Source organism: Anguilla rostrata, chromosome 10, assembly GCF_018555375.3.
Source record: "Anguilla rostrata isolate EN2019 chromosome 10, ASM1855537v3, whole genome shotgun sequence".
Taxonomy (NCBI): domain Eukaryota; kingdom Metazoa; phylum Chordata; class Actinopteri; order Anguilliformes; family Anguillidae; genus Anguilla; species Anguilla rostrata.
In genome coordinates, this window is record NC_057942.1 from 17,619,297 (window position 1) to 17,691,385 (window position 72,089).

The following is a 72,089-nucleotide window of genomic DNA, read 5'->3' on the forward strand; positions in this document are numbered from 1 at the left end:
AAAATATCAAGTTCTCCATTAATGCAGGATATATGACCGTGGGAGGTATAAACCAAACCCTGACAGAAACGACAGTAAAATAACATCAGAAGTAAAGGATATTGAGCAAAACATGCTTGATTCCAGGTGCTTAGTTGGTAGCCAGGAATGTCAAAGATCAGACTTAAGTTACAGCCAGACCCTACGAACCCGCGTGGTTATCAGCCCAGCACAGCCATCCCAGGATATTTTTGTTCCAAACTGCATTTCTGAACTTCTTCCAACAGCTTCTGACATGTTTGTACACCTAAGCACATATGTCTGTGGATGGGAAAAACCAATCTTGCATAAAGATGACAACAGTTCATTTTTTATTTTGGAATTTAGGATTTTAATCTCATGAGGGTACACAGCAAAAAATGAAAACTTGAGGGGGGGAAAGAGAGATAAATCTATCAGACTTCAGACCGGTGCAGTTAACCTTACAATGTTACAAAAATAAAGATTCTTTACTTTTACCACAAGAGATTTGTGGTTAATTTATTACAGAGTGTGAAATGGCAAAGAAAGAGTAAAAATTCACTAGAGAGAATATATACTTTCTATATATAACATATAAAACATTATATATAAGATATATAACTTCTATATATTGTATATATAGATTGCATGGTGTGTCTAATGACAGGGCTCTGAAAGGTAGATCTAGGTTTAAGAGAACTGCAAATAAAAGCAAACATTTGAAATTGGAATGTGCTAAAAAAAAAAAAAAGAAAAGAAAAACTGCCCCAAACATAACACAAAACCCCCACTTCATTTCAACTGAAAGACAAATTACTCAACCTTTTTAATACATGGTTATCTGTACACATGAGGAAAAATAAAACACTAAAGTTAAACATTTTGAAATTATAATATCCCTTTTCATTAGGCAATGCAGTTAATAATACTATAATCATTTTGTAACTAATCAATCATACATATATTAGCTTACACATAATAGAAAGAAAAAAAACCCAATGAATTAAAAAGTTATTAGCATTTGCAAGAGTCCACAGTGTATACTGTCTGGGGTGTTGGGGAGCTCGTTGGTACCAAATAAGAAACAACGTATCTTTCAATACTTAAAATATAAAAGCTACAATTAATTACACAGGATTGAATAAAGGCTTAGCAGTCTTGAATTGTCAAAATACAGAGCGCACATAAAAATCTCTTCTCAAAATTTTGCCTGCAGCAAGATGCAACATCAGATTTCAAATTACACATTCACTATCATTGAGCATTTTTCAGTATGAAAACAGAAAACAGAACAGGGATAGTTTTCCTGTGAAAATGATGTACAAAACATCAGATATAATTATATATATTTTAAATAAACTATTTAGTCAAGTATCTGAACATACACACATAGTTTAACAAGATAGCAAAGACATTAACTCACAATATGCAACACCCCCCTACCCATATTAGATCACTGTAATAAAAAATAATTTTATTACATCTTCAATTGCCTAAAAAAAACATGATTTCATTCCAAGACCTACAGGTTAAACATTTGTCAAAATATTATAGAGTTCATCTTTGTTTCAAGAAAAGGAAATTGGATATTGCACCTTTTTAAACCAGAATACAATACAGTGACATTGAAATAGAATACTACACATAACAGGAATTAAATTAGTAATTGACTGCCATTTGCTGAAAACCACTCCCGGTATTTTGTAACAAAATAATACGTTTCCCCGTAACATGATATCACAGTTTCATCTCACAGAATTAAAAAATGTTTCATGTAAAAATGAAAATAAGGAAAAGAGCAGACATTACACATTAAAAATTTTTTTTTCATTGACAAACAGAAAACCATTTAAAAAAAATACTCAAGACTGCTAAGCCCATAATCACGACTTTATTGCGACAGAACTACAAAAAATAGATTATATTGCATTTGGTTGAAATGTTACAACTCCGGGGTATGTTTTGTAATTTTAATATTGATTTTTAAAAAAAAAAGGACAAAAAAAGAAAAGAAAAAAAAAGATTCTCTCAAGCCCCAAGAAATCCCAGAAATTGTCCATTCAAATATAAGGGTATCCACACTTTTGTTTTAGTAACAATTAAATGTTCCTGATTTAGAAATTCATTCTTTTTCTTTTGAATTGTACAAGTAATTCTACAGCTAGTGTTTCGCTCTAAGAAAAAAAATTAAGTCTTCAAGACATTGCAAATCTATAAACCTGTTATAAAAGGTTCGTTTCCACACTCTCTCTCCCCCGCATTCCAAAATCGTCAACTGAAGGAAATCCATTCTAATGTTCCTGTAAGAAAACACGGTGGGCCAGAGTTAGAAATTCTGTGCAAAACAGAACTTGTCCTTTACACTGTTAAAACTGTGGTAAGAGGGTCCCCACAAAAAGAATCTAAAGGGGAGTCGATCTATCATGTGTAGACAAACATTCATTTTCATATTGTGGAAAAAATTAGTTTTCAGTGCATACGATAGGCTGTGCAAAAAGCATACGTGACCACAGGCAGATTCAATTTGCCCTTCAATTCCAACTGTCAAAAGCAGAGGCGATGCACAGCTCCAGGCTCCAAACAACCTAGAACTTACCTGGCTCTTACCTAAAACAAGCACTGCGCCCTTCCCTCCCATTTTGACACCCCCCCCCCCCCCCCCCGCCCCACCACCTCCTCACTTATGAATCTAGGCAGAGACAGAGCGGTGGGGAAGGGGTGGAGGTGGAGGTGGTGCGGTGCGGTGCAGTACGGGCGCCGGTACCTGAAGGCCGGGGGCCTGGGTCTGCTGTGTGCCCTGTCCGTAGTACGCCCCCTGCTGGCGGTAATACTCGGCCCAGGCGGCGCTGTAGTCCGGAGGGGAGCTCTGCTGGGAGGTGGGTCCAGCGGCTTGGCCTTACGGGGTAAAAATAAAAAACAAAAAAAAAAACATTTAAATAGAGAAGCGAAAGTAAGGGGATATCAAACGGGGAAATGTCAATTTAATTTAAAATCTGACCACACGAGGGAAAATTGGTTTTCAACCACAGGTATGCATATCCCCAACAACCCCCCCACCACCTGCTGCAGGGGGTGCTCGGATTTAAATGGTCACTGAAGATAATAAACATGGAGGTCCTTCCTATCATGCGAGGACTCGCCAGAGTGGAAGCAGGAAAGGGAGCCCTTGCAGAACAAATAAACATTACATTTCCAAGCGAGGAAGGAAAAAAACAGAAACAACAGAAACCCTTACAACCGTGAACCGATTCCATGTAAAAAGGACGCTTGTTCCTGAACGTCGGCCCGAGAGCAGCAGAATCTATCGATTTTAATGTTTAAGCTGCAAACGCCATCGCGGCCGCAGCCCGCGATATATTTGTCATTACACAAATGTGACGCGAAATTGATGAGGTCACACTGTGACTTTGGTCACCCTATAATTACCTGCTCGCCGCTTTACTCTCGTCACGTCTGGTAACAAAGCTGGACAAAATGTTTTGCTCAGTCGTACATTACAGTGATCATTTTTTTATTTTATTTTTTAAAATCACCCATGAGAATTCCTGTAAGTACCACAAGACATCCAGTTCACGCCAGACAGCTAGCTGCAACAACTGATACTGGTTTACATTTGTTGCCCTGCATCAAGGACTAGATGCAAAAAATTTTTTTTTACTGCAATGATAATATGTAATAAATTACCAGGTAAAACGTTATGTAATAAAGTAGGCTACACTTTGGTGGTATATTCCCTTATCCAGGGCAGCAAACCGACTGGATATTTTTCACATTAGCCGTAAACTGGATATTTGAATGGAAATATCTTACAGAAGAGACAGCGGCAGTGGAATCGAAAGGGCACAAAACAACGAGGCCCGTCTTCGGGAGTGAAAGAGAGGGGCACTTTTTTTTGCGTCGGCCGTGACAGACCGCACGCAGTCGTCCAAGCTGATGTTCGGGGCCCGCTGGACGGCCGAGCGAACGTGAGGAAGACTCCGAGGCCCTCGGGGAACGCCACGCCCTGACCGCTGCACCGCACCGCGGCGCGTACGGCACGAATGACGGACAGAGGGGAGCCGCGTCTCGCAGCAAACCTACTCTGTGTCTCGCAGTACCCCACCAGGCCTTGCTCTAGCAGGGGCCAATGCTCCGGGCTTGGCTTCTGCTGGCCTGGTAACGCTCGCGCGTACGCATGCGCAAACACGTGCACGCACGCATGCGCAGGCACACACAAGCAGGCGCGCACACGCACACACAGGCATGCGAACAGAAGCACGCGCAGACAGGCGTGGGCACACACACACACACACACACACACGCACGAAGCAAATAAATAAACGGCGTCGAACCGAAAGTGAATTTCCCTCGAATAACGATCCAAAAACAAAGCATAAAAAACAGCAACGATTGCAGAACTTCAAAAACGATTTCTGCTCCTAAAAATGTTCAATTGCGTCGGTACTTGTGCCAGCCAGACCAAGTCAGCAGCCTCTCTTTCTGTGCATAATTATGAAGTGTAAAACAGACACCGGCTTGTGTGAGTGCAGTGGAGTGCTTCAGCTGCAAATCCTCCCAGAACTGGCGTGGGCGGCACAGCGGTGGCTTAATTGCCAATTCCGATGCGAACAGAAAAGGGGGGGGGGGGTAAAAATAAACACAAAAAGGAGAATTATCTCGCACCTGAAGCATCCAGGAAATCTGAAACGCCTAACCGGGTGAGATTTTCCCGAAACCAAACCCCCACACGGCCCCGACCGAGAGCCGCCGCCTGATCGTTTAGCCTTTTTGGGGGACGGGCAAGTTGCAGAGCGTCGTACCGACCGGAACGGCGCTGTTCTGAACGTCGGGTCGCCGTGCGCCGTTGCCGTCGAGCCCCGAGAAGGCGACGCCACGTCACTGGCCGCTTACGATCACACCCCCCCGGCGCAGCCAGCAAACGGGAAAGGAAGCATCTCTGGGACCGTTACGAAGGGCAGAGGACCTTCTCCAGTACAGGCTGCATCGTAAATGTAAATGCTTTTCACGGCCGAACGCACGCCGGGTTCTCATTTACTTAAACGGAGCCCTCCGATTGGACGAGGGCACGGCCGGGTCACTGATCCAGCAGCCAATAAAAAAAAAAAAACCCCTGAGCTGAAAAAAGCTTATCTCTAGCGCTCCAGGGGGATTTCCCTCCGGGCGGGAGTGGCCAGGCGGGCCTCACACAAACACAAGCGCTCCAGCAGCGAACGTAGCACAGGTGGTGTTAAGGCCATCGTGACTGTGGCTTTGAGGGGGGCGGCGAGAGGCTAAAGCAGGCTAGGTGGTGCCTTTCGGGGGAAGGGAGGGGGGGGTTAACTTTTGGCTTTTGAACACTCTTGACTTCAGTAGACCCCATGCGAGGACACCCTCTCCGCCATTCAGCCAGCTGCCCTAAGCCTGCTCTCTGTGCCTGAAGGCACTGCCCTTTGACCTCCACTTTATCTCCCAAGATACACACTGCGTGTGTGTGTGTGTGTGTGTGTGTGTGTGTGTGTTGGGGGGTGGTCTAAAGTCTGCCAGTGAGTTAGAAAAACTGGCTATCTGGTTGAAGGTACAGAGGGTCGGGGTTACTTACAATAATGACAGAAACAAAGAAACCTACAAGCTAAGCTCTTATTTGACAGGTGGGTCACTACTCCCCCCACCCCACCCCCAATACTGAAACCAACCCCAGGCACACAGAGAAGACTGAGGTGGGGGAGGGGGGGGGGGGGGAGAGGTCTCCTTCACACACACCAAAACTTTACTGCCACCACCCCAAACTGATTTGAGTAGGGATGAAAAAATAATTTGTGTGGTTCCCATGTTCTGTGGGTATGTGTTGGGTGAGTGGCTGCAGGGTGCAGGCAGGGACTTGCCTAGTTTCTTATAATACTGCTCCCATGCTTTGGAATAGTCCATCTGCCCTGTCTGGGATCCATTGTGACCTGGAACCAAATACAGAACTGCATGAGGTTGTTGCGCTTTTAAAATAAGACATGGGGAAATTACAAAATAAAAGTACTTGTGTCTGTTCTCGGGCCCCGGGTTAAATTTCTTTATTTTTAAAGGGGAGAGACACACTGCCTATGCTAGTTTGTGTGCGTGACATTCTGAGTGGCTGATGAGGTTCTCCCTGACATGGTTTTGGTTTTCTTTACTAAGAAAGGCTGCACTTTACTTAGAGCTGAACAAAGAAGGGGAGGGGAGGGGAGAGAGGGAGGAGAGATAGATGGAGAGAAGGAGACAGAGGGAGAGAAGAAGAGACTGAAGCAGAGGAGGGGTGAATACAGCAAGAGAGAGGGACAAAGAGGGGAGGGAGGAAAGGAGAGTGAGAAAGGAGAAATGAAGGGAGACAGGCGGAGGACAGAATGGGAGAGTGTTACTTGGAGTGCGTCCGGATGTCTGAGAATCGGGGTCACACGTACTGGGGTCCTGCTGGCCTTGCGGCTGCCAGGTCTGATACGCTGTCCCCCACCCTCCGGTCATGAACGTCTGGGGTCCACTGCACACAGAGCAAACGGGGTGTGAGACAGCAGAAACACAGCTAACAGTGGTGGTATAATACAGAACTAGCACAGTACATCACCATCACCTCAGAAACCATTGTCCCGCAAATATGGCCAAAGTTTTTAACGTGAACAACAAGGGATCTGTCACCCCTGTCATTGCATCACTTCTTTTCTGCCTATGACATTTAATGCTCCTATGTATTTATTCATTTTTACTTTACAGAAACTTCAATGTCCTATTGCTCACCTCACTGCCAATATGGAATCACCATTATTAAAAATGATAGGGGGAATGAAACTGGAACAGCCACTGTGAGACAGCTGTGACAACTCTACAGGCTCTTTCATCTTCCTAATAGCGAAACATTACTGTGGAAGCAGCTCAGTGAATGAGTCACTGAACGGGTCAGACAGGGACACCAAGCAAGTCAGTCAGAGTGAATAAGTGCGTGAGTCGGCCAGAGACAGAGACCTCTCACTCTCATTCTGAGTCTTTTCTCAGACGCAACTCATTCTAGAGCTGCCTCCCACGGTCGGTCAAAATGAACACAGAAAGGTTAGCGCGAGCGACTTACTTCTGGTGAGGAGTGGCAGACCCTTGAGAGAAAGTGCCCAGCCCAAAACTGCCACTGCCCCCCATGCCCGATCCCTGGGAGGCCAAGAGGGGAGATACAGGGGGGAAAAAAAATTAGCATGTATTTTCAGATGCATGATGCGCATCAAAATGTCAAATTTCTGTTTAAAGGCAGACTGGCAATTAAACTGAAATTTCTTCTATTGCAGGTCGACCTGTTTATATTTCTTGCATCTGATGGTTAAGAGAAAAACTTGGATAATTAACTTCACAATACCGATTAAAGAGGGGCATTTCGATAAAACAGTGTTTTATCTGTCTAGTTTCAAATAAAAAAAAAGAACATGTATTTAAAAATAAATTCATGGTGCTATTATTTACTCTTATTTAGGATCCTGCATTTTAATATGAAAACTGATTCTGCATTTCAAATGGAAATTCTCACGTGTCCCGTTTACCATTTGAACATGGACTAGTTTTAAAATTCTGTCGGGACAAAGCTGCGGAAGAGAGAAATGATTTAGGTTTCATCGAGAGGTTCATAGCTCCAGCCTCAGAGAGCCAGAGCATAATGGGTTCAAATCCCACCCGTGCCCTCGAAACACATAATGGATCCAACGTTTGGCAAAATAGCCTGCAGGGCAGGGGTTCTTTTAGCATCAAAACCAGACACTTGATTTAGAGAGCAGACAAATAGCTCAGCATCTTAGCATGGACAGATCCCTTTTAGAGACCAGCTGACTTACATGGACATCGTTTCTAAGGACAGCTACATTAGCATGGAAAATCCTGCTTTCTAGAGGACGCAGATCTCATGGAATCCTGCTTAGAGATCAGCTCAGCATCTTAGCATGGAAAAATCCTGTTTTTTAGAGGATCAGCTCAGCATCTTAGCATGGAAAATCGTTTAGAGACACTCCATCTAGCATGGAAAATCCGTTTTAGAGGATCAGCTCAGCATCTTAGCATGGAAACCTGTTTAGAGATCAGCAGCATCTAGCAGGAAAACCGATCTAGAGGATCAGCTCAGCATCTTACTACTGAAAAACAAAGTGCAACTACTGAAGATAGTTGTGCCAAAAATAGACATTAGCCTGTCAGGCACTGCCTACCTACCATTTCCAAGCAGAACCTGATGGTACAGTATACACAGACACTGTGTAGTAGCAACGTTTTGTCATTAGCAGATGGATTTGAGAACCGTTTCATATTTTTTGCGGCATTTCCTGTAACACATCCTTCTTGTCCCTCTCTGACGCCGAGAAGCTAGTTCATTACGTTTCACTCCTAGGCTTCAGAATGCCATTCCTGAACCCACGATACATCAAAACTAAAAACATGCGCATTTAAAGGGGCCTAAAATCTAGGCTAAAGGTTTCTATGGTGCTACGCTTGCTACGTTTTTTATCCACCACCAAGCTTTTTTTTTCTTTTTTAAACTAGCGTCACACTGTCATTTTGCAACACATGCTATACTGGTGACAGAGCACACAGTGTATTTCGGCATTTATCTTCATCATGATCAGTTGCGGTTATTTTAGTGATGCCCAAATTACCCCAATCTTCTCGTCGATCAGCTGACGGGCCAGGTCCATCTGCTGGGGGGTCCCGCGGATGGTGAAGATGCGGACGTTGGGGTCCGTGTTGGGCGGGGGGTTCCTCTGCAGTTCCACGTGCGCCCCAGACTGCTGGTTGATGTTCTTGATGGTCTCTCCACCTGGGGGGGGGGGGGGCACAGGGGAACCAAACCATGTTTATACAGAAACCAGAAGTTATTAAAAAAAAATCACAAGGTTTGCTTTCCTGGACCCAAGCCACACGAAGCAGTCACACATTACTAGTGACTCTGAACTGACCCCAAATAAATAAATAATTCAATAAATAAGCAATTGACAGAACACGATAGTTCCACCCACTGGTGCATGTAAAGCCCACAGTATTAAGTTGGCTGGCAAAGTATATGAAAATGATTAAAAGCAACGCCTTCAAATTCAAAGGAGGAAAAAAAAAACACCCAGCAAATTGCTTGCAAAAGTTAAAACCAGATTTAGGCTATTTTGTAATGAACAAGAAATTTCTGCAGTCAAGCTTCAATTAACAAATTAAATTCTCTCAGAATTCTAACAGTATTTATACTCAGACACAAATAAATGTCTTTTGAAACAAAGAGCTCTAAAAAAAAAAATACAATCGAACAAAGGCCATAATAGTTATAATCTTGTTTTGATTTCTTTTACGAAGCGCTCTTTTTACGTCTGCCCGCCCCTCGGACGGCGAAAGCGTGCGCGAGGCGGCGTGGCTGTCCCGTCGCAGCCCCGCAAAGGTGGGGACCCCCAACGGTCCCTTCCCCACATTCTCTCCTTTTAAAATCCGTGAAAATCACAGACAAAAACAGACACTCTTCCCAGCCCACAGGAGAAAGGGCCCCAGACAGGCACCAGTGGCCCGGACATCACTCCCGGCCGCCCGGCCCGTGTGTGTTGTGTGAGGCGCAATTATACATCAGGGGAAAACAGAAACACTAAAGCTGGAGAAGAGAGAAAAAATTAAAGCGTATCCTTTTTTTTAGGGTACTGGGGAATGGGGGTGTATCAGTGCAGTCTGAGCCCTCTATCTTTCAGTCATGTATTCATCACTCTGTTCTCCTTTTCTAAGGGGGTGAGACAACCGCCCCCCCCCGCCCCATTTCTCCCTTCCCTGTTCAAAAGGCTGAACGGCTTTCTGTTGTGGAATCGGGGGCAGGGGCGGAGGAGGGGTGGTGGCAGGGGGTGGGGGGTGGGGGGGGGGGGGCAGGGATGTCCGAACATCAATTACATGTTTGTTCACTTCTGGGTGACACGCAGGTGACCCTGGGTGACCTGCTCCTGAAAACGCCGGTGAAAACCCTGCCTCCCCCCGCTGCCCCTGCCCCGCTGCCAATAGACTACCCCGGGGCCATTAACCCATTGTAAACCAAATTAAACTTCTGCATTAATGAAGCCATTATGAGGTCTCCGGTCAGAGAAAGAGAGAAATAAAAGACAGTGACTATTCAATCCATGGAGTCGGCCCTGGTTGTGACAGATAATAAGGACCTCTCAATGAAGCTTGTTTAGTGTGCCGGAGAGGCAGGCAGGGAGGGAGGGAGGGAGGGGGAGAGAGAGAGAGAGAGGGAGAGAGATGGAGAGAGTAAGCTGGGCAGGAGTAGTCCCCCTCAGGTTTTAGTCTCAAAGTCTGCAAAGGAATTTGTGTGACAAACTGATTTCCCTCACCCTACTCCACCAGGTCATTCAACTGTTTCAATGCAGAGAAATGTTTTAAATTAAAATAAATATTTTTTTCTGATACTGGACCGTTTTGTCTACGAGCACAGAGCCCAGACGACGCAACAGATGATGCTATATATATACTTCTCAAACTTAACACCAAACTACACACAACAAGCACAACTGCGACCTTCTACGACCTGTTACAGCCAGGTTATTTCCACAGGGAAATGATTTTGAGACTTTGAGGGTATTGTTAGATTTTAGCAAAATGATGAAAAAAAAACACCCCCCGGTATGACTGGGAGGGGGGAAAGAAAGATTCCATCAAATCTATCAACAGTAACACTCCCTTTCAGAATAACACCCCGTGGCTGTTTTTTCCCCCAAATACAACGGGACAGAAGTCATAGTGCAAAGGCTAAATCAATCTGTCTGTCCGCCTGGCATCACACGGGTAACCTCCACAGCAGGGAAGGTGGCATGCCGGGGGGGGCGGGGGAGGATCACTCATAAATAGAAAGGCTGCTTATTTATTTCTTTTCCTTTTTTGTTTTATTCCCCTGGAATATTTGGAGTGGCTCCTGCAGCCGAGGTGTTGCAGGGCAGAGGCAGGGGTCGGGGTGGTCTCCGGTTCGCCCCGTCCCCGGCGACGGGGTCTGCGTCGGGGCGGAGGGGGGCCGGGCCCTGACAGAAGGGGGCGAGCGGCGGCGCCGGCTGTGCGCGGCATCGTAAAGGCATTAATCACGCGGGCCGAAAGGCAGCGCTGACAGCGCCCAGACCCGCTGACTCGCCCGTCCGCATTGGCCCGCTTCTCATGCTAATGACGCCAGCCGTTTGTCCCCTTTCGCCGCCTCTGCACAGAAGGCACTTGACATTTCTATTGCTCTGACCCACCGCGCCCCCCCCCCCACCCCCCACCGCACCCCCCAAACACAAACACCCCACCCGTAACTCGCACGGTCACCCGCCACCACCGGCCAATCTCTAAACGGTCAATGACTTTTAAATAGCGGGCAATAGAGTGAGCATGAATAGCCAATAAGCTAATTTGACTCTGTCATTCCCTCATTCGACTCCATCGCCTTGAAAGCCGCTCTCATTAAAAGCCCGAGGCAATCTTCCACATGATTGAGGGCTGTTATTATCAACCCCGAACAATTAATGTCACATTACTTTACATGGATTATCTCCCTCATTAAGTCCTTTACGGAGGGACAGAATGGCATTTTTCTTTTTAAAAGCAAGAGATATACATGAGCAGAGAGGGGGGGGGGGGGAGACTGCTGTGGCCACCCAGGTGTTCCAAGCCATTATAAAACTTAAAATGACTTCCTTTACTAGAAATAGAAATGGGAAAAATAGATGCATAGTGCGCGGAATTAACATAACAATGCCGCCCCCGGAGCCCGCAAGGTTGACTCCGGGTACGTTTGGAGAGAGCCGTTACCAACGCCACAGCCAAAGAGCCGTGAAAGGCAGCGAAGGCGGGTGTTATTATTATTATTGCGCTGCTTTTTAAAGCGGTTCCTTCGGCGGGGACGGTGAAAAGGGGGGGGGGGGGCGCACCTTTTCCGATCACCAGGCCACACTTGTCGGCGGGTATCGTGTACGTGACCTCCTGCAGGCCCCCCGGGGCCCCCATGTTCCACTCGCCGCGGCCTCGGCCCCGGCCGCGAGGACCGCCCGCTCCCCCGAAACCGTCACGCTCCTGTGAAGAAACACGCAGGCGCGCGCACGCGCCACAGTCAGTACACTTACACCCGTTAGCCCAAGACAGACACCTGCAAACATTTCACCGTCTCAACTTCCTGGTTTTTTAATTTGCATTTGAGAAACACTTCAGAATGTGGTCGGCATTTAAAAAAAAAAATATATAGTTAAGAACAGGAATAAAAATGACAGGAGTTCATAATAGCGGCATCAAGGTGAGGTGCGAGACGCCATTTTGAGCTGTCGCCTCCCCTTTGCAGAGGGGGACAGAACCTTCCTGCTGCTAAGCGCCCCCAAGGGTGTGAGTGCTGAGCCACCGGAGGTGCGGGAGGGGTGGAGCTTGGGGTGGGGCTAGGACTACAAGCTCCACCACAGGTTTGACTGTGCCCATATTTGTTTGAAGAGATCCCCCCAAGCCACCCAGCCAGAGGGCTGAGTTCAGGCTTGAGTTGCATGGGTTTAGAAAGGGGGGGGGGGGAGGGGCTCACCTGTCAGGGGTTTTTAAATAGCCAAATCCCTGCTGTGTAAGCAACATCGATCACACGAAATGCAAAAATTAATTTAAAAAACGATACTCAAATTTCCCTCATTAAACATTCTGAGGGGGTAAACTCAGAACAAGGAACCTTCCAGATTCCAAAACTATAAATAAATTGAATTTGCCATTTATACTGGTTTTAATCATAGCTTCCATTTTCAAATGCTGTATGTTTGATATGCATCAGGCCTATTGAATTTTCAAAAAATATATAATAATAATTTGGCAGATTAATCTGGCCCAGGCTGACTTAAGATATTAATTTTGATAGGTAGGCATTCCCTGCTCAAAAATGGCGTAAACCACACACAAAAGTGATTAATAAGAAATCTCATAATCGGTTCTAGTGAGCTTCGCAACACTAATCTAAAGTCATTCCTGAAGGTGGAAATAGTGAAATGCATAAACATTCTTATTCTTAACTCTTCCTTACAATAACACCAATGTCATTTCTTATATCATGACCACACAGCATACAAATGTTTGTAAAGAATGGTTACAGACCATTATTATACTGATCCTGATGAGCTTGAGGTCTTACGGGCTCAATCGTCTCAATATTGAATATGAACCACTGCAATAATTTACTTCCTATAAAATTTGGACTTCTCATAAAAACAGTTGAAATTGAGCATTATTTCACAGATCAATTTTCTGATGCTCAACAGATAAACTATTACCTGTTAATGCAAATATCATTGTCAAATATGGAAAACCATCTGACGCAGCTAAGGAACAGAAATATTATGAAAAATATCAGCAAGAAAAACATCTCAGCTAACTCTTGACAAATGAAAAAGAACTGCAAACACATTATAAAACACCCATGATAAATAAGCAAACCTAAATAACCTTGCTGGGTTCCATTATAATGACAACATTTCCCTGTCCATTTCATGCAAAATTCACTTAAGATGATGCTTACAATTAATTATTATTTATGGAGTCTGTATTTGTGAAGAATTAAGGGTGGCGGAACTGAATTAAGGGTGGAGGGGCTATGTAAAAAAATAAAATAAATAAATAAAATAAAACAATTCACTTGGCTAATTAACAGACTGAAAATTATCCTTAAATAGACATGGAGGTCCACCTGGGCGTCAAGAGGGAATTCCTCCAAGCAAAGCTGGCAAACAGCTTTGGATGCAGCCCAAGACATTCCCATAATGAACTTTGAACGTTGCTGCTCAGATTGGGGGGGTTGGGGATGTACCTGGGCTGTGTGGACCAGCTCGTTGATGAGGTGGACAGCGTGCTGACACCTGTCGGGCTGACCCATCACCTGAGCGATTCGGTCAGGGCTGATGCCATCGTCTGGAGAAGGAAGCAGGTATGGTTGGGGGGGGTGGGGGGGTAGACAGTCACATGACAAACACACCGTAAAAATCACAGAACCATGAACACGTTCCTGGAGAACAAGTATATGGAGTACACCAGGGCAAAACACCAAAAACATTAATTTCATGAGACTATATTTTGTTCTGATGCACCTATGAATCAGTGTTAATCCAATTGCTATAACTCAAGTGTGCAAATACACATGGGGCCTGTCCCTCAGAGGTTACAGGCTTGATACACAGATTGGGCTCCTGCCACATACTTCAGCTGACTTGCCTAAATGTGAATGTAAGAATGCACAGGTAAGACTGGGCGATATGGCCAAAATATTGTATCATGACATTTTTCATATTATTGACGATATGACAGTGTTTGACGTAAATGAAAAAAATAAAAATTGATAATAGTCAATATGGTTTGTCGCCCAGCACTACTTCCACACATTCCTTAATTTAAACCAGATGCAGATTTTACATCTGATAGGTTTCATAGCGTCACAGCTACGACAACATCATGCTTTTCCACAAACTTCCCTGCACATGCTTTTTGCAACGTCAAATTAAAAAGTATGAGTTTCATTCAAAATGGACAATTCACCTTGAGGTAAATAGCAAATTATTTATCATACTGTTGCAAGGTGCAATTTTAATTTTAATAAAATACCGTTGACGATGGTACTGCAAAATTGCAAACTGTTGCATGAATTCATACCGCTACATTTAAAAATAAGGCATAGCGCCTAGCCCAAAGGTACCCCACAGGCATGAGAAAACCATGCGATAAGCTTCGTGTTGTTAAAGGAGAGCTTTGAACCTGGTTTGAACTGGATCCTGACGCCTGCATCGTGCTGGATCTTCTTTATCATCTCGCCGCTTCGACCGATGACGATCCCCACCGCGAATCTCGGGACGGCAACCTGTCGGGATTCCCGCCCACGGGCAGGTCAAAGGCCACGTTCCTGACGCTTCTTTACACAAGCCCCTCCCCACCACAAATCCACAGCTACACACCGTAGGAACAGGACTTCTAAATAAAATGCTAAATCATACATTAAAAAAAAAAAGAAAAAAAAAAAAAGGTATACAGCTTACATCCAAGCTGCTTCCGCCCAGCCTGGACGCGAAGTCGCTCCTGCCCAATCGGAAATCGCCCTGGTCCTTCTCGCGAATGATCTCCACGACCAGCTCCCGCGCTTGCTGAGGGACGGGCAAACGCGATGAGTCAGGGCGGGCCCCGTGGCTACACGCCGTCAGGGGCAGCTTTCCCCGAACAGCCCCGTCTTCGCGGGTTAGCGATGAACAGTTTATGACTATCGCATGACAGTAATCACAAGCGTCTGTACCACGGGTGTCGCACAAAAACCTCAGCCAATTCTCAGAAGCCACAACAAACAAGAATTTCCTTACATCAACAACAGAACCGTTTGTTATTAGTAGTTTATTGTTAGTGGTTCAAAAGTAAGTCACATAATTCACAGAGTTCACAAAGCTGAGCATTGCATATATAGAGCCGGATGAGAACTTTCAATGTGTGCAGCGAAAAGAAGCGAGAAAAGCAAGGGGGACGGCAACCGCAGGCCAGGCCGTGGCTGCACTGGGCATGTCTCGTCAGAGGCCAGGGCAGCACTGAGGCTGGCCTGCAGGTAGACTACTCTCACACGCCAATGACTCAAGCACCTCCGACCGTACAACCGGGAGGTTGCCGGGAGACCCTCCGCCGGAGCCCAGCGGTTGCCTGGGAGACGACCGCGGCTCACGGCAGAGGGGCCGTTCCCCAGAGGTGGATCTAAGGGAGCGTGTTTCATAACATTTTGTGTTTTATGAGTCCTTGGAGATGCATTATAAGCTCCGAACGTTGTTGCCTGGGGATCGTAACCAGGGTCCCGACCCCAGGCCACGATAGCGAGGTCCCTTCCTTCCACTCACCTGCACCTTGTAGGGATCCCCTGTGATTCTCAGGGGCTTGTCCGCCCCCGTCGGCATGGGACCGTCCTGAATCATGATCATCTTCACCCCCGTTCTTTCCTGCAATGCAGAGGATGCCTGATTACACTTACCACTCCAATGCAAAAATGGGGGGGGGGGGGGATAGGGGGTGGGGATCACGGTTAACCGAATATTGACTGTCATCGGACTCCCATGCATTTAATCCCCTCGATATTATTGTAAAAATCAACATGCTGTTGGACGTGATCTCTTTAATGTCTGCCCACTGAACTAAGCTGGTGCGGTGCTCTTACTGTTGTTCAGTTGCACACTAAGCACCCAGTTAACATCCAACGCAACAGAAAGATGGTGGGCTCTTAAAAATGAGTCAAAGGTAAAGGGGAAAAATGAGTGAATCAAAATTTAAAATGTGATCATTTCCAGGTGAATAATAACGTGATTTCCTCTGTGAAGGAAAAACAAAACGGGGCATAAGAATATGAAAAAGGAGGAGGGACGTTCGGGTAGATTGAAGGCCACGCCCACCTGAAGCTGTTTGATGGTGTCCCCGCCCTTCCCGATGACCAGCCCCACTTTGCACGCTGGGATCAGGATCTCCTGCACGGCGCTGTTCCCGTCCAGGTCGCTGTGGAAACCGGGGCCGTTGCGGCACCGATCCACAATCTGTCCCAGCAGCCTTTTGGCGTGCCTGGATCGAGGGGAGAACGACAGCGAGCGTCACCTTAAAGCCGCAATTTAATGCAGCGACTCCAAAAAAGCAACCGAGCAATGCACTGCGAACGTGTGCAAATGAGTGTGAGAGTGCATATCTGTGTGTTGAAGGGAGGAAGGTCTACCAGAAGTAGCTTTGCCGAAATAACCTGAACACAACCGCAGGCAACGCTGCAACATCTGAATTTTAACCAAATGATCCAACAGCCATTCAATGGCACGCTGTGTGCCATAGTGCTTCAGTATAACATTGCTATTATACATCACTATTAGGCTCAAGTGCATTCTAGAATGTTGGAATGCTGCTCTTACTGTAAGTGTAGCTGTACATTAAGCTAAATTGGTTCCTGTTGCATTCTATATTCAAACGGGCTTGTTTACTAGAGTTACCCGCTATTCAGCTCTTACATTCCTGCCGCTCCTGTAATATGTATTGGCCATATATGGTGCTATGGATAAGAGCATCAGCCAAACAGGTAAATAAGGACACGAGGGAAATGAGGATTTGTGTGGGCCTAACACTGAGGTATTAAATGGGGGGGAGGGGGTGGTAGACTCACTCGATGGTCTCTGGGGGGCCAGTCAAGGTACAGGGTCTGTCCATCATCCCCCCGCTGTCTGTACCGAAACAAAGAAGCGTTAATAATGTACCTGGGCATTGGATGGGGAAAGGGGGGGGGGGGGCTGCTGGTTTGAATCCCAGCCTGCATGCCAAGTGCCAAGGCTGTTTTATGGAATTGCCAGTATATGGGAACGGAACCAGTTAAAATGTCAGATGTGACATGGAAACTTCCCCGGACAAGCAAACTTTAAGGAAAGTGCCGGACCGTGTATACCTTTCACAACCTCTAACCACCTGACAACAAAGGGGAAGCACACTTTCGACCACCAGCAAGGTTTAGCACCGAGGTCTGATCAATGCATGGCAGCGAGTTCACACCAGAAAGTTCACTGCACATCAGCTGAGGTGGTGAGGAAGGCATTTAAGGCAATTTAGCAGAGGGACAATTTGGTAGCTATATTCAAGGAGTCGGCTATGAATCTGGCCTGAAAACCTGCAGGCCTTGACCAAAGACACATTAATTGGATCTTTAATGAATCACAGTTAACCAGAACCTCGGTTTAAGGTTCTCATCAAAAACAGTAAAGTGAAGTAGGCTCCTTAAATCAATCATGGCCTTTGCACCATAGCGTTACCTACCTAAGTTTGAGTCTTGAACCAAAACAATTAATTCAGATATACATGCTTTTAAGTACATATGGATAAGGATATTTTTAAAGTATATAAGGATGGTGAATAAACTGGTTAAGAAACTAACCCGGGTGCCATTCTTTACTTGTGTGGAGAGGACCTAACCTGAATGATGAAAGTCCTTGATGTATAATAAAAGATGGATCAAAACTAACCTGTGTGAACTGTGTCTTGGAAAGCACGTGAAGAATGTTAGTCACGTGTTTTTTTTCCTTTAAAAGAAAGAAAAAAGACTCGACTGTGAAACTCACCTGCAGCGATTTGGATTTTGCAGCCCGATTCAAGCTGAATTCTCGTAATCTGCTCTCCTCCTCTGCCGATGACTGAAGTGGGGAGGGGGGGCGAGGGCGGAGGGCGGCGCGACAGCAAGCGAGAGGGACGAAACAAAGGAAGAGGCAAAGTGAGACATTCCTAATGACCCGTCGCATGCAAGCCACACTGGTCCCACCCTTCGCCGCGGCCAGAACTTAGGCCAGAAGAATAGGTTTTTTGGAATGTTTTTTCAAAATCTTAAGTCTAGAATGTTGCCTTGAATTGCCAGTGGTGATTGTTTCAGCATTTGAATGTTCAGTTAAGAACATTCTGATCCCATACTTGTTGATCTTAAAACAGGTTCTCAACCTGGTGGGCGGTAAAAAAAAACAGGAGACTGAACCAAAGAAAAACGTTCGGCAAGGCCGGCGGGAGAGCGGTAACCACTAAAGCACAGGGAAGGGGCACATGAAGTCTCTCTCTCTCTCTCCAGGTGCGGGGGGGAAAAATTATGATATTTATTTGGCTAGCCTTCCCTGCCCCAGGTTCTGGAGAGGACTGCACAGAGAGAGATGGCTTTAAGCTCGCGGCCCGGTGACCTCTGGGACTGGGGGGGGCGTGTGTTAAGGCGAGAGGTGCCCACGCGCGCTATCCCGCGCGAGGCCCCCGGTACCGCCGTCCCCCGCAGGGTCCGAGAGCGGCGTGGAGCACCGCCGCTGACCCACGCTAGCCTTCCGGCTGAAGCACCCGTCCCGCCCAAAAAACGGTACCGACCAACCGCCAGTTCCAACGTTCATCCAGCATACTTACTGAATCCCACCATTTTATCAGGCACTTTGAAGTCTTCGGTCATACCAGCCCTGCAAGAAAAAAACAATGCATACTGAATCGTAGTTCCATCTATCGATTCGTTTTTTATGACAAAAACTTGAGAGGCACAAACCTAAATTTAAAATCTTTCTCTTTTTTTCCCCAAAAAAGTGTAGCAGTTTTACATGCAAGAAATGCACAAGCTTTCTATGTGGAGAAGTGCAGCTACACAAACAACAAAGTTATGCAAATCTCTCTCACTCATTATCACGTGCAAGCATTACCACAGACAGAGCGCGCACTGCAGCGGAGACGGACGAGGCTGGCAGTACACGCTGCACTGTGGTTGGAGAGTGAGTGCGATAAGAGAGTGGAGCGTGTGTGTGTGTGTGTGTGTGTGTGTGTGGGGGGGGGTGGTGTAACTCCGCAGATTGCAGAATCAATACGTAGTTACAGCCTATCAATACAGAGGGCAAATTGAGTAGGCTGTGCTTACCTTTGATGTACCATTGCTCCGAGCTGGTTACCTACTGTGAGGGGATGGGGGGTGGGGGGTGGGGGGGGGGGGGTGGGGGGTGGGATGAGAGAGGGAGAGAGAAACCATATTGAGGAGAGATGATCTAACTTTTCATCTTCAAAAAAAAATGAACACATTTTAAAAAACTTAATAGGAGAAGCAAATTTAGTTGTGGCACAAACAGCCAGATTGAAAGTGTAATGACCCAAGGGGCTAAGTGGGGGTTGGGGGGGGGATAGAGTGAGATGGTTCTGTCGATACTCCTCTATAACGGGCACACAGTTGGGGGGAGCGAGCCACACTCGGGGGGTACCGACCGACCCCGCCTCCCTCCTCGGCCCCAGACCAAGGGGCTGTTCTGCGGATGGCGTATTACAGTCCCCCCCCCCCGAACCCTTATCCCCACCCCCACGCCGTAGACGGACGCAGGGGGGCCGCGCCTGGAGGTGGAGGCAGGGACGCGGAGGCCGCCGGCACTCAGAAAACGGTTAGAGCTTCATGATTGCAAAGCAGAAATAACATACGCTGATGAAAACAAGTCGAAGGCAAAGTGGAGGGCGAGACAGACAGACAGAGAGAGAGAGAGAGAGAGAGAGAGGTAAAGACAGAGAGAGAGAGAGAGAGGTAAAGACAGAGAGAGAGAGAGAGAGAGAGAGAGAGGTAAAGACAGAGCGAGAGAGAGACGAGGTATGTGCAAGCAGAAAGGAAGAGGAACAAAGCCAGGTCATGTGATTGTGCTGCTGAATAAAGTCCGCTGATAAGCAGGGGCTCCAGAATGCCTCAAATAAAAATTTAAAAAATTAACTCAGAGGAAAGGCAGTTATAAAAATAACCCCCCCCCCCCCCCCAAAAAAAAAAAACAACTAACAGAAACTTCTGCCTGGCACCTGATAGGACAGTTATCAGATGCCCCATGTCCACCTCCAGATCAAACAGCGACCATTCAGACTGACAGCTGTACCAGTGTTCTTCAGTATTCCAGATGTTTTTACAAGAGAATCTAATCTGCACGATACCCCCCGATGAAATGATAAGCCCCAAAGCCTTAAAATGACATTTTCTTCCTTTAAAAAAAAAAAAAAAAAAGAATAAAAAAAGCATTTCGCTATCAGGTCTCAGAACCGTTGTGTTCTCACAACAGACAAAACGACGAGAGCATTACTGGAACCAAAAGGCCGTCTTTTAAAGCACACCATCACGTCAACACTGACGCTCGGTCCGGGCTCGAAGGGCCCCTGCCACCACAGCTCACTTTCTCCGAGCGAGGAACCTCCTGGGAAACTCTACATTCCAAGTCGGTGTTCTCGCCCTCCCTTGCTTTCAATTACCATTATTGACTGGCATTAGAACGTTCAGCTAAGAACATGCTAATCACATATTTGTGATCTTATACCATAAAGGATTAAGTTACTCCTCCTCTCGTACAGTCTGTGACAAGATCAATACGATCAAAGACTAATTTCTGCTTCAGGAACATTTCGGTGGCTGAAACATGAATTTCATATGGATATTTCTAAAAAATCTAAAATTTTAAGAAGTGTTCCAAACAAAAACACTCACAGGTAGGGTTAAGAGAACGATGGTCTTTGACCAAATCACCAAAAAATATGTTGGAAACAATGCTCCCATAATGTGACACTTTTCCCCAAAAGTCCTGATTAAAATGATACAAGACAATCATAGAGAAGGGTAAGCTGCTGCTGGAGTGGAAGATCTTTTTCTCATTGAGAGCGGTTAATATGTTTTAATAATTTTTTTGGACACGAAAAATGCTATCATGCAAAGTTCACCAGATCCTGGATGAAGAGGCAGAGTCTTCGACCAGAAATATGCCACCCTCGCCAAAATCACAGGACTACTCATTCATACCACCTTCAGGATTTTTTTAACCACCCACCCCCTCACGTAACCTTTGTGCACTAATCTCGCCACGTGAAGCCGAAACAGAACCTGCGAACGCCCTTGGACACCAACAATAACAGTGACAGCGACTGGGGGAGAGCTCAGAAGCCCCCACCCTCCCGCTGGACCATAAACAGTGACCGTGAGACTGGGGGGGGGGGGGATAATTCCAAATCCCTACTGGAGATTTTTACATTTTTTTTGGGGGGTAGGTGGGTTTGCCCGTCTCTTCCACGAGACTCCGGGGCACGGGACAACCCCCCAGCGGTGGGTCTGGAAGTGCCTGGGCGGGGGGCTGGATTTACTTCGCCGCTGACTGACAAACGCTATTGTGCAACGCGGCGACGCCTCTCTCTCCCCTCCCGCTCGGCACTCTGTTTATTCATTCTTTTTTTATTATCTTTTTTGTTACATTTCTTTAAAAAAAAGGGCTGTCTAGATGTGGGAAAACTTGGGACTAGAGAGAGAGAGGAGAAGAAAGAAGAAAAAAAAAACACAACTTCTTCAACGTCTCCATGACAGTGATACCGGGCGGGCTTCTGGGCTTGGCAGAAGCGGGTTTTTTGGGGTGGGGTGGGGACAGAAGGATGCGAGCGCTTCTGGAGGAGCAGCGCCAGGTCGAGGTGGGACCGTCACCCCCGGCTCCGTTCGAAAAGAAAGAACAAAAAAAAACAAAAAAAACACCCGAGTCCACTGTTCTCAGGCTCTCCGGTCCATTACCTCACCCGGTCCCCTCTGCAACGGCTGCCAAAAATGCCAGGTTCCCCCAATTCCCCCATTAAACTCTGCCTGGCGCTCCGCGTCCCATTTGCCAAATGTTCCAGGAATCATAGAACGCTCACAAACACCCCCTCCACACACACACACACACACACACACATTACAGAGCCACCTAGATATCATGCTTTGAGTGAATGTGGTTTTTCACTGCATTGCCTGGGGTGCGGGTGTGCGTGTGAGGGAAGGGGGTGGGCGGGTTATCTGCAGTAATCCGTGACATCTGACCTCTACAAACGCCCCACCTGTTAAAATGCGAACGTGGAGCACATGTCCATTTATTTTCTTTATTTTTCGCACCAACTGACGAAAAACAAATGGCATTGGGTGTTGCGGACAGCAATTGATGAATTTATGAGCATTTTACTTTCAGTCTGTAATTAAAGTGCCCAGTGCTCGTGGGGGCGAGGGGTGGGGCGTGTTCATGCTGCCTCTTGATCCGCTGACGGGCCTCGCGGTGCGGATCGAACCGCCGACCCGACGAGTGCCAGCGGCGGGGGACGGATGAATGGCCCCAGCTTCACTCAGGGAGCGAGGGTTTCCGGTCGGGAGGGGCAGGGGGGAGAGGTGCGGCCGACCGGGCACCTCAGTCGCAGTTCCCGCCCTCAGCTATGCCAGCTCGGCAAGTTAAAGATTAGCCTATCACGCAACGCCTTCTATTTTAAATCAGCGAATGCACCATAAATGCAAAACTCTATTTTTATCACACTGCACATCAGTGGGCCATCTAAGAATCAGGATTTTGTCACAAGCTTCCAGAAGTGTATTTCAGCATGGTGTGGGAGCTCCTGTAAACTGATATTCTTAAAAGAAGCTAATCAACAACTGTCATTGCATTGGTAAACTCATTTTTTTCCCCTGCCACCAGCCCCCTCCCCCCCCTTGGGAGGTAAACTTCAACTTCATGACACTCTTAATATTTTTTATTTTATACAAAAATGATGCCTCTAAGTGGAAAGGGAATAACAAAAACAAAAACCTACTTAAGCAAACAAACAGTGATGAAACGACAATATATAAAAAAATACAGATTTTAATAAAAAAACAGATTGATACTGGTGATGGGGATAGTTCTGTGTTTTTTTAGACAGGCTAAAAAAATACAGAACAGACAAGACACAGACAGACATAGACAGGACACAGACTGAAAGGGAGAAGGGGGGGAAAAACAGCCCTTTCTTTCAATATGATTTATTTATTTTTCAGTGGGTTTTTGGCAGGGAGATGGGCAGGAAATTGTCAGTGATTATATGGATGCGTTATACTATATGTATCTATATTTGCTGTATGAGGGAAATTTTATGTATGTGCGCCTGTTTGGTGAGTCTGTATGTGTGTGTGTGCCATGTGCGTCAGTTCTGTACGTGTGAATGTTCATGTAAGGTGTGTGTGTACACGTGGGTGTATGCTAATATTAGGCATCCTAGTTATTTTATTTATTTTATTGGTTAAAAGCACAAAAAATAAGGAATAAAATAAGTAAATAAAAAGACCAGTACGAATATCCTGACAGTATTGGTAGAAAATGATAATAAAAATTATGAATCATGTGGTTGTAAAAAGTAATAACTGATAGTGATACACATAATTGCAAGAGGAGACAAACCATGGTAAACATTATAGTAGAATGTAATTGAGGAATAAAAGAACAAAAAACCAAATAAATAGAACAAATCATGTCCAGATTTACTGGGCTGTGAGTGTGTTTTGGAGTAGATTTGAGCATGTGTGTGTGCATGCACATGAGAGAGGGAGAGAGGGGAAGGGGAAGAAAGAGAGAGTCGGGGTGTATTTGCTCACATGTTTGATAAGTTTAAGAAAGTAGGGAATTGATCACTGGGTGCCATGTTTGCTCAAAATGTTGCATTTGGTTGCTAAACTTGATCTTGCCATGCAGCCTACAGCTCAACACATTTCTTACAAAAACAGACACAGTAATGTATAGATCAATTCAGTATGTCAAGATATAGGTGTCTATTCTTTTGCCTGAACAGTTCACCACTAACATTAGTGCAATTATGCAAGTTAAAGGACCACTGAATGGAGCTCTCACTTAGCTTGGAAACGCATTCAGAAATGTATTTCTTTTGAATCTGTGACCCTGTGCAATACGTATGCAAATGCTGAAACAAATGAAAAAGAGAGAGAGAGAGAGAGACACTTGGAATTTGGAGTGGGATGAAAGAGAATAGGCAGAAGAGTCGATCACTAAAATAAAACTAATTAAACCGAAAGCTCCAAATTCACGGAGGCATCGACTCTGTGCGACAACAAGAAGGGCCTCTGTGGAGGCCATGTTAAAACGGTTCCGTGCGATTACAAAATAAATGATTATTGATAACAGCAGCTTGATTCCGCTCTTAATGAAGAGGTGACAAACACCTGTCAGATGAGGGCCGTTCAGAATTGGACATTTGCCAAAACCAAAAGATTCCAGGAATTCTTTGGCTGGACAGCATTTGCTCAGAAACAACTGCACTACACAGCAGACTTAAATGGAAAATAATTTTGAAGCCCAACAAGTGTACATGTAGTGTCTTGCACCATTACGCATCACGATCTGTCGAGCATCAAATGCCTTCTCTGATGGTGTCATTTCTTCTGCCGGCATTTGTATACTGTGGTTTGAGGCAGTCAGCGGTGGCTTGCCGAGAGTGCGGCTTACTTAACGTCTTGCAAATGCGCAGGCATATCAAAGCCATTAAATGAGGCTGGAGACCTGTTCTTAGTTCACGTTGGAGCGGTCCACTGAAGGGAAGGGAGCCAATCCGGACAGGAACAATGTGCACAAATGCATCTGCGGCTGTAAAACAGCGCGCTCCCAGCACAAACGCTCCGGTCCTAATAGTCCTGACTACAGCAAGCTACGAGCACGCTGAGCACGTTTTCCAATGCGACTGCGACAAACCATGGCTGCAATTAGCCTGTGACTTCGACCACTTCGGCTGCCATCGTTTCTTTGCAAAAATTCTGACTAGAAAGAAAAGAAAAGAAACGAAACACTACGAATCGCACCGGAATTCACACCTCACTCCCCCGGCCCGTTCCCTCGTGGGGTATTTGCATTCCAGACGCGTGCGGGCTGCAGTGGGGCCGGGCGGTTACTCACCCCCTTCGTCCAGCGAGCGCTTCTGTCCTCCGTAGCCGTAGAGGGAGGGGTCTACCATGGGTGAGGAGTTGTTCAGGTGGGCCATCTGGTCACCCCCCATTTTGGCTGCCATCTGACAAGGCATGAACAGACATTCGTTTACACCAATGCAGCAGTAGGCGTGTGCATGCCAGGCCATGTTTTATTTTGCAATGCTGAAGCCAATACCTCTCAAAGGTAGCATTAATACAAATGCTAAAACAGGTTCTGTTGTCTCATCACACTTGTAGAATCAACTGGGGGAAGTTGATTGTACAAGTGTGACCCCCCCCCCCCAAAAAAAAATAAAAATGGCAGTCTGCACTTTAACTTCATATTTCATGTCAAATCTAATGTTCTGGAGTACAGACTGTAAGAAATAGGTCTCTGATGCCAATATGTCTGCTGGCCACACATTCCCTTGATCTTATCATTATCACAATACAGTTGGTACAATGGTAGAACAGCGACCGAGAGTGAAAGATTGGGAACCATCCAAGTCAACAGACATGCTAATTCAATCACAACGGGACGGCCAATACACTACGGCCTAATTGATAGGTGTTACAAAACTAACTATATCCTTCTTAGTATGTGTATTCAACACTCCTGATCAAAGCTTTGAAAACAAATAAGAAGCAGCCTCTGGAAAGGTTTGTAGTTCAGTCCGACTCTGCTGAATCCAAAGCGTCATTCGCTTTGCGCTTTGTCACTGGCGGTATTGGAAATAAACTTTGTACATTTTCATCACGTTCAAGAGACGTCCTTTTTTCCTCACAAGACCCAAAACAAAACAAAAAAAATCAAACAATTCACGTGTGGTTATACAGTAAACATTCTAAGCTTTAATTAAATTATTATACATATTGGTTTCACCATGAAGAAATTACAGCACTTTTAATACATAATCCCCCTATTTAAGCACATCGGAACGTTGGGACATATTAATGTTATGTGAACTCCTTTGTTGCTTTAGCAGCATGTTTGGGATCACGGTCTTGTGTTAGGATGAAGTGCCGTCCAATGAGTTTGGAGGCATTTGACTGAACTTGTGCTTTTGTACTTCATTCTGAATTCATTCTGCTGCTGATATCAGCAGTTACATCGTCAATGAACTACAAGCGAGCCAAGCTGCCAGACCTGAGGCAGTCACACATGCTCAAACCATAACACCCCACCACCAAGTTTCACAGATGGGGGGGGGGGAGGTGTTTTGGATCATGGGCAGTTCTTTTTGGGTTCCATACTTTGCTCCTTCCATCATACTTATACGAGTCAATCTTGGGCTCATCTATCCACAAGACCTTTTCCAGAATAAGGCAGGCTCTTTTATCTACGTCTTATTGAACTGTAACCTGGCCGTCCTGCTTTTGTGGCCAAGTAGAAGTTTTCATCTTGCAGCACAGCCTCTATAGTTCTTTCCGAAAAGTCTTCTGCGGACAGTGATCACTGACACATCCAGGCCTGCCTCCTGAAGAGTGTTTCTGATCTGTCACAGGTGTTTGGGGTTTTTTTTTTCATTTTAGTAAGAATGCTTTTCACCAACCAGAGGTCTTCCTTGGCCTACAACGCCCTTTGATTACTGAGCTCACCAGTGATCTCCTTCATCGTAATGAGGTTCCAAACAATTGATTTTGGTAAGCCTAAGATTTGGTCTATGCATTTTTTTTTCTTATTTCTCAGCCTCATAATGGCTGGCTTTCATTGGCACTTTCATTGGCACAATTCCGGTCCTCATGTCAAACGGCAATAACAGATTTCAATCCGTTAGGCAATCGAAAGCATAGAATAAACACTAGATACTTCAAGTTCTCTTATGACCTGCAACTGAATGCACCTGACTAATCAGAAACACCAGGGAAACGATCAGACCCAAACATCATGCAACCCTGAAATAGGGGGACTATGAATAAAAAGTGCTGTCATTTCTTTGTGGTGAAACTAGAATGTATAAAAATACCCTTCAATAAAAGCATTTTGCAATTTAACCACATGCAAAATGCTTGATGACAAATCAAAAATAGTGGCATATAGACCCAAATCAAGAAGAAAAAAAATGTCCCAAACATTAAGGAGCTCACTGTATGTATGTGTGTGTGTGTGTATATATATATATATATATATATATATATATATGGCTGTGACCATATGACAGCAGCAGCAGTTCTGAAAGACAGCTCATGACAAAAACATCATTATTTTTCCTGCCTTTCTAATTTCAATGTCTAGTTAATCAAAGGCACCTGGCATTTAAATTTAATAATTATCAAGGAAAAGCATTCCACCTACTCTCTCCTTTCCTATTTTAAGTGGCATATAGTTTGGAAAAATTACAGAAAATTGAGATCTTTCTGAACTCTAAATCGATGACATTTTGAAATATTAAAAATACAGTGCGTGCAACTTGCAACTGGAGACTTCCATCACCTTAAGGTATAATTTTCTTTTTATACTGATCCGAGTGAAGTGACAGAAAAGAGCAGGCTGCTGCGTGTCTGAGTGTGCGCGTGCGTCTGTGCGCGTGCGTCCATGCACGTGTATGTTCGTACATGTACGCGCGTACATTCGGACATGAATGCACTGCCGAATGCACTGTACGCTGTATGCTTAGACTGGCCAAACGTGGCCCTCGGGGATCGCTGATCGTCTACTGCAGGGGTGGGCACATGCGCCACTGAGATTCTCACGAACAGGTCAGTTTTGCCATTTTCAAGATCGATTGATAGTCTAGTTTAAATCTGTACTTTATTATTATATGCCATCGTAAGGCTATAATTATATAAGCTTTGGGGTTTCCACTGGTAATAATCAGCCGGGGGGTAAATTCCAGAAATCAAAATGAATTTGAATAATCTCTCAAATATACATACAGAACAGCACTGTTGCTAAGTCACAGCATTTTAAAGTCGTAAGCCATGGTCATCATAAGCCTAAATCCATGTGGTTTTGAATGCACACCAGCCCACTCAGCCAATGATTAGTAATCAATAATTCAAATCATTCGCTAATTCAATTCAAGGTTTTACATTATTATCAAAACTTAGATGCCGGAACAAACAAGTTTTATCACTTACAAAATGTAAGGCAAATAATCTTACTCAGATGAACAGGGTGCAAGATGGCGGCATTTAATTCAAACGTATGGGCTGTTACTTAACGAAGCAGCGAGCCCCTATGAGCACCGGCAGCTATAAAGGCTGTCCTCTTTTCTTAAATTAAAAAGTGCAGATGTTGAAATTCCGGGGACATCAGATGGCTAAGTGGGACTTGCGTTCTATTGACATCATATTGTAGAATTGATTGATTTCCATGAATGATGCAAGATTTAACGTTGACCATTGATTAAATTCTAATGACAATGTATATGATGCCACTTCAATACATATATATGTCTTTTGAGGTGTTCTATTCGCTAAGGAGCGAACCTGAAGAAGCGACAGCAAAACGCAGTATTCACATCCTAACTTACAATTAAATTTCAAGTCTTTAATGTCAAAGCCTTGTTTTTCTTCTTTTTTGAGCATGCGGTTCAAGAAATACCAGTTATAGTTGGCCTCCACGCGGTGTGATTTGCATCTTTCCGTACTAGCAACTTGTGATAAGGAGTAGAGATCCCAGGTCCCTCGTGATGACTGCACAACCCTAATGTATGGGATGCTAACAATTCTAGCACAGCGACCAGTGACGTGTCCACAAAAGGATTTGACTTACAATAACAGCAGACAAGTGGCCTACACAGGAAACCTCAGGCAAGAGGTGAGAATCGGGGCGTGCGGTTTAGTCAACAGCACGGCCAACAAAGCACTACAGCAGCAGTGTTTGCATCATCCCTTGGTCTAACCCGCAGCACAAGACTCAGCGGCCTGGGTTGGGTTGTGTTGGGTGGGTGGGTCGCACTGGAGAACCAGCAAGCAGCAGGCACTTGGACACCCAGATATTTAAGTGGATTGCACGAGGCGCTGCAAGTATGCCGGGTAGAGAACCGGCCAGAAAGTTGCGGGTTGGAACGGGGAGACGGGGGGCGCTGCTGTCGCACCCTCGAGCGAGATGAAACAACCGGTCCAAACTCCCCCAGGAAATGTCTGTGAGTGACAGATGATTCCCGAGGACTAAAACCTAATAATCTGTAAAAACGCGGCTATTAAAGTCGCCCCGGATAAGAGGGCCTGCCAAGCAAAGGAAACAATTTGCAGTTTCCTTCGCCGCCGGGGTCGGAAAAGGCACATTACGCCATTAGAGAGTCAAAGCGAGTCAAAGCGAGGTAGCAGGTGACTGAAACTCTGCCGTACGCTCCGGTCACGTGTAGCACTTCTCGGCACACGCGGGAACGTCGACTGCTCTTGCGTGGCCTGCCCCCCCCCGCCTTCATGCCGGGGGTAACGCGTTTGACTTCGGTTACCGCGTGCCGCGTGTGGTCAGCGGGACAGGGCTGCATTGAAGAGCGGGGCGTGCGGAGACCTGACGTGGACACACAAACAACGGCAGCCGCACGTTCAGCTACCGGAGGTGCGGAAGTGTGAAAGGAGACGGCAGCAGACTCCAGCTTTGCCTTGGACGGCACGCACCCAGTCAACAGCACTTTGTGATGGGGCTCAGGAGAACACTGCAATCAGCAAGCAGGCGGTGAGGAAAATTCACCAAAAGTAGTCCTCCCTCAAACTTGCTAATCAATAAGACACCAGATTTATGAAAAGTCAGGTGCATCAGCCGGGCACCGTAAGAGCGAAAGCTCCGCTGGACTGCTGAGTGAAGGGAAGCAGCGGGCGCTTGCATGCCTTCCATAGGACGCACAGGCAAGCGTGCTTTCGTGAAGGGACAGCACGGGAGCCAATGGGAGAGGCCTACAATTCAGACTGGGAATTCCAAATGAAGGGAAATGTCGGTAAATTAAAAATTCATAAATTAAAAAGAAGTCATCAACTAAATAGCACTTCAAATGCATAGACAAAAAAAAAACACATGAAACTACCATCAATATCCTACAATTATACATTTAGACAGATACGTTGAAACCAAATGAATACATAATACAAATCCCAGAGGCAGTCTCTCTAGGTGCCAGTGCTCACGCACATACCAATTCAGTGGCTGCCAACCTGCCACACCATCTCGCTATCATGACAGGGCTTCGTACGGAAATAAGACTTCAAACAGACTCAACAAGTCTGGAGGTCTTCTATTCCAGTGACCAGCGGTACGAATCTGGCGAGTGGATTTACCCATGATGCCAGCTGTTTGACTGGTCCGGTTTGCCAGCTTGTGCTACCTCAATTTGGAGGTTACCCGAGGGGCGGGGACACCAGGATTCTATTTTAAATGTAAGGACACACTCAGTGAGGGTCCAGCAAGTAGACACAGATATTGGTTTCTGGACATGATAATTAGAGACAAAATAAATGGCTCTCTCTCCCTCTTCATGCGGACCAGCTTTTAAAAAAATAGACTAAATAAAATTGCTCACAGACATGTACAACTGTTCACGTTACTGCTCACTATATTTGCTTTATATTAAAAGTAAAAAAACAGCTGGCACAGTGCACACTTAACCAACATTTTCCCCAGAGGCAACAGAACACAGACCTAAGACCCCAGTGCCAAAGTAGTAGCACAAAATGCACATAAACAGTGACAGTGGGATTTGTCAATGTCTTTCCCACATTATGTACATGAATACAACGAATGCATATCCTTACATACAAACTAAATGTTGCATTCTCAATGTAATCGAGTTGCAAGAAAACTCATAGGGACGACTGCCATTCTGGAAACGTCGCTCAAGTGCCTTGATGTGACCAATGGCGGTGTCAAAGTCAGGAATTCAACGGACCTGCGGTTCTGCAGCACTGGGGGAGCAGAAAGTTCTCTCCATCGGCAGCAATGACTGGGTAAAACATAAAAAATATTCAGTTACGCTCATTTCATGCTTCATTAAAATTCTCTACATGCATAACGAGGAGCTGGGTAGCAGTACAAATGCGCTGGCATCAACTAAATTCCCAAGAACGCAATGTTAACTTGTCTGGCTGGCAACCAAACCTGAAAAGATTTAATTTCATTACACTAATCTGAGCCACAATTTGAATGCCAAACTGTACTCGGGTTGTTACAGTTAAGATCAATTTCAAAATTAGTTTCAAACAATAAAACATAGGCTACCTGCTATTATTTTGGCCTAACGTCATAACAACGTTAGAAGTGGCCTGTTAAGTCCAGGCCCCCACCTAACAAGTATTAGGCTGTTGTGACCAGTCAGCAACCACAAATATTAGTTTAAAAGTGGTACAATTTGAAGGGGGAGGGGTGTACAAACAACACTGGCAAACCCAGCATGACTGGTTAAGTGTAAATACTTTCAGGTTTGATTTACTGCATAAAAATACTGGGGCTGTAAATGTATTGAGCTTTTTAAATGCTGTCTGCTACAAAAAAGAACAATAAACTTTGGGGGAAGGACAAGGTCATTATGCCACAAACTATCTGTAACCATGCAAGCCATAGACAGAGCAATACAATGCAGTGCTGGCAGACTACCTTGAAAAGCAACACAGGCAAAAGTATAATGGAAAAACACCATTCTCTGCAGTTATAGGTACTGAAGGTTCTCAAAAGCGTCAAAATATGCAGTGGCTGATTTGAGATCATTCTGAATATAAGCCTGAAACTCATGGCAGAGAGTAGCACCATTCCATGCAAAAAGGCCCCATCTTAAGAATTCTTTCCATTTCACCTCCTAAAAATGAATTCAAGGAATGCAAACTAATGCACACAGCTGGTGTGCATCTGAAGTAATCTGTACAGAATATTTAAAGGCTTCCAAGATCAAATACTCAAAAGATTATTTAAATTAACTTCAGATTTAAAAACAAATATAGGGAATCAGTCAGCAGATGATGCCACTGCATTGACTGTAGGGACATAAGAGACATGCTTGGCTGCCTTTCAGTCTCAGGTTTTTTATGCAACGTAAGTGAGGAATAGAATAAAGGGCTCCAGAAACAGTGCTGCTATGCCAGGGAGTGCAAAATAACATCTCAAAATGTCTTTTACTATTAAGATATACACCGATCAGCCACAACATTAAAACCACCTGCCTAATATTGTGTAGGTCCCCCTCGTGCCGCCAACACAGCTCTGACCCGTCGAGAGTTTTTAAAATCATGCGGAAATAATTCACCCTCTAACAATATCGTACCTTTTTATAGCCCTGTAGCAACGAACAATGTAATACACAACCAATAGTGTAATAACTCCCAATACTGTAATCCATTTCAAATTTTAAATGTAAGGACACACTCCAAACCAATAATGTAATAAGTAGTAGTAGTAGAGTACTTTATTGATCCGGGGGGGAATTTGCACTGTTGCAGCTTCAAAGACAACGAAAGTACCACAATCAGAATCAAATTTACAGTAGATACAAAATATCAGATACAAATATACAGTAGATACAAATATATACAGAAATCCAAATATACCAGAGGACACCTTCAGAGGTGGAGTCCATGCCTCGACGGGTCAGAGCTGTTTTGGCGGCACGAGGGGGACCTACACAACATTAGGTAGGTGGTTTTAATGTTGTGGCTGATCGGTGTAGACATGGCACTATATTATTCCCATCTACAAAAGGCAATGCTATTACAAGTGACAGGGGCATTTTAAATGTGAATTACATTTAAAACGGCAATTGTTCCAGTTGTACGTGACAAAATAGCCAAGAACAATACAGCCAATCACAATTAGACAGACATGGCTTGGGAACCCTGACCACCTTCCCACCTACCCACACTAACCTTAAAACACAAGTGAAAGGAAATGAAGGGGGGGGGGCACATGCAGATTAATTTAAAGATACTGTAAAACTTGCTTAATATCATACTTAAAGGCATGTCCACCAGTGTGACGAAGAGTCTATATTTAGGCCAGTACCAACTACTAGAATATTTATAAAGTTGTCACTACACATACTCCAATACAGGCTCACATTGTGAGATTAATTACTTTAATGCTAGAGTTCTCAAATCTCAAAAGTGTTTGTGTGGGTTAGGCTTTTACACAGTCTAGTATTATTTTTCTGCTGACAAAAAAAAAAAAAAAAACTGCCCACACATGGACTTACACATCAACAACTGATTGTTAAAGATGGCAGGCAGGTGAAACACGTGTACATTTCATACAAAACTTTAAAACCTAAGTGTACAGAAATTAGAAAAGCAGCTTTCACAGGATTTAAAAAGCAGTTGACTGATGGACCATGCACACATTAGCCGCTCCGTAATAGGTCAGGGCCATTTATGGCTCAAGACCAGTTTTCTTGTGTCCAATGCATTTCAGAGGTTTTGGAACACATGGATTCTTATTTTCGGACAGGTTTTTTCTCGAGTGGAGGATGAAAAGGCGGATGTGCCCAAATGTGGCAGAGCGTTCCACCCAATTTTACATTGTGCCTTCTTGGTGGTACTGCATTTTTGTATTCCTGAGAGTAACACTGATGTTCTCCACTACAGTGTGTTGATCTGGATAAGTGCCTGGTAAGTGACTGTAATGCAATGTAATTTAATGTACGTTGGTCAATTCAACACGGGGCAGTGTGTTAGAGGTAACCAGGACTGCTGGATAATACAATTACAATTCACTGTATTTTAACATAATCCTATTCAAATTTCAGCTCATTTGTGTCCGGTTCTGATAGATAAAAAGTAAAGAAATACTTATGCCCACTACCCAGTGTCCCTTGGGTTCACTGGCACTGCCTAGAATGCCAGCAAGCCCAACTGACTCTGTTGAAGTTTGCTCTTAAGTGTGCAAATGTCAAATTTCAATGTGAACAATAGAAACGCTTACAAAGAGGGGAGTACAATACGATGAGCAACTTAATTTGGAGAAACATGAGGATTCGGCAGGCTGGGCATCAAAAATTTGTGTCTTCAAAAAACATTGAGAACGTCACAGTTCGGGAGGCAGATTTATGGTGGGTCTAATATGTGCAGCTGAATTACAGGGAGTTTTTTATGCGTCGTGCAGCAAATATGAATTCACAATTTGAGTCACGACTCTGGGAGGAAAAAAATCGTGACACTAAGTTACACGATCAAAATGGAGAAGGAAAAAACACTGCAGCGAGAGTCAGGGGAGGTTGTTGACATGCTGGAAACTTCAGGCGCTGTGTGAGTTAGCCAGCTAGCTAGCCAAGTATGTTTGCAAGACCTGCCAGAATGATTACATATCTTAATTCTCAACAACAATCAATTGGCTACTGGGCCTTATGACGTCTGTACAGTTAGTTGACGGGTGGGTGGGGTGGAGGGGCAGAAACGTCTTAACTAGCTAGCTAGCCTTCCTAGCTACTAATGCACCCATCTACAGACCAGCACTAGCGTCGCTCTACGCCTTCAGAATTGTATCTAGCCAACAAGACCTTGTGCGCACTCATTAGAAAGCTAGCTAACTTAGTTATTCTCGCTTCAGTACTCTGACATGTTCTCTAAACTGGGCGCAAGCTAAAATAAATTTCCAAGATCTGGGAACTAACTGTGGTAAACGAACATCTAGCTATACCGCTATCTTCTACGTAACGTTAACGTTATACACTATGTTTACCAGCATGATATGGTACTTCAAAACTTTTTTAAAGGTTGTTCGAACATTTTCTCTAATGAGTTTGCTCGCTACATTAACATCTACAGCCAGCTAACCCGTCTTTTTACAAGCAGTGATCACAGATCTACAAACTATTAAATGTACATTGCTTTTAAAATGAGTTCAACTCAACCCCCAGTGCCCCATAGCTAGTAAAACTAATAAACATAACTTCACTAGCCTGTTGCTAGCTACTCTGCTAGAGGGAGACCTCATCATACAACTCAGAATGGCTTCACGGCGCTAGGCCCAGAGCCATCAAGACAAATATAGCAACTTTAGGGACTTCTTCTAACAACAGGTTGCCTTTTGTTAGAGTGTAAACCAGTTGCTCATTTCTTTTAGTCGACCCACTTATATGCATTAAAAGTTATTACGCTCGCAAAATTGTCAGTTGTTATAAGCATGGGTATTATTAACACGGTTTTTAAGCCGTGTTCTTGCCCTCATGGCTCTTTGCTAACAAGCTACCTTGTTGGCTAAATCTTGCACGCACAGCCATGCACTTCTACAGTTGGAACTTGTGAACTCTAGCGATGTGTTTTCTACGAGTGAGTTTGGGATATGCTAGTTAAACTGTACCCTCCCCCATTCCAAACGCCTGGTTGGACGCCCATCCAAATCCTGCAATAATCTGCCTTTTTGCATTACCTGTCGGGCCCGATGTAAAGCGTCGGCGAAGCCGTCTGCTTTCATTCCGGGCTGAGCCACCGAGGCCTGTCCCTGCACCAACTCCGCCATCATCATCATCCCTAGCAGCTTTCGGCAACACCAAAAAAAAAAAAAACCTGCACGCGCAGAGCAGACCCAGGAAACGGAAACTGATCACGCGCACAGAACCTTGCAACGTCACCATAGAAACACCGCGAGAGCCCACAACCGATGCCCACAACTATGACAGCCTGCTGGTCTTTCGGCGCTTCCGAGGGTCACATTCACTTGCTTCTGAAGGGGAATACGTGGTAATACGTGGTTTACATTCAATAAGTCTACTTCAATGATCAATGTGGTTCACAAATCGAACATCAAAGACTGGTCAATATAGAGCCATTGTGAAAACAAAATAAAGTTTACAAAAAATAAGAAGTAATACGCTGTCACTTTATAGCTATTAAGTGCACCTCTGCTATGTATGGACTCCCTCTCTTCCCACCCCTACCCACAGTTCAAACATGCATGTGGACTCGTAGCACACTCGGAAACTCTGACAATTAAAAAGGCAAAGACAAAATATACATGCAATATAATAATAATAACCAAGCAAAAAGGAAAACAGTCTGATATGAAAATTACAAGGATGTAATAATCTAAATGGCATTATGGCACGGAAATAGGAGACATATGAAGGGATTACTTTACCCCTTTAATAACAATCTATAAATTGAGTATATCCTATCCCACCCTCTCATATTTTTTACACCTATTAATCTTTTGCCTCTCTACTGAAGCTTTCCATACATTTTCCTCGAAACTGTTGAATTTCATTACTTTCAATATTAATACTTCTTTCAATGTTCAAATAATATACCATATGGTATTTCCACAACTGCAAGCCTGGACTCTAGGCTATTTTCCACTTTGAAAGTACTGTATTTTTCACAATTAATGATGACATCATAGTTTGCATGTTCTCCCTGTGTTTGCATGGGTTTTCTTTGGGTATTCCGGTTTTCTCCCACAGTCCGAAGACAGGCCGGTAGGCTAGTTTGGAGACTCTAAATTGCCCATAGGTATGATTGTATGAGTGAATGGTGTGTGTGCCCTGTGATAGAATGGTGACCTGACCGAGGTGTATTCCTGCCTCTCGCCCAATGCGGGGATAGGCTATAGCACCCTCTGCTCGCCTCCATCTGCCCCTGCGACCCTGATCAGGAATATGTGGGTATAGATAATGGATGGATGGATGGATGATGAAAACATAATAATCCACCAACTGGTATATCTTCTATATGGTATATGCTATCATACATTGTATCTTGCAGTAACATAAGGATTTATGATATTTCAATACTTTGGATAACCAGCTGTCTTGATCCTTCCATAAAGTTTTTACTTTCTCATATTTACAATGGACGTTTCAATGAATCTGTATGCAACTTACATTGATAACAACCATATGATTTGTTATAAAACTGTTTAATCTTGTCACTAGCGTAATATTCTGTTCATAATCTTATACTAATGAATTAATCAATGCCAGTCCTTCATCTGATATAATATCCTCTGTTAATGAGAGACAATGATTCCATTTCTCTCCTAGATCCTCCCTATCTGAATTGTCATTCTGTGTACTCACATGATTTTAAAACTATTTGTAGTTGTTCTTACCCCATGTGACTTGTATTACTTACCTTTTAAAAAACCAGCACAACCTGTGACCTTCCAGCACCAGCACTGGCCACATCTGCCGTTATTTAAATGTAGTCTCAAATAATTTCTGTTCAGCTTGTTTTTTTATTTATTTGACTTTCATTTTACCAGGAAGTCATAGTTAAATGATTCTCACTTTCTGGAGTTTTAGAAATGTCTTGTTTCAGTATGTTTCCAATGAGCCCAGACAGTGTTGTGTGGGATGAAGGATATTTTATATGCAGAGCTTTCTGACGACCTACTGCCTTTACAATGGTTGATATCAGGGCATTCAGGGTTCATGGTCTACAGTAAGGAAATACACTTAGAGTAAATGCAAAGCAGCTTGTATAATGATATTTAATTTAGAGGGTAATAAGTAAATGATAAAGTGGTATAGCTGGTGTCTACATTGGCCCACTCACAGAGAGCAGAGGGCAACTACATGACTATTAACAGTAGATCCACGACAGCTACAGCAAGACTGTGTGGCATTTGCCTGATTGAACCCAAGTCAGAAATCTGATCTAATGACAGGTAGAGATTTATTGGATATAACCAGTGCGCACAATTAAACTTACTCTGCACTGTGTATGACCAGTAGTCACTGGCTGTCTTACCACATACCCGTACCATTTGAGTGTTGTGATTTTATAATTGTATATACAAAAAGTGAATGCAATGGGGGTACATGACATTCAAATGTTTTCTTGTCAGCATATGAAATGCATGTTAAATTGGATTCAGATCAGGTGAATATCTTGGCCACACAAGAATGCTCCAGTTTTGGCTTTGTTGCTTTAGGAGTATATTTGGGGTTGTTGTCTTGCTGTAGGATGAAGCACCATTCAATGAGTTTAGAGGCATTTGGTTGAACTTCAGTAGATAATATGCTTCCATATACTCCAGAATTTATTCTGCTGCTACTATCAGCAGTTACATCATCAATGAAGACAAGAGAGCTGATACCCGTGGCAGCCATACATGCCAAAACCATAACATCCCAGCCATCCTGTTTCTCAGATGGGGGGGGGGGGGGTACTTTGGATCTTGGGCAGCTCCTTTTGGCCTCCTCACCTTGCTCTTCCCTGCACTCTAATACTAGTCAATCTCAAACTTATCTGTACACTAGACCTTTTTCCAGAACTCTGCAGGCTCTTTTAGGTATTTCTTAGCAAACTATACCCTGGGTGGTTTGCATATTGCATTGTAGATTCTGTAGTTTTGTTCACGTCCTTTGTGGACTGTAGGCACTGAGATATCCACGCCTGCCACCTAAGGAGTGATTCTGATTTCTCGGACAGGCGTTTGTTTGGGAGTTTCCCTTCATTATGGTGCAAATTCTTCATTCATCAACTATAGAGGTCTTTCTTTGACTAACACACTTTTTACTATTACTGCACGCACCAGTGTGTTTGTTGTTATTAATGAAGTTCCAAACAATACATTTTGGTAATCCTAAGGGATAAGCCTATATATATCCCTGACTGTTTTTTTTTTAATTTCTCAGTCTCATAATGCTTCCTTGATTTTCATTGACAAAACTCAGGTCCTCATGTTGACACACACAAATAACAGACTCAAAAGGCAATCAAAAGCCTTGAATTAAGACTAGATACTGAAAGCTGTCTTATACCTGCACTAAGAAAGCAATTGATTGTACCTGACTAATCAGAAACACCTGTGAAACCATTTGTCCGAGAAGTTTCCCATTAAAATGGATGGACTAATTATAAAAAGTCCTGTAATTTCTACACGGTGAAACTAAATTATATAAAAATACCTTTTAATAAAAGTTGAGAATCTTCCCTTTAACCACACGTGCATTGTTTGATTACAAACCTAAAATTCTGGGGAACAGAGCCAAATAAATAAAAAATATCTCTTTGTCCCAAACCTTCTGCAGCTTATTATGAAAATAAATCAAGCTCAGCGCAGGTTGCAGAATCTCATGGGGCAGTTAGTGGGTAGATGGAAGGAATGCCAGAATTGAAAATTGTCCTCTGTTTGAAATCTTTCCTCCAATCTCTTGTTGATGTTCCAAAGTAGGAAGTGGGGTAATCACTGTCAACCTGTGCTCTTACCCAAAATAATTTCCAATAACTAAGAGGTAATGCAGGCTGCAGTTGGCGATCTAAAAAGGTAGCAAGCACAGATTTGAAGGTGTCACCTGGATCATCAGACAGTAGACAGCAGATTGCAGACAGCAGACAGCTTGCAGCGGACAGTGGACTGCGGACTAACGCAAAAAGATGTGCATTGTCAATATATACTCCAGCATCTTTTTAATAACGATGCTTCGTGATGGTCCCGGCATCCTCGGCAACAGGCACTCCTCAGTCTGGCTGCCAGCTGATGTCCAGCAGCATTCGTCTCCTGTCAGGCAATGGCACGCTTCTCCTGTCCGGCCCACCTTCCGACCAGAATCTCTCTACCTGGAGGGGAGACACAGCAGCACAAAAGGCACAACGACATGCAAAGCAGGGGGCACAAAAAACAGGAACTTAACATAGAAAAATACATTTCTCAGCTGCTTTTTTTTTTCCTAATCAAATGTAAGAGAATCCGGCAACTCTGCATTTTCATGTAAGAGATCCCAATATTTATTTCACGATTGCATTATTGCAGTCGCGCAAATGGAATGAAATTAACTGAACAATGCAACAAGGAAAAAATAATGCTTTGTAAAGAGAAGAGAGAGTAAAAGAAAGACAAAGAGTAAAAAAAAAAGAGGTGGGATCAGTCAGGTTCGGCTATGATAGAAAAAATCCGCCCCAACAAAAAAAACCCACTTTCAGACAAGGAGAAAAAAAGAAGAAAAGAAAGGGGTCACACCTCTAGAAAGCGATGAACAATTTTGATCTCTTTAGGTTTGTCTACCACACTTCTATCCCCCTCCACCCCCCTCCACCCACCCAACACCATCTTCCCCTTCCTTTTATTCAACTATGTATCTGTATTTTAAATGACTCAATTATACTGGACCCTGCGGTGAAAATTACGGATGTTTTCCACTATTTCCCTTACTCTGCCGGGACATCGGGACCTCCCCTGCCATCTCCACTCTCTCTCTTCTTGCTTCTCCCCTCCTGCCCCCGAAGCCCCCCCCCCCCCCCCCCAGCCACTCTTCTCCTTTCTATTCTCTTATAGAAATTGTGTATAGATTACTATGTGTCTGACTGCTCTGAGGATATAATAGATAAATTGGGTTGTTTGCAAGATCCTCTAGTTGTCATTCTCTGCATCTTTCTCTTTCGCTTGTGCACGAGGCTTCCGGCTGAAGCCGTGCTGTAAATGGCAGACGCTGAGTCTTTCCAGCCTGGTATGATTCAGACCGACAAATTAGGTATCATTACAAGACGGGTCTGCGCCTAAGGAGTCGGAGAGGGCCTGGAACTCTTACGAGCGCCGTAGAGACAGGAGACACACCCGCTAAGAAGCGCTCCCACACACACGCACACAGCATTCACCTGCTCCCTTCCCAGGCCAAAATGCACATGGTGAAAGTGTGAGCTCTGGTCATGGGATACTATTTAAATTGTAAATGCAGCTTATAGACCCTGTTTTGACAAAAAAAAGATGGTTGAAAGTGTGAAAGAGGACAGTGGGCAGTTCATCATCTCTTTGGATGTTGTTATGACTGTATGTGTCGACAGAGGCTTATGGGAGCAAACCTTGAGAAATATGTGGAAGCAATCACAGAATAAAACCTCCATGCTGGGGCTAATAAAGAATGCATACACAACTGAATGCATGCAGCATGCGCACAAACAAACACACACAGTTCTCTGGCTCAACAAGTTGCACATATACATACAAACATGTACTTTGTGATAGCAGGTTGGCTTGTAATGTGCACAAACCACACAGCAGCAGAAGTGTGTGTGTGTAGAGAGAGATTGGTCCACTTCTCTGATTTGGTCCTGTGCCAACAGCAGTGTTCAACATGGTGCCTGCAATCAGTTTCAAATTATTGCAATTTATTTAATTGTTTAACGGCAGCGCTGCACTCGCATGCCACAGCAAAACATTTACTGTCTGGCTGGAGTAGATATAAGACCTTTCAGGTTTTATATAGAGTACCACTGCTTCCATTTAATACCCGCCCTCTAGTGGAGCAACAAGTGATTGCAGATGCGTGTTCTGAACAAAACAGAAGAAAGCAAAGACAAGTAAATGCGGTGTGCAGAATAATTTTCAAATTACTGACAGCATCCTCTTCTCACATTACTCTGGAACATGTTACATATGACCAAGGAGCTTAGATTCAGAAATAAGAGACTATTTCATTGTCTCAGCAATTAGCAGCCGAGTCACGGGAGGAAATAATTTAGTGATAAATGTGCTATTATTTATGTGTGCTCACACCCCTAATTTTACATCTAAATTTACCACGATAATTTAATCTGGTATCATTATGTCTCAAAAACTACACAGTCCAAAAACTCTGTTTTGTTTTGGACGGCCAGACATAGCAGTGGCAGTGAACAATTCTACACATTCTGAATGTACAAGAGCACAGAGAAAATTGATTGGTTTGGCCTGACCTTCTGTCATGTGTAAATTGAGAACAATATTTTCGATCTCTAAATAAATTATGGCTCCTTGCCACATGTTTCTGGTGACTTCATTTGTTAGAACAAAGTCACAATAGTTTCCAATCTCAAATGCCTCCTCCCTCCCGCCATTTCTGTGTATTGGTACATTTTAAACTGCTGCCATTTTACCACTTCACTTGGGAACGCCTCTTGTTTTGATAGCCAAGTAGTCAACTACATTTGGAAATAAAATGAAAATCCATTAAGAAACACATCATCAGGAAACCTTTAGATCCATGTCTCCCATTCACATGTCCTCAGCCTATTATTTCATTCCCATTACTTATGTTTTCTTTATCAGAAATCATTTTTTTGTCCTTGAATTGAGGCAGTTTTCTAAGGAAGCCAATGCACTTTATAGATAAATGTCTTTTTAATGGGCTCGTTGCTCTCTCACCATCATAATGTCGACTGCATTTCCCTCATGTTCTGGTGCTCTTAGTGTCCTTACAATGTGTCTCTCTCTCTCTGTCTCTCAGAAAGCAAGCACACACAAATACACACACACGCACACACACATGCGCACACACACAGATTTTAAAAATATGGAGCTGATATTATCACCAAAACATTATCTGTACACTCCTCCCTCACCCTACAGGTTGTTGTATGAAGATACTTCCATTAAGAATGTAATTACTCTGCTAATATTTATAATGCTGTTTTCACGACTTTCTAATATAAATTTTAAGATAATTTCAGCTGGTATCCTTTCTTTTATAGGCTTAAAATGAGGCATAAAAAATTTCTTAAATTGAATTTTCTTTTTTTTTTTTTACACCAGCTGGTATGCTGGTTTTCCTGCAGGGTAGATTTTTCAGTTGCTATGTCCCCTGCACAGCATTGTTATGCAGTCATTGCATATATGCTGTGACTTAGTAATAAAGCTGACATTGAAATAAAGATCCATTTTTTTGATCATGTTAAGGTTTTGTGTTCTTAGCATGTTACAGGTCTGTCCTCCGGAGTCTTTACTCCCATTTTGTGATGATGCGTGTTTTACTCTAGACAATTAGCAGGTTCGTGTGCGGAGTCCCATCTGCAAACAGCCGAACATGTGCTGCCATTAAGGGCCACACTCACCAGATCTGTTTATTATGATGATTTCATTTCAGCAGGAAAGAAGGAACAAGAGAGAGGCTAAGTGGAGGAGCTCTGAATGGCTGGATGTCAGATGCGCTACACGGCCTCCTAATGCACTCTCCTGGTTGTGTTTTGTGTTTTTGTTTGAAGAGCTCTTCAGAAACCAACATTTTCCACTTGGCAGGCCTCTTTACACACATCAGCACAATCCAGCATGCCATGGGGGTCTCCACCCCCCTCACCACACACACACACACACACACACACACACAGACACACGCCTACACACACACACACGCATACACACACGTGCACGCACGTTCACACATACATATACTGCACACACAGAAACACGCTCAAATAAATGCATGTGTGCACGTGCACATACACAAATGCGCAAACATGTACACATGCGGGTCCACATTGAACGTATGCTGCATGGCAGATTAAACCTGCGCACACAGATACACAGACACACACACACAGACATGCACACACACACACACACACACACATGCACACACACGCACACACACCTGCAACCCACAAAAAAATGACAGAAAACTCACGGCATAAACACCTGCAGTCATACGCAGAGAGGCAAATTTGCACCATAGGAGCATAAACACAGACACGTAAACACGCGCGTTGCGTACAGTATGGTGCATGCTGTAATAAAATTCCAGAAAAATAAACAGTTTATGTTTGTCTGCATCTAGTCAAATGGCTGGATGTAACCGTGCACACCAGTTGAGAGCATCCGTAAAAGTCTCCTGCCCTGGTAGGTTGCACAACAACTCAGAGGCTCTTTGGTTGTCATCATGAATACCCGCTGAGGCGACACACGCACCGCTTTTGATTGACTTATTTTTCCACCTGAGAGGCCTTTTGACCACTAGGAATGAGCAGAGTGGTGCTTTTTAGCAGAAGTGAAAAAAAACTGGGTCTGTAGCAGAGATAATGGATATGAGATCTCTGCCTTTACTGAAATTTTAACCTGAACCTCACGTGTTCTAAACATGTTAACCGGAGCTTTCCGTGTTGGGAAACGCCCTCATAAACAGATTGAGCTATTGAAGGTTAAGGCCTACAGCTAGTTTTATGTATCATTGACAGTAAATGAATATGATCCTGATTTCCAGTCTATCTGAGCCAGATGGCTGTGCAGTGTGGATTTGACCTTTGCTTTCTGCCATTTTTGCTTTTGAACCTCCCAAAAAATGCTACAAAAGCAAACATACATACACACATGCAAGTAGTGACCGCACATCAGCATTCAGAAATTACTATGATAAGACCATGTGGTAATTGTCCATTTTGTCTCCATGCAGAAATGACAGAAAATCTTATAAATAACCCCCAATTTCACCATAATGTTTGGGACAATTTTTGATCAGTCAGATGTGTTCAATTACTTCGTTAGTGCCAGTATCCAGTATAGAGATCTTTCGGTATCTAGTCTTGATTCTAAGCTTTTGATTGCCTTTGGAGTCTGTTATTAGAGTTTTTCAACATGAGGACCAGAGTTGTGCTAATGAAAGTCAAGGAAGACATTATGAGGCTGGGAAATAAGTAAAATATAGGCCAAGCCTAAGATTTACTAAAATCAACTGTGTTGAACATCATTAAAATGAAAGAGAGCACTCAGTAATAGCAAAGGGCCTGGTAGGTCAAGGAAAAGCTCTACAGTTGATGACCAAAGAATTCTCACCATAATGAAGAAAAACCCCCCAAACACCTGCCTGACAAATCAATAATGAGGCAGGCATGGATGTGTCAGTGACTACTGGCTTCCCAAACAGAACTACAGAGGCTTCACTGCAAAATGCAAATGGATCTGCCATGTTACAGTCTGCTAAGATGTACCTAAAAGAGTCTGTAGAGTTCTGGAAAAAGTCCTTGTGGACAGATGAGACCAAGATTCAGTTGTATCAGAAAGATGGCAAGAGCAAAATAGAGGCCAAAAGGAACAATCCAAGATCCAAAGCACCCCCCACCCCCTCATCTGTGAAACATGGTGGTGGGGGTGTTATGGTTTGCGCATATAGAGCTGCCACAGGTCCTGACTCTCTTATCTTCATTGATGACATAACTTTTTTCTAAGTACACAGAAGCATCTTGTTTGCTTAAGTTCAAGCAAATGCCTCCAAAAAACAATGATCCCAAACATACTGCCAAATCACTGCCAAACATACTGCCAGAGCTTTTCAAAGCCAGAAAATAGAAAATTCTTGACTGGCCAAGTCATTCACCTGATCCAGATGCGTCATTAGGGGGGTGCGGGGGGTGTGGACACTGGGTGACACCACCACTGGGGGGTGACACCGAAATGACTGGCAATAAATCAAAACACACCAATGGTCGACCACACCAGGTGTCACCAACCCTAGTGACGCCACTGACCTGATCTGAATCCAATTGAACATGTGTTTCATAAGCTGAAGAGAAAACCTGAGACAGCTATTGCCTGAAACAAGCAGGAGCGTTCATTCACATAACATTAATGTCCCAAACATTAGAAGACTGTTCAGGAGGTGCTGTAATCTCTTAAATAAAAAAATTTAAGCTGAGAATCTGCACCTGAGCCACATGATTTATTTAATGACAAATCAAAACTTTTGGAGTACAGAATCAAAAAAAAAAAGGCTATGTCCCAAACATTATGGAGCTCACTATATACACTATATATATATATATATATATATATATATATTCAGATATTTTTGTAAGGGAGAAGAGGGTTAATAGGAGCACAGCCTTGACCCCCTGAAAGCAGATCCAGCCTATTACAGAAACAAATCGAAGGACACAATGAGCACGCCTGCAAACAAACTACAGGACTCTGGGGAGCTGAAGACAGAGAAGTCACTGCAAGGAAAATAAATGTATTGATTGAGCTAGACTGGAGCTGCATTACTGTTACTCTGGGGGCAGGGGGTGCGCTGGTGGTTTTGGCGGTGATGGTGTGCTTTTGTGTGTGCCTGTGAGTTGGTGTGGTGGGGTGGGGGTGGGGGGGGGTTGGGGGTTAACAGTGGGACAGCTGGTTATAGGTTAGAGACCCCCCTGTTCATGTTGTTCCCTGGTGAGATTGCTAAAGACTTGTACTTTACTCCTGTCCAGAGTGAAGGATGAGAGTGAAAGTGTGCAGGGCGGAGGAGAGACATAGAGGTTGGTAAGGAAACTGGTGGAGTGGGGAATGGAGGATAGGGAAGTGACATTTGGAATGTTGGGTATAGGAGTACAAACTGTGAGGAGTATAGGGTAGATAGGTGTAGACAGGGGGGACTGTAGGGTAGATGGGTGTAAACAGTGGGGAGTGTAGGGTAGAAGGGTATAGACAATGAGAAGTGTAGAGTAGATAGGTGTATACAGTGGGGAGTGTATGGTAGAAGGGTATAGACAGGGGGAGTGTAGGGTAGAAGGGTGTAGACTGTGGGGAGGGTAGGGTAGAAGGGTGTAGACAGGGGAGTGTGGAGGGTAGAAGGGTATAGCCAGGGATGAGTGCAGGGTAGAAGGGTGTAGACTGTGAGGATTGTAGGGTAGATGGGAGTAGACAGTGGGGAGGGGAGGGCAGAAGGGTATATACAATGAGGAGTGTAGGGTAGATGGAAGTAGACTGTGGGAGTGTAGGGCAGAATGGTATAGACAATGAGGAGTGTAGGGTAGAAGGATATAGGCAGTGGGGAGTGTAGGATGTAAGGGTGTAGGCAGTGAGGAGTGCAGGATAGAAGGGTGTAGACAGTGGGAGTGTAGGGTAGAAGGGTGTAGACAGTGGGGAGTGTAGGGTAGAAGGGTGTAGACAGTGGGGAGTGTAGGGTAGAAGGGTGTAGACAGTGGGGAGTGTAGGGTAGAAGGGTGTAGACAGTGGGGAGTGTAGGGTAGAAGGGTGTAGACAGTGGGGAGTGTAGGGTAGAAGGGTGTAGACAGTGGGGAGTGTAGGGTAGAAGGTTGTAGGCAGTAGGGAGTGTAGAATAGAGAGGAATAGGCAGTTAGGAGTGTAGAATAGAGGGTATAGGCAGCTGGGAGTGCAGAATAGAGGGGTATAGGCAGTTGGGAGTGTATGGTAGAGGGTTGTAGGCCATGAGTATGAAGAGAGAGGGGGTGAAGGACACAATAATGGGTAGAAGATACAACAAGTAGGTTTTCAATCTGACAGAGACCAGCACCTGACAAACAGGCCTGAGTTCAAGATGTTTTCCCTCTCTGCTGTGTTGTGAGAGCAGCTACCCTCTGTCCTGTGAGGTGTGGTAACTTTACCCCGAATTGTAAAAAGCTATTGATTGGACATAACCCCACAGGGCAAGAACTCTTAAGTACCTTGGTGTATGTGCGTGAGTGCGTCTGTATCTGTGTGCACGCGTCTGTGTGCAGAGCCGTGTGATCTGACCGCTGTAACCTGAGACACAGAGCGCTAAAAAGAGTCATTAACCCTCTCAGACGGGCAGCATTAAGGCAAAATATTTCTATTTTTCCATCAATATTTCATCACTCACTCCCCCAAACAAAGACAGGGTTCTGGGTCATGATGGCATCCCATCTGTTTATAGATCCAGCGGCGGGTGGTGAGGGAGGGCCCTTTGACACGGGTGCTGGGGTGCACAGCCTGAAGACAGCTCCATGTGTCATGGAGACCCAGGCTTGAAATGCAGGCTATCTATGAACATGGCCAGGTATAGCTGAGCAGAGCGCATTTGTATATGAAGTAGCAGTGAACATTTATCTTCGATGACTGGAGTAAATTTGATTCAGTTCACAGTAAACATTTAGCTCACTGATTTGTTCAGTAATTTGTTCAGTGATTCGTTCAGTAGTGCTTCCTGTTAATATTTTGTTTGTGAATGACTCAAAGGGCCCAAGTGCAGCCTTCATTCATTCAGTGCAGATTCGTTCAGTGATTCTTTGTGGCAGCAAAGCCTGTGCTACATGCTAACCAAAGTACACTAACGTAAAAACTAAATTTGAATCTCTGCACTTCTAGCTTTAAGGCAACTATGATTTGATAAAGTATGTTTAAAATTTAAAATAATAAAAAATGTATCCATGGTTTCTTTTCATTTGTTCATGCCTGACTTCAACAGAACATTGTTGAGACAAGTCCCTAAAGTCCCTTGGCAAAATGTGATTTGGCACATAATACTATTCTACATTTACGGTATTACCATGTAGAATAACAACTGGATTATTTTTATTTTAAATGAAAAGAACGCAAGTAGTAAGAAAACTATCCTCAGTTTCATAATCAGGACACTATGCCCCTCTGCCCCTTAGTATTAAAAACTCATTTTATGTGTCTTGTCAGTATAATGTGGTTGATTTGTTGTGCCACCCTGTCAGTGTACTATGGACTGTGTGTTTCTCCTTGTGATACGCCATTTTACATAACCTGGTGTACCACACACACACACACACACACACACACAACAAAATTAAGATGACATCATTTTCTTTCCAGGACCATTAGCCTCCTTGACAGCCCCCTGGCCTCAATTAACCCTTTCCTCCCTGGATCATCAGGTCACTCTCAACTTGGATGGAGGAACATGAGTTTGCATGGTCCTAAAAACATCAAATCCTTTTTTCTGTATTTCTCTCCTTCTTTTCCTCTAGCTTTTTTTCCTGGCCTTTGGTCATTGTCCAGTGTGGGACAATGACCAAAGGTATTCTGCCTAGTGTAAATTATTTTCACAGATCTACAGCACTTTCCTTTGCAATGTACCCTCACACAGCATTATTCTGAAGACTCCAAGAAATCTCCAGTCTGTCCTGACAATTCTCCTTCAGTGCTACACAGTAATTAAATTAATGTCTCAGATTAAAGCATCCCTTTGTTGTGAATAAAAAGAAGAAAATGCATCCCATAATGACTTGTACAGAAAATAATAGAAGTGCCAGGCGGGGGGGCGGGTGGGAGGGATCAAACCCAGCATGCGTGGTTGGGGGGGGAGGGTTAATGCAGTGGTCGATGGTGAGGAGGAACTATAACTAAGAGGTACCAGTGGGCCCAGAGGTCTTCAACCTTAGCCGTGTTAAAAAGCCGAGACAGGAGCCAAGGCCCCCATGGCACCCTCCTCCACCCACAAATACAGGGACGGGAGGTCTTCAATCACTGAGAACAGCTTCCCCCCAGACTCAGGAGAGTACACATAATGGACACGAGGGCTGTCTTGTTGGGGCGGAAGCAGGAAAGGAGGATAGCGGCTGTTTCAGTCAGAGTCTCTGTTCAGCTGACACACAACACAACACATGGCACACGGCACACGGCACACGGCACACGACACACGGCACACGGCACACGGCACACGACACGACACATGCCACACACGCACCATGCAGCCGGCCAGTCTATTCGCAGAATTACAGTTTAGACAGTGAAGCTAAAGGGCAAGTTTAGGAAATGGCAGCGCCCATGGAATTTTTGATATTTATTTTAACAAAGGGTACTGTAAATGTTGACAGAAGTGTCTGATGGCCTACGGATTTTGACAATTGCATATATGGGCCCAACATGGTGGTTGCACCAACAACGGACCGAATCCATTTCAGGGTTTTTTGGGAAGAACAAAATGTTGCCAACATTTATTGGCAATTGGCACTTTGGACCAATACTACAATGACAATATCTGTGAATATTTGAAATATCCTTCATCCCATACAAAAACTGTCCGGCCCAATCAAAAACATACACTGAAACTGAAATAATATTCCATAAGATCTCAGATAGTCAACTATTCCTTTAACACTGTGGTCCAACTTGCATTTGTGCCAATATGCACTGACCAGGGCATGACTGCCAGAGCCCACAGCTGTTTTGATGCAGCATTACCCCAGTGAGCAATAAAACCAATGATAACATAAACATCATCAGTATCGTGAAAAGTCCTTTATGTCTTCTCTGCCCTCGCTAACACATCCACTTCTCCACCTTTATCTACCTTTTCTTTGTCATCCACTTTGAGGAGAAAATCGTTGGCATCAGTCAATGAGGCCCTCCACACTGCTCAGATGGACTCTCTTTTCAGTTCAGATTCTCCTTGACATTTTTTCTGCGCTGTTGACCGCTGCATTGTGTCCTACTTCACTAGAAGTTCCTTTCAGGTGGCTTGAGGTGGCACAGTGTCAAAACCCCATTCAAGCATGCCTCGGAGCTCTGTCTTCTCTGTGCATTCTACTATAAATCCCTCGGTCCTGTCGTAGCTGCTAACAGCTTGTCATATCATTGCTATGCCAATGACAGTCAGCAATCTTTCCTGTCTCTGCTTGCATCTCAGCCTGTCTGAATGACCTCTTGAGCAGGATGGAAAATTACCACTTTCAGCTCAGTCTGGCAAAGACTGCTATGCTCTCCATGACCCTCCATGACCTCTCTATCACACTGAGGGACATCACGGCTGTCGGCGTCTTCTAGCACCAAGGAGCTCGGAGTGAAAAACAGACTTAACAGCACTGTGAATGTGGCAACAGTGTGCCAGGCAAGCAGACTGCTCCTCATTATGACAATCCAACTGTTCTTCACCATCTACTCAACCCAGTCTTTGGTTCAGGTTCTGGTCTTGTCCCACCTTGACTACTGTGACCATCTCACAGGTCACTCTGTTTCTGCTCTCAGGCCTCTGCAGCTCATTCAGAGCACTGCTGCTTGCCTGGTCTTCAACCTGCCGAAGCACACATGACCCCATGCTTCCACTGCTCTCCACTGGCTACCCATAATTGCTCTCATGAAATGTAGAACCTTTGTGATAACATACCTGACTAACTTCCAGTTCGTACCTTCAGTAGATCATCAGACCTGACACACTAGCCAGACCTTTCCTTTTCACATTCTAGGAGCACCTGGCTCAACCTTCTTTTTGGGGCCTCCACTTCAGAGTCACATCTGCTGTCTCGGTGTCCCCTCAGTGTTGGATTGAGCTTCACGTGGCAGTCAGAGCAGCAGCAACGTTGGCCCTCCTCCAAAGCAGATTGAAGACCTGCCTACCCCAACCTCCTCTAGCACTTTTAACTAGTTCTGACACCTAGTTAGGAGTAGCTTCTTTTCTCAGGACCCTTTTCAGAGCTTTTTTGCTGTTGTTCATTTAATGCACACTACTGGCACAAATTATGGAAACACTGCTTAAAGAAGTTTAGTACGTTTAAAACCTCTATGGCCTTTCCTTTTTCACGAGTGGTAATGACATTGCGTGATCATCAGTAATTTGAAATAAAGGCTACAATCCAATTTGTTTCCTTGCATGAATATTGTCATTTTATAAAGAAAATACATGTTCAAGCTGTTCATAAAATTGCTAACACTAAGATACATTAGACTGCTCAGTTACGTACTGTAGGTATCAGCTAATACACAGGTAAAGGTGTATTGATTATTTCGTGTTAATCACCACTGCTAAATTTTAGTCTTACATTTACTACATTTTACATATATTATGCCAAAAAGAGAAACTGTTGCAAAATGTTGCATCAATTCTCAAAATCTATTTATTATAAATGAAGTGTTTACATAATGTGTGCCAGTACTGTAGTTCAATGCTCATTGAGGTAGTTCACTTTTTATTTGTATAAAGTTTATTGTTCAATAGGGAAGTTGACAAGTTGTCAATTGGATCTTCACTCCTTGCACTTATAGTCTCTCTTGGGACTATACTTCCCCACTCTACTTTCCCCCTAATCAATTACTGCACCTGATTCCCTGGTTTGCAATTGTGTTTGCATTGTACCGTAGCTAAGTCATTATTATAAGAGAGTCTGATAAATTCTAGCAAAATAAAGTTTCGTCATTTTGGTTTTCTGAGCACATATTGAAAGTTTACGATTTAAACCTCGCTCAACGTACTGCCCTTGTCTCTATGTACTTATGCAACTGTGTATTGGATGTTACCAATATCAAAATATACCATTGCTGAACCATAATGCTATGTCGCTAAACTGAGAAAAGAATCTATTTTTGCTGGTCCTCAGAATTCATTTTTTTTTGGAGGTATAATGTATTTTTGGCCAAAATTATGTATTTTCTATTGCAAACAAATTATTGCTCTTTTAAAAATGTTTATCTTTCTTTTTTTCTTGTTTGATTTTATTTGCAACTCAATAAAATTGCCAAATTGAAACTGAGTATACGTTTTGCATAATTGAAATATAATCGAGCATCTCCGACAATTTGAGCAGTGTGTAATTGAATTAGTTTAAGTCAGTTAATTTAAGTCAACATCAGTGAAAATGTCCCCAACCCCTGAACAGCCCCTGGAGGGCATTCAGATCTAGAAAGTGGCAGAAAGAAAAATGTCTGTGTCTTCAAATAACAAGAAGAAAAACACTGTGGAACAAATTCATCACCAATGCTGGCTCTTAGATCACACTGATAAACTGGAGAGATGAGGAGGGGGGTGGGCGTGGGAAAACTGAAATACTGAAAAGTGAACTTTGATCCACCTGATGACCAGGTGAGCACCCTGATAGCTGGTAATGGAGAGTGTGTGTGTGTGTGTGTGTGTGGGGTGGGGTGGGGGGGCTGGGGGTGGAGGGGTGCTGATAACATCTGCCAGAAGGTCATACTGAGCACACTCTGTGTGTCTGGCTAACAGTGGGACTCTGTCCAGGGGGGTTCTGAAGGGTCCAGAAAGGGGAGATCCCCTGACCTGATAGGCACTGACCCGGGTACCGCCCTCTGCTCTTATGGGTTATTCTGGGTCAAGACCAGAGGTGGACCCCAAGCCTCCCCCCCCACTCCCTCCACTGCCCCCTCTGACCCCAGCCCCACACATCTGAACATTTGGGTTCTTGTGAATACTATTTTGCATCAACTGGCAGTAGCTTCCTCCTCTTGTCTCTCATGATTTTAATAGTTTTATTCTGCTGTGTTCCAGGAGCTGAGGTCATGGACATAAAGTGTTTAAGCAAACAGAGCAGATGTTGAGGAAGAGGCTCTCATGCATTTTGCTTGTTCAGTTGGCATGGCCACCACGCCCAGCTCCATAGAAGGATGCATTACCAGCTTCCTTTCCTTCCACTCCAAGTTCCCATGATGCACCTCTGTGCCCACAATGCCATGCCCTGCACAGGCTCGGGGTCTTAGATTACAGGTACCCAACAATAAGGCCCTTTGATTAGTAACTGACCGTCTGTGGTCATTGTCTCAGCTCCTTTGTGGAATCTTATGTTCCGTGCAGGGGTCAGAAAACCTGCCACCCCCGTCTCCCCCCAGCAACCCCAGAACCCCCCCCAAGCCATGACAGGCAGGTCAGACAGGATTGAGTAACCACAGGAATACTGCTCCTTCTGTTTAAGGATCACCCCCACCCTTGTCATTTCATGTCTCTCTGTACCCCTCCCTCCCTTGCTCTGAATCGATGGTCCTGCTTTGATGACATCACCCCCAAACCCCCTATTCCTGCCCCCAGGCCCCTACCAGAGAGTCAAGTGTGGCTTTTTAGTTTTTGCTCCCTACTCACTGTCAATGCAGAGCTTGTTCAAAAGTGCAGATTTTTGCCCAGAAGTCTGGCAACAGGTGGCAAGAAGTGGGGGCTCGAAGATAATTCCAAGAGACAAAGTAGCAGACTTAGTAGCTGCCCTGCAATGCCACAAGAGGATTGATTAAGGAAGACATTACACTTCATTGCTATAGAAATTTGATTGATTGATTGGTTGACTGATTGATTGAAAATTCTTATTAAATAGTATGTTCTGTACTGTTACAGTACAAATATGTTTAAAAACCAATGCATATACCATATTACAAAATGAATTAATACACTACAGCATTTTTTCATGACATTTGACAAGAAGGAAAGGAAGAAACTTTTTCTTTTGACAAGAAGGAAAGGAAAGCAATTTTACTTTTGAAATACTCAGATCAGATGTGATACCACTCAGGTTCCTTTTGCTGATTGTGTCTGGCAAGGACACCGACTCTGTGGGAAATTTTCAATGTTGTCTCATTTTAACATTTTTCCTCTCTCCATTTTATTGTAAGCTGTAAGGAAAGAAGTCCAGCTCAGACAGACTGTACTCTAACTCAAATAAAAAAAAATTGAGTGCATGGGTGTCTCTTTCGGGAAAAGCTGGACAAAACAAAATTATGAAAGCTAGACAGCCTTCAGAACGAGAATGAGATTAGCATGTTTTTAAAATAATATAAAAACAAGGAAAAAGAAAACAAAGTCCCAAAAGATGGTGTGGGGAGGGGGGGTAAAAGCTCAGAGAGAACCTCTCACATGCACAATGTTGTTCACTGGTGACGCATCACATGTCACATCATAAGGAACATCAGGGCCTAAACACAAGGAGGCTTTTGTGTGATGTGAAAGAGTGAGAGGGAGGGATTGTTTCTGAGCAAAAGAAAGTGGCTCAATTAGGAGTCCTTTCTGTGACAACTTTGGATTTTATCTTCCTTTTGTTGAGCAATTCCCAGGAGAGAGACGCAGGGGGCTTGGTGGGGTCGTTAATGAGAGATAATTGATGTAGGTCAAGGCTCATTAATTCCCTGCTTTTTTGTTGTGTTGTCAGTTTCAAAGCTGTTCCCCACCATCAATGTGACAGGTACTTCTTTTGGCCGCTGGCGCTTCAGGAGGATGTCTGTGGAACCTGAGTTGGGGAGTGGGGGGGTTGGGAGGAAGGGCAGGTGTCCACTCTCTCTCCTTTTCCCCTGTCTCTTTCTCCAACTTCTCTCTGTCCCATTTTCCCCCTTCTGTCTGTCTGTTTCTCTCTCTCTCCAACTTCTTTCCGTTGTTCTCTCTCCCTTCTCTCTGTTTGTCTCTCCAACTTCTATCTCTCGCTCTCACACATACTATACTTATGGAGAATGGCGCCATCTCACCATCACCCTTTTGTGTTGTGACATAGTTTCTGTGTTACAAACAGGAAGTGACCTCATAGGTCCATGTGTTCACAGCTGGAAGATGGCACCCTGTCAAGTTTTTGTGTTCCATACAGCAAATGACTTCAGGATGACAGGATGCCAAGTGCCAGTAATGGACCTCATACAAAGTCCTGTCATCCTGTCCTATGTTCCATGAGGGGATAATAAAATTGGGATAAGGCAGTTTGTGACATCACCTTATTTTATAAAATAGGGAAGAGTTTCCCCAAATTGCATTGGAAACCACCAATAAAACAATGTTGATGTGACTGGGAAACTTTCTGGCTATACTTCTATGCTATGGCTAGGTTGTTACCAATGTAGCCTGTAGTTAATGGAACTCCATGCAGGTAAAGGCTTTGAAGTTGTCCTTTCATGTGCCTGTGTCCTGGAAGTAATTTCAGAGTAATTTCGGTCTTTAACTGCCGTAGTTGATCATAGCTACACCACTTTACCTATATACATACAACCCCAATTCCTGAACAGTTGGGACAGTATGGAAAATGCTAATAAAAGCAAAAATGTCAACGGTGTAAATACTATTCAGCCTGTACTATTTTGAAATCATTACAACAGCACATTAATTGAGGTTTTACCTTGTGAATTTAATTGATTTTTGAAAATATACACTCATTTCAAATCTGATGACTGCAACATGCTCCAAAAAAATTGGGACAGTCGAGTATTTACCACTGTGTAACAGCACCATTTCTTTTAATAGCACTTACTAAGCATTTGGACACTGAAGATACCAGTTGGTTAAGTTTAGCAAGTGGGATTTTTCCCCATTCTTCCATTATACGGGTCTTCGGCTGCAAAATTGTACAGGGCCTTTATAATGTGCCACACATTCTCAATCGGCGACAGGTCAGGACTGCAGGCAGGCCAATCTAGCACCACACAATCTCTGCTTACGCAGCCATGCACTTGTAATCCGGGCAGAATGTGGTTTGGCGTTGTCCTGCTGGAAAATGCAGAGACGTTCCTGGAGAAGACTGGGGTCTGGATGGCAGCATATGTTGCTCCAAAATTTGTACATATCTTTCTGCATTAATGGTGCCCTCACAGATGTGCAAGTTACCCATGCCACTGGCACTGACACTCCCCCATACCATGACAGACGCTGGCTTTTGGACCTGACGCTGATAACAGCTTGGATGGTCCTTTTCCTCTTTGGCCTGGAGAACACAATGGCTGTTTTGTCCGAAAACTATTCGAAATATTGACTCGTCGGACCACAAAACACGCTTCCACTGTCCATCTCAGATGAGACCGAGCCCAGAGAAGTCGGCAGTGCTTCTGGCCAGTGTTGATGTATGGCTTCTGCTTTGCATAGTAAAGCTTTAACTTGCATCTGTAGATGTAGCAGCGAATGGTGTTGACTGACAAAGGTTTACCAAAGTATTCCCAAGCACATGTCATATCCATTACAGACGCATGATGATTTTTAAGACAGTGACTTCTGAGGGATCGGAGATCACGCGCATTCAGCAGTGTTTTTTGGCCTTGTCCTTTACGCACCAAGATTTGACTGGATTCCTTGAATCTTTTAATTATACTGTGCATTGTAGAGGGTGAAATGCCCAAAATCCTATCGATTTGTCTTTAAGGAACGTTGTTCTCAAAGTGCTGGATTATTCGCTGACACATTTGTTGGCAAATTGTTGAGCCTTGACCCATCCTTGCTCTTGAAGGACTAAGGACTAGGCCTTTCTTGGAGGCTCCTTATATACTATAACACGATTGCCTCACCTGTTTAACATCACCTGTTTCACATCACCTTGTTTTTTCAACTTGTCACATCGTTATTAGTCCTAAATTGCCCCTGTCCAAACTTTTTTGGAACGTGTTGCAGGCATAAATTTCATAATGAACGTATATCTTCAAAAAAACAATGAAGTTGATTAGGTAAAACATGAAATACCTTGTCTTTATACTGTTTTTGTTTGAATACAAGTCAAAATAAATTTACGAATTACTGCTTTCTGTTTTTATTTGCATTTCATTTAATGTCCCAACTTTTTTGGAATTGGGGTTGTACATGCATACATTTTTCTATGTATGAACAAATACGTATGGATACAGTGATATACAGATGCTGACAGTGACATGTCTGAGTAGTTGAACAGTTATGAGGCGAGTAATTAAAAAAGTCAAGGGGTTGGAGTAGTGCAATTAACGGCCATAAACGCATGTGGTTTTAGGCATCATCTGTGTTTTATTTATTTTGCACAAACCTTTATTGAAGTTCTCTTTTGCACTGACAACATGTACCAAACAGAATGCATTGCAAAAAGAGGGGATTGCTATGGGAGCTTGTGGGACACCCTTATACTGGGCAGCGGCACTGACAAGGTGCCTCTAAAGCTATTCCAGAAGAAAGGGAAGCCCCTCCCCTTTCTGGTTACTTAAGCAGCAGAGAGTTTCAGGAACAATAAAATAGGAGACACCAATGCGAACACAAAAAAAACACCATATCTGATATTGCCATTTTATTTCCCACTTTATTACATTTCGTTCCAAAGCCCAGGTTCCTGCAAAAAAACCTCTAAAAAACCCAGATGGCCCAAGTACTGGTCTGTTGTGCCACCATTGCTATGCTAATGTCAAGCTGTTAAAAATGAATTTTTTGCCTGGGCCACTTTGTTCTCAGTAAAAGTGCCAAACATTGCATTCCTGCATGTTTCAATTTTTCTGCTCACGCCCGTTCCTAAAACACCCAAATCCACTGCTGCACCCGCCCCACTTCCCCACACACACGCATACGCACACATGCACAGCACACCCACCCCTCCCCACCCCCCTCCCCTACCTCCCTTCCTCCCGTCCACACAGGTCGCATGACCACTGCACACCTGCTGAGTCTATTCACATCTGCACCAGATTAGCCTTTCCTTCCACTAGAGATGAGACATTTCATCTGAAATAGTCCCATCACTTCCGCTACTGCTTGTGAGAGATTGCCTATCGACCAGCCATGACCCCCAGCCTCCCCTCCCTCCCCCCCCACCCTACTCCATAAACATGCATGATGCAGAGCTACCCCAATAACCCCCCCCCCCCCCCTCATCACAGCTCCCCCACTGACAGATACTCCCCCACTGGCATGGAAGACCGCTTGCTTGGTACATAGCAAATTGTACAAGCTTGATCAACCAGGCTTTGGGTTATCACTCCTTTCCTCTCCAGTCACAAAAGCACCCAAAGTATTAACATCGCCTTGCGTCTCAATAAAACATTGTAATGTACATTTTGAAAGGTCCAAGCATACACAGTAACCGTATCCTGGCTTCACAGCAAAAATGAAGTAAAACATTAAAAAGTAAAATAAAATGCAGAGGTTTTGCAAGAATAAATACTCACACACTTTCTCACTTCAGTATTCACTGCACCATGGGAGTAGGCTCAGTTGTCTAAATCATATGTCTGCAGTAAGGCAGTGGACCAGTAGCTGTGTGAGAGAGACATCTAAAATGTGTTATGTCCTGGGCAATGGCCCCCATTCCTGTATGATTATATTCACACATGAAAACCTAATTCTGCATGCATCTAGTTCTTTTCAAATGTGGGGATAGTACAAAAGTATTACCTGTCATGATTGCTCAGATCATCTAAATATCCGTAAATATATTCCACAAACAGCGGATCAAGAGGTCAAAATGAGGAACTGAAGAAGAAAAAAGATGGACTCCCCCACACACACAAATACACACACACACACACAACACACACACAATTACACACACATTCACACACACACACACACACCCGTCCCACTCCTGTCCCAACACAAAGCAGGTTCTGCCATGTCGCCTGTGTCTGAGGGCTCTAGACGGATGGGAAAAACCAAGGAGGACCAGCAGACAAATGAAACCAGATGAGAAAACAACAAGTGGAGGTAAAAATGGTCCACTGCAACCCCATAGAAAACAGGAGAGCGCCTCTGCCTCCTTAGGCTGCTGATGGCGTCCTTCAGATTCACTTAAACTTCTCTTCACTCATAAAGAGGGCTAGAATTGGGGGAGGGGTGGGGGGGGGGGGGGTTGAGCAAATGTCTGCAATAAAAGGCACCCAAATGCAGAAGGATTTTATATGTTTACTTCTAAACCCTTTTTAATTTCCTAAATGAAATTCACTCCACTGCTTGCCAACACTCCTCCTAAACCATCACCACCAAAACTACCACAAATGTCATCATCATTTCATTTGGCATACAATGCTTCTATTAATAATAATAATAATAATAATAATAATAATAATAATTATAATAATAATAGAAGGAGAAACATGTAGAAGAAGATGAGGGCTACACAGATAGCCTTGGACAGTGGCTACAAGGATTTGTTGAAACAAAGCCACTCTACTGGGTGTACAGTGAATTCCTCCTCTTACCTCACAGACCTCTGACACTAATCTGGGTTTGATCGCACTGAACACCACAGGCTGCGCACCATTCGGTGTTGACTAATATGAGAATATTAACCAATGAAAGTCAGGACTGCTGAGTAGACAGAACCCCAACAGGAAAACCTAGTCACCTTGTTTAATTCACATGCGCACTACAGATGAAGCTGAACGTACACACCCCTCATACTTTGTCCCTCCTGGGATGTTGCAGAAAGTCTTCAAGCACACATTAATATCACTATTTAGGGGCTTTGTTAAGATTTTCCTCTGCAAATGCAGAGGGAGACCATTCATAACATTGCTGCTCACCTGACCTACGAACTTCCTGGGCCCAGGCATGTCAATCGCCTCCTCATCTCCCTCCATTGGCTGCCCCTACAGCCTGTTTGAAATTCGAAATCTTGGCGCTTGCCTGTTGGGCAGCTAAAGGGAGCCCTGTGCAATATCTTCAAAAGATCACCAGACCTGACACACCACCCAGACCCTTTCCATTCCTCAGCCTCCGTGCTCCTGCGAAGATGAAAAGCAAAAGCTAAATGGCATAGCTTTCATTGTTCAAGCCAAGGGTTTTATGAATAGTTCTGCAGTTTCACCTTCTATTTAAATTATTCAAGTAATTTTCTTATTCATTATGAACGTATTGTCATGGTCTCATGCACTGTTCTGGATGGCATATTCCAGCATGAATGGGTTCAGCAAGAATGGTTCTGTTCTTCGAAAAAAGAATCAACAGTGAGCCCAAACCTGTCAATGATGGTTCCTTTCTTTCCCCGCTCCGTGTGCCTGCATCACCCTGCCTTCTTGAGTACAGTGGCTACACAATGAACAATGTACCTATTAGCATCTCCTATTTAATCTATAGGTGTGTTGAGCGTGGCCTTCATTTTCTGCCTTCTCTCTCTTTCTCTTTCTCTCGCTCTCTCTCTTCCGATCGTGCGGGACTGGGGTCTGATTGTGCTTATTCCTTCTCATTGATAAAGCGACGCCTGCTGCACCCCTGTGATGGAGACATTCTCAGCCATCGCAGTCCTCCATACTGTTGATAGGATCTTTAGTCGAACATTTAATACAGGTTTGAAAGCACTGCCTTTGTGTCCATCTCTTAGGAACGGAAGGAGGTTCTGCATTATGGTCCTGTCACTCACAGTTTTCTGTGACGAAGAGGCGCCATTTCATTTGATGCCCTCTTTTCTCTCAGTTTTTGTTCAGTTTATATTTAAAAAAATGGGAAGTCAAAATAAGCACCTGTAGAACCAGCTCTGAGATAAACAGAACAAAAAACTAAAGCTTTCTTTAGTCTGGTTCCCTCCATCACCAAACTGTAGGCACTGTGACTGGTCTGTCTATCTCTGCCTGTTTGAAAATGGACTGGAAGAAGTTATACAAATATATAACTGTGAAATTATACCAATATTATAACTGTGCTCTATGAATGCTGCCAAGTGCCACGATAGACTTAATTGGCAAATAATCTAAAGCACTGAGTGATGGGGAAGATTATTCTGCTCATCTGAAAACTGCCCCCAAAAAAGGCTTCATTTGGCTACTCCCTTAAAAAGTGTTCTTGTACATTTTTAATTGTAACTAGTAATTTGTAACACTAGTAATTTTATTGTTTCTAATTTTGTTAGTATAATTTTCTAAAGTATCCTTGCATACAAGTTGTTGCATCTCAGATGGTTTTATCCTGAAATAAACCGTCCCTTTGACAACAAGTAAAACATTAGATTATTGAGTTTACATAGTTTACAACATAGACAAACAAATAGCTCTCAGAAAATGTTACCGTCTAAGAAGTGGATACATTTTCTGGTAATTTTTCTTAACTATTATATTATTAGAATACTTCATATTGTATAATCCATAGATAATAATGACAATTTTTGTACTTCAGACCAGCAGTACTAGTAGCGTGTGTTCCCAGCATGCTCTGTGTGACTTGTAGGGGCTGCTGCTGCTTGATGAACCAAACAAGGCCAGTCCCTCGTACCCAACCCCCCAGCCACCACACACACAGAATTACCTCCACCCCCACCCGGGCGGCCATAAAAACCACACTTAAAAAAAAGAGTCTAACACTTTAAAGTGTTTTCATCCCCCTTTACGGCTGAGAGTACACAAGCGTTGATCCCGTCCGTCCGCACACGCGGCTCAGACAATGTGCGCTCACAAGGACCAGCACGCGCCGGGGACCGCGCCGGGCAGGAGGAGAAACAAGCCGTCTTATACCAGTTTACTCTCTTTTTTTCCCCCCCTCTCTCTTTAAATCTGGATGTTTTTCTCTCTCCGTTCCTTTTTTCCTCTCCATCCCCCACTCTTTTCAATGAAACCCCCTTTTGCTTTTATTTTTGTGCCTTTCTTTCTAATGCCTGCCTCTTGTTCTTTCTCTCTCTTTTCTCCTCTTCGGCGTGTCGGCGCTCTATAATTACGGCAGTTTCTACCCACTGCGCCAAAGCGCTTCCTCCGTCCGCTCCGGCTCCTCGGTGTCCCAGAGGCTAATGTGACACCGTCACTCAAAGCCTTGAGAAAAGCAGCGGTGTAGAAATCAAAAGACAGGAATAAATAAAAAAAAAAGAAAGAAAGAGTTGGGGGAGAGGAGAGAGAGAGGGAAGGTGCGGAGGTGCGCAGACTCCCACGTGGCCCGCGGGAGCCTCTCACGGCAGCGGCTCCGCTCCGTCCGCGACTTCCTTTATCTGCCTCGCTGTGTGTGGCGAGAAGGGGCCTGTTGTTAAAGGTTGTTTCAGCAGAAAAATAAGATAAAAAGCACGCTGGGCGCCCGCAGACTAGCGAGTCACGTTGTTGTGATATTTACCCCTCTGGAGCCATGATCAATACTGCCTCTATGGAACCAGGGGTTTGTAAGCGTCGACGACGGCTCGCGAGCCGGCAAAGATGTCGTTGTCCCCGCAGAGATGATGCTCAGTTGTCTGCGGTGTTTTTATGCAGGAGTGCATCACGAGGCCGATAGTGATATTGTTAGTGTGGAATTGCAACAGGTTAAAGCTGCGGGTCAAAAGCTGTGCGCGGTATGGCCACCAATGCGTGTAACACTTCACATGGATTGGCCATGGTTTGTATTTCCACCATTTTGGATCTTCAGTTTCTGCTAAACACATCTTTAGTCTGCAACTGTAAGGGACATGTTTCGCTCCTTTCTGTGCAGTTGGATACCTCGCTGAGGGTCTGGTACCTCCACCACACTGTTCCTTTCCTTCCTCTTATGCCCTAAAAGCAGTGATCAGGATGCCACACCCTGGCCAAAGATGGTCAGCTCCTATGACCGTGATAGCCGTTAGCGCATGGAAGAGCTGGGAGCTGAACATATGGAGCTTTGCTGTGACCAACGCTAAGCTAGCCCCTGGGCAGAGAAGGCCAGGACCCTGCCTAGTCTCAGTATGAAGCTGAGTCAATGTGAGAAAGAGAGAGGGGGGAGGAATAAAGCATGAGAGAGAGAAAGAGAGAGAGAGAGAGGTGGTAAAAGAGACAGAGGGAGAGAGAAATGGAGAAAAAACATTGAAATTCTTCAGAAGTTAAAATATCTGGCCGAATTAATATAGTGTACAGCTGTCTTTATTCCACATGCAGCCACAGTCAACGATTTCCATGGAATTTCACTGATGCTGCTGCGTAATGATGTTAAATCAAAAGTGATAGTGTGCTGCTGGTGGTGTGATATAGTAGATGGCAGAAGTATGTTGCTCTGAATGCATCAGTGCAATAGTATTAGGCCTTTATTGCTACTGTGACACTGTTAGTGTGATGGCACCAGCGTGATGCTACTATTATGAAGAAATTATAATGGGGTTAGTATAGCAGTGCTCAGTAGTAATTTATTTGTAATGGGGTTAGTAGCAGCGTTAGCACGTTGGTGTTAGTGTGACAGTGTTGGGACCATGACATCTGTGTGCTGGTTCAATGCCAGCATTCAATGCATTTGGCGCTTGTGCAACAGCGTTTGCATGTTGGTGTTAACGCAATGCTGGTAATGCAATAGCGTGCAATTTGGCTTGCGTGATGGCTGCAGTCTCTTGTATTCCTCTTTTATGACCTGTGACTTGCACTGTCTGACGAGAATCGACCGCACCTCTCGCCACTCTAGCCATGATGTACAAAGTTTAGGTCGTTAGTCAAGGGACCGATTGTGCGGTTAGAAGATCGTGGGCTCAAATCCAGGAGCGACAGACCTCTGTCCCACACTTTAGTAAGACACCAAACCAGAATCAAAGCATTCAGCTGCATAAATGGTTTCATTGTAAAAGAGTAAGGCATGTTAAACTGGTCAGGGTGAGGATTAGATGAGCCAGCGAATGATAATTGTGCAGTCAGGACACATTGTCTTAGGAGGCAGGGCTCAGGGCCAGTGTGATGGGTCAAGTCCAGCAGAGCGACATGTGAAGGGACTCCAGATGACGGTTCAACTGGTGAGCCCCAGGCCATGCCATCACATGGAGGAGTCACTGTTCTCACAGATTCTGAAAGAGCTGTTAGAGAAGAGGGAATACCTTTTTTAAAGGGGGGGGATGGGATGGGGAAAACCCTTTCAACTTTCTTGTCCCCAGTGGCCTCATAAGAGAGGCTAAAGTTCTTAAGCAGTGAGCCCCACCCCTCACACATATGTTCCTCCATTTCCCTCAAAGGGTGGTGGGGGGGGGGGGGATCCTGTCTCCACGTACAGGTGAGGTTCACCTTCCCCTCCTTGGGGTGGCTCCGCCCCTCCCCACCCGAGCCTGGTAGACGGGCAGCTGGGACAGAGGCCCTAGGACGCCCGTTCTCAATGGGGGCTTTCTCTTCTCCACATCTGTCCCTGTCCCACAACCCCCCACCACTCCCCCCACTTCATGCTGTCTCTATAAGCCTCATACTGCCCCAGGACAGAGCCAGAGAACAAAGTATGTAAGTGTGCTCCCCCCACAAAAAAAAAATCAGGACGGAGAATTATGGATTCAATCCAAAGACATATGGGACCGAGAGCCTAGAGTCCTAGAGTTTTCCCTGAAAATGTTCAAGGAGATGCCCCACCTCCATACTTTCGTACCTCTATTTTATAAATCACTGCGGATTCATGCATCTACAGTCTGTGCAAAATGACTCTGGCGTAACATAACAGTTGAGAGAAAAAGAAAGTAAAGGGAGACGGTGAGCTATCACTCCCTTCTCCCCAGTGAGGATACTGAAAAAGGAAAATCCGGTTAAGAAGCTCTGTGGGGGGAGAACCCTGGTATCGCGGGCATCAGAGGGCTCAATAGTTAATTGTTACTGTTTTTAAAAGTCTCGGAGCCTGACTGTAATAGCTTTAATCATTGCTCGACCCCTTCGCTCACCTCCGCCCCTCCCGTCCCCGCGCCCCCGCCCCGCCCCCACCTGTGTGTCTCCTCTCGCTCCTCCGCTCGGCGGTCCCATCGGGGTTTAATTGCTGCGGTTCTGTAATCAGCCTCCGGTGGGTGAAATCCTATTATGAGGGGATGAAGGGAGAGAGTGCCGGTGGGCGGACGCAGTTGGATTAGAACACCTGAGCTGAACCAAAAACCTGTCAGGAGCAAAGCAAGGACGGAGGGAGGCCCTGCAGGTGAGACAGCATGCCAGGACGAGACTGTTTTAAAAGACTGTGGCTTTTTTGGGGGGGGAGGGGGGGAGATTAGCAACCGGAAACGACAGGCAAGAGGGCAAAGTGCAGGCTAGATGAGGGTAGACGGGGTGTGACCGGCAGCTACCTTGCTTACACGAGTTCTATACCCCAGGACTACCTAATTGTTCGGCACATCTTTAAATTGATCTCTAATGGCCCACAGACAACTCCATTTGCAGCACTACACCCCTCCATAAGAGAGACTGTTGGATACAGGCACACCGAGCACCAGTTAACATCTGCTAATGCCCACAGGCTCCTTGTGGACTTACAATAACTCAAACAACAGCAACACTTATGGGGGAAACTAGCATGTCTTCCCTCTGCTGATAAAGCTTTATATTTCATTCTGTACTGAACAACATTGCAGTTAGGATATTGCCATTTCACCAAAGCAAGATTGCAGGGTTGTTAAAACCAGATTGCAGGTCCTACCACCTAGATTTAATCTTCCGATCTAGTTTCCTGACTCCCGGTTTCCTCACTGTTCGCACCATCATGAACAAGTCACTGAATCATCTATCACATATTCTAAATGGCTGCAATGCAAACAAAGTTGTATCCTACATATCAAGGCATGATAGAATAGTGAAACGGTTAATGAAGGACCTACTACCATCACATCCATCTGCTGTGAGAGTGTACGAGCATTCCCATGTCATTATATCTGATACTGACAATATTCTATGGTGTGTCTATTAATTCTTCAGGGGCCTGTATCACAAAGCTGGATTACTGGATCATGCATATATGTTTCTATGAATGTACGGGGACATGTACGGGGATGTGTGCAACAGTGCAGTGCGGTCATGATGGTGGCTGTGGTTACAGTGACAGCATTGTGTACTGCTGTAGATGAGTTGTTATGACTTGACCCTTGACCCATCATCAACTTCTGCTGACCTCTGAGGTTTGGAGAGGTTTGATGGTCCGCACGCAGGCCAGAAGGAAACAGGGCCATGCCCCCATCACGGCTCACAGACGATGAAGTGACGGCAGTAATCGAAAATGACCAGAACGGTGAACGAAAAATACACCGCGGCTACACACAAAAACACATCTCATGTACAGAGAGGGAGAGAGAGAGAGAGAGAGAGGGAGAGAGAGAAAGGAATCAAAAAAGAAAAAAGAGAGAAAGAAACAGTCAAACGCCTGTGACAAAAATGATCCCCCTTCAAGTTGACGAGCGCCCCCGCCGTTTGCCCCCCCCTCCCCTCCCCTCGCAGCGCGCCGTTAAAAGGCAGCTGTCATTATCGTCCTGCTGAGGAGCAGACGAGTCCACTCCACTCCGGGACCTGCCGCGAAAATCCCCAGCTACCCCGCGGCTGAGAAGCGAGGAGCGCGGGCAAATGACAGGGTAGGGGCCGGTCGGCCGTCCCGCTTCCAGGGGCCAGGGCTCTGTCAACCCTGCAATTAACACACTGCTGTGTGGAGGGGGGGGGGGGGGGGAGGGAGGAGGAGGGGGGCCAAACCGGAGAGAGAAAATAAATCGGATGAAAAAATTAACGACTAAAAAAATGAAGCTGTCACTTAGGTGTCGTAAGGGAGGGAAAGAGGCTGAGGACAGGCATGGCTGTTCTCTAAAATTCCTTTTTTTTTTACCTAAACGTCATAGAATCCAGATGCCCTTAGCTGGGGCGTGGGGTTACTGGGGTGTGGATTGGGTGGGGGCGCTATGAAATCTAAATGAGACAGATCGCTACGGTCATTGTGTTCTTCGGACTCTCGTTGTTTTGGGAGCATGGTCTTTGGTTTCAGGTCTTAAGGGTAACTGGAAGCAATGTTTGAGGTTTAGGGTGTTTTGAAGATTGGCATCTAGGAACTGGCTCCTGGCGAGCTCCCATGCGACCAACGCACGTGCGCAAACACCCACACGTGCACTGCCTCTCCTTCAACAGCCGCGAATCCCCCCAAGAAACCTATTCCGCTCGGTCGTGTCTCTCACTGCCCATTTCTATTCTCTGCCATATGTTGTACTGATTACTCACTGGAGGCAAATTCATGTAAATTTAAGAATGTTCAGGATGCACAATCAACACCAAAAATAATACATCAGGCTCTTCGACCCCTGCCCAAAATTGCCTGATTCCAATAATTGATGGCATACAAACAGACATACACATGCATGTACAGAAACATGTTTGCTAAATCCATCCTCCTCATTTCTGTCATTTCTGCCATCAGGTACTAGACAGTGGCATAGTGGACAGGACCAGTTTTAGTAAAACCTTACTTAAACACTATCTCCTCTTTCCTTCTTCCACTTCACCCCCACCCCCACCCCACACCCCTCACCTACCTATGTTCCCCCAGCAGTTGCATGTGTCATTAAACCCAGTAAAAGACTATCAAGACCAGATTAGAAACCAAATCCATGTCATTTTGCAAAATGACTCTTTAAATTGTTTTCCTCTTGCTTGGTTAGCTTTGCTTAAAAGCTGTGGGTGGGTTAATGCACAGTATTAACCCCACCTGGGGCAAGATCGTTACCTGCCCAGGCGACACACCACACTTTTGCTCACTAAGCCAGCTTTACATTCCTGTCTATGTGCCTCCTGCAGGCCCTTCCTGTACATCCCTCCTGTAAGCTCCTCCCATCTGCCCCGCTTCAACATCCCGCTTATTTGCAATTTGATGGTAAAATCTAAGTTGTGAAAAGGAACCGATAGACTTGACACTGCAATCCCAAGTCCAGGCTATCTCACTTATGACCAACCACCTTTATCCTACAGTAGATCGGATGGCTTGAAGTTTCCCAGGGTTTTTCCAAGTTACCTCTGGATTAGTTACTGCCAGTATTATATCAGGCATTCACAGGCTACTAGTGAGAACTGAACCTTTCCTCTGATTGGTGCTGGCACTCCTGTGGGGCTGCATGGCCGGAGTGTGTGAAATATGCACCCGCCTTCAGCTGCTGTGCCTGCATTCATGCAGGTCAGACAGCGGTGACAGGAGCTGTGGCAGTGCCACGGAGGGACGGAGATGAGTGTCTGGGGCCCTGGAGGAGACACTTGGGCTGGGGGGCCTTTGAATAGCACAGCCCAGCTTGCAAACTATCAACTTAAGTATTACCTGTGTCACACTCAAAGAAAAACCAAATTTTGAGTTGTTTGGCCTCTACGCCATACTAACAACAAGGAAATGGCCAGTGTGAACGGTTCAGCCATATCCTGTGTGATTTGTTTTCCAGCCCGCCACTGGCTGAATGCACAGAGTATATCCCCTACTGTTTTAAATGGAGACTATATTATAACCATAAAAAGATTCATGACCTTTGGAGCCCTACTGTTAACAGGGTCCAAAAGGCACCAGAGGATGATGGTCCCATGCATGGTTTCAGCAACTGGTATAAACTTCTACGAAGGACAGGTAAAAGGCCAAAATTTTCATTCAAGTAGATGTCGGAAGGAAGGAAGGAAGGAAGGAAGGGAATAAGCCTATTCAGACTGAAAAGGTTCTACCCTCTGAAGTTTTACCCTCTACACAAGTCAGTTGTTCTGCTTTCCCCATACTGGTCTGGGTCCAAACTGGGACATATTGTGAAGAATGACCTTTAACAACTTCCAGGGAAAACAGTGGGTATGCAACAAGGGGTTGCAAAATCCCAGGTGCCAAGGGCATGGCGTTAGTTAAAATCTATCATCTATAATCACAAAAGAAAAACTACATTTTAAGTGAAATATTTGCATTTGCTGAAAGCCTTATATATAGATCATTATTATAATAATACTTATTATTATTATAGATCAGCTCTAACAGTATCATCAGCCTGTTCTCTATCAGCAGTATCAACAGTGTAGCAACAGTGACCTTTGACAACTGTTACAGCCCTGTATTAGTCTATGCACTTCAAACAACATGTACTCTCCACTGGGCAGACTGTTTAAATACTGATATTGGTATTGCGACGTTGCTATGTTGTGGTTACCAATGCTACCATGCTCAGTGTAATACAAGGGGTGGTTGAAGAATGCATTGACAGGGTGGGAATTTTTGTTTATCAGTTGGGCTTCCATTGCAAATGTAATGAGCATGCCTCATGCATCAATTTCGATTTTGTCATTGGTATGAGCAGACAACAAAACAAATGAAAGAACTGACAGACTAATGGCTTGTTTCTAAGAGGTTGTAACTTTGGCAGAGAGGAATATGCCTCCGCCTAAATCTTAAACTCTAATACATTTCCCATTTATATAACTAATTTATGTGACTTTCCTTTTGTGTGAGTAGAGTAGAGAAACTTGGCCCATGGTCCTACCCAGAAAACCTAATGTTCAAGTTAGATTGACATCTCCTCAGTTATATACTTCTCTTTTTCTGATTGGTTGGGCAGTGCCCAATCCTGCACTCCTCTGTCTCCACACCCTAGTCTATGCTCCACTACTGGAGATTGATTGTAGCAGGACTATCATTAACTACGGCGGTTATTATATACTGTATGGTCCTTACGAACTAACATGCAGACAAGCTAGCTGGCGATGTTAGAGGCAGCATTTGAAAATTAACAGGCTTGTAAGTCCATTTTTAATGAAGTATTAATGGTCTGCAGTGTTTAGTTAGTATTCTGCAGTGCCCTGCAGTAAATAGAGAGTGGTATTCTGCAGTATTCAGGCAATGAGAGAGCTCTTCCTCTTCTTCCAGCGATTCCTGTTTTGCCCTGTGTCTTGGCACATCATTTCTGGTATTGGATAGAGATATCCATAGAATGAGTGTTGGTGCTTGGCTGGCACTATGAGTCTTCATTGATGATTGGAGTTTCTGGCTGCTGTTGTTTACGAATATGCTATTTGTCTCTGTAGTCCTGCTTGCATTACTCAATGTGAATTAGGTAATCCTGGTTTAATTACGCATAGTTTGTTAACTGGCTGCTAGCCAGCTACAGCTGATTCTACTTAGCATCTCTGTTTGTGTTGTTAATATTTTTCTTTTGTTGTTCCTTGCCCAGAAGCACTATATACTATAGCTAAAGTCAGTATTTTGCAGTGAATGTGTGTTTATTGGCATTAGCACAGCTGTCTGTGGTGAGATTTATCCTTCCTGAAGGTGGGTATTCCTGCAATCAACATATTGATTCATGGGCAATCAACGTATTCATAGGTATTGGTATTCCTTGTGGGCCTTGTGGCTGGGATCACTTTTTTAACAAGCATTTTGTTCTCAATTGAAACTTTTTTAATTAACTGCTCGATATTTTCATAAATGAATATGAATACAGGGAATGCTTGTATGGTGTACCTAGAAGTACCTGAGTTTCTAAAAACAACGCTATTAAATTTTAGTCAAACATAGGTGCTATAGGTCACAACATATGGCATAATATTTTTTAAAAATTTTTATTAGAAGTTATTTTTTAGATATTAGTAACAGCAGAACCTTCAACCTCCTCTTTAAAAACACACTCAATGTAAATGATATGGTGGCTTTGAGGATTTGTACTTTTGTTAATTGGATACTCCTAATATAGAACATGCACAAAACTGGAATGAATAATCTACCTGAAGACTCAGTTTCCTGGGCTCAGTGTAGAAAGCAATGGAAATAAGGAGGAAAAAAATAGATCAATTTTTCCCTGTAAGATTTGGAAATGGCAGCTTGAGTCTAAGAAATATAAAGTGTGGAAAAAGAGAAATAATGGAAGTCTTGGAGGGGAAATGTAGCGGGAATGTGTACTTTAGTTTAATTGCTCACTTGGTGGGTGCCCTCTTTGGAGAGCAGATTCTTTGGTGTGCACACAACTGCTCTGCAGGGTCTGGATAATGGAACAGGTAGGAGACACACTTATTACATTCGCTTTATATTAGGAGGTGAATTTTAATGACCATGGGGGAGACACAGCCCCCTCTCTGGTGGAAATATGCAATTCCCCAATCCCCACCCCCTGAAAAACGCACACACACACACACACACACACACACACACACACACACACACACACACACCAGCCTTTACACGATCCCCCAGCGATGGCAATGTCCACTTAAGCTGGGCTTCCACTCTCATCTAAAGATTTAGTTCTGGGGATAAAACCACACAGAACCCCTCGCTCCAAACCCCCTCCCAGCCCAAAAGTACAGTAGGAAAATGGCCACTCCCTCCACCCTCACTGCTAAACTGTGGGGCAGCACTGCATGGTCATTGCTTTTAGGGAACTGAGCTTGTATACTTGTGTGTGTGTGTGTGCGTACGTGCGTGTGTGTGTGTGTGTGTGCGTACGTGCGTGTGTGTGTGTGTGTGTGTGTATGGGTGTGCAAACCAAATTGGACATCTATTTACTTATTGTACTTCATGACATACTCATGCATTTGTGATGTCTATGTTAAAATGATATAATACAGATGAGGAGATGGCTTGCAACTCAGTGTGGCTGCAGGTTCAATGCGTTGAATTAAAAAGCTTCAGTAAAGATCCAGCAATATAAATGTGTACTAATTTCAAGCTGCATGCATGCTTGGCAAAAATAATAACAATTAAAAAATAATAATAATACATGAAACAAAACTTCTGGTGAGTGAATGAATAATGAACAATGTCAAAAGGTGAAAACTAATTTATGGTCCACCAAAAACCACTGGTAAACCCAGCAGTCCAACTGAAGCATGATGGTGTAGGACAGCTCAACTCCACCATGTGCCAGCATTGTGCACCGACTGGAGAGAACTGTAAGGGCTCGGTCCTCAAAATCCACCCCCCGCACCCTCATCAAAACATCAAGATAAATATGACACCTCCACACGCCACCCGACTGCATCAAACACACACACTTATCTGTGAAAAGGCCGTCTGTCATTCTCCTTCTTAGCTGCCGCTAGTTATGTATTTACTGCATTCATATAAAGAGGATGGGGAGGGTGGGGGGGGAGGGGGCTGCGAAATAAAAAAGACTCGGTAATCTGTTGAGCGATCAGGGGAAAAGTGCGCTTCACATTTTCCAGTTTATACCTGCCATTCCGCTCGGAGGCATGAGCAGGGCGGATCGGCAATTTGCCAATCAGCCTGTTGTGCCGCGCGAAGGGAGCCTGACAGGCCCGCCGTGTGGGACCGTCGCCGTCAGAGCCCGGCGCCGGAGGCGCGCTCGCTCGCCCCCTTCGCCGAGCCGAACCGTCGCCGTATAGCGGCACTGCCGGAAACGGAGAACAAAACAGAAAACGGGGGCGCTTTTACCGCTCGGAAAAGAAATAACATATCTCGGGGATAGAAAAAAAACCAACAACAAAAATCTGAGAGCGAGAATTGACGCGAATGAGACGCGGGTGTGCTGGGCGTGTCTTGCGAATCCGTGTGATATCTACCGAATGTGAAAATGTCCTGTATGGGAATCGCATCGCCAAGCCTGGGGCAAACGTCAT

At 44.4% G+C, this 72,089-nt stretch overlaps 1 protein-coding gene and 1 non-coding gene across 6 annotated transcripts; both read right to left on the minus strand.

Moving 5' to 3' along the window:
- Window positions 1–346: 346 nt before the first annotated feature.
- LOC135265180 (far upstream element-binding protein 3-like) lies at window positions 347–35,640 on the minus strand. 5 transcript variants are annotated; one of them, XM_064354549.1, is made up of 19 exons: window positions 35,484–35,640; window positions 31,024–31,077; window positions 25,179–25,290; window positions 19,370–19,400; window positions 18,874–18,923; window positions 18,063–18,134; window positions 17,120–17,177; window positions 16,374–16,536; window positions 15,828–15,926; window positions 14,994–15,098; window positions 14,716–14,818; window positions 13,778–13,878; window positions 11,883–12,024; window positions 8,625–8,785; window positions 7,070–7,143; window positions 6,411–6,487; window positions 5,862–5,930; window positions 2,765–2,895; window positions 347–2,300 (listed from the first exon to the last, which is right to left on the minus strand). In XM_064354549.1, exons 1-19 carry the CDS (start codon window positions 35,580–35,582, stop codon window positions 2,292–2,294), a joined length of 1,710 nt encoding a protein of 569 aa, XP_064210619.1. In that variant the 5' UTR covers window positions 35,583–35,640; the 3' UTR covers window positions 347–2,291. The 5 variants fall into 5 exon arrangements, with proteins under 5 accessions (XP_064210619.1, XP_064210618.1, XP_064210622.1 ...); XM_064354548.1 differs by having other exon boundaries at window positions 19,370–19,403; XM_064354552.1 differs by lacking the exon at window positions 5,862–5,930 and having other exon boundaries at window positions 19,370–19,403.
- On the minus strand, window positions 15,468–15,702 carry LOC135233821 (small nucleolar RNA SNORA53). Its single transcript, XR_010323955.1, has one exon. It is a non-coding gene; the product is annotated as a small nucleolar RNA SNORA53 (small nucleolar RNA).
- Window positions 35,641–72,089: the final 36,449 nt, after the last annotated feature.

Coding starts and splice junctions, on each gene's coding strand:
- LOC135265180 (XM_064354548.1), bottom strand. CDS start 35,582: ATGATGATGATGGCGGAGTTGGTGCAGGGACAGGCCTCGGTGGCTCAG. Junction 14,819..14,993: donor TGGGCGGAAGCAGCTTGGAT/GTAAGCTGTATA, acceptor GAATCCCGACAG/GTTGCCGTCCCGAGATTCGC. Junction 8,786..11,882: donor TGGCCTGGTGATCGGAAAAG/GTGCGCCCCCCC, acceptor CCCCCCCCCCAG/GTGGAGAGACCATCAAGAAC.